Below are 72,089 nucleotides of genomic sequence, written 5' to 3' on the forward strand. Positions count from 1 at the left end.
TGTTATCTGATGAAAAGCCTGGCTTAATAGTCAAGGACATACCTACTATAAAAGGACTCGACTTATAAGTCAAAGGTTAAAGGACTCGACTTATCATTCCAAGGTTAAAAGACTCGACTTATCAGTCGAAGGTTAAAAGACTCGACTTATCAGTTGAAGGTTAAAAGACTCGACTTATCAGTTGAAAGTTAAAAGACTTGGCTTATGAGTCAAGGTCGGCGATAGCCTGCTAGGCACCGGCCAGTGTGGTTGAACTAACCAGGAAGCAAGATGTACGCTTGAACGACCCTAACGCTGTCTGAAATGTTAGGTGCCAGACTCGCTTGGCCAGATCTAAGGCTGATTATATGAGGAATTGGGCAATAGGCCCTAGTGTGATTTTATGGACACTTATCTGGATTGACAGCATGCATGAGTAGTGTTATTACTGCTAGGCATTTTATTTATGATTTTTTGATCTGATGATTTACTAATTATAATCATGATTATGTTTTCTTGCTGAGTCTTGGCTCATAGGTTCTAAATGGTGCAGGTAAAGGAAAAGAAAATCAGGACCAACCATGAGTTGGAGAGCTTCAGGGGTAGAGTGTACATATGCGGTCTGCTCGTCCGCCACGACCAAGGTTATCATTGGAAACTAGGGTTTGACCCTGAATTTGCCGCCTAAGTCAGCTTTTGTATACTTTTTTGGTTTGTATCCGTTTTAAACTATGTTGAGATCCCATGTATTGAGATTAAACGTTTTTTATTGGAATGGTTGACTTTTGATCGAAATGTATAGTACCTAAACTTGTTGTTAGTCTAAATTACAAGGTTTAAGTCCAAATGACTCATTTAGCGAGTTAAGCACAATTTAATTACACAGTGTAACGGTCTTGGATTAGGAGGACGTTACAGTTTTAGATCGAGATTATTTTTCTTAGACCATTTTCTTATTGTTATTATGTTCTTTTAAGATCTAGTATGCTATTCACTTATAGGATTCTAGCGTTGAAAGCGATCTCTCACTATGCATGTTGGAAGGACTTAAGGTAAGGAAAATAAGTAGTTAAGTTTGTGGTAATTTGAAATCTTAACTTTTCAGGTACAAGAATGGCAGTGAGGTATGGAAATTTTAGACAGAGAGTTAGCTACTCTGTATCTTTCAAATCTTTGGCACAGTTTGCCTTATATATATAAATTATCTCAATCCTTGGGACTTGACTGAATTGTTAATTATAGGTATGTTTAGAATTAAACTATTTGTGATATTGTGTTGAAATATCTATGATTAGTTTATGTTTATAGAAATCTTAGTAAAGGAACTATTATACTTATGTTATGTTGTACGCTATGAAAGATTATATGTTGTATGCTATGACTGATTATATGATGTATGTTATGTATGTTGTGTGGCATTTCCTTACTGAGCTTAGAAGCTCACTCCTTTCATTAATTATGTGTGTGCAAAAGACAAGGGTAAGAACTATGTGGCACGATGACAGTTGAACCTGGGCCAGATGTGTGTGCATATCATGAGGACCATATAACTGCTGGAAAGATCTATTTTCCAGTGCATTTAAATCATCTGTTTTATGTTTGAAGAATGATACTTGTTTTAATTAATGCTTTATTTTTTTTAATTATTTAATTTGGATTTAACTTTTAAGTGGGACCCCATATATGAAATTTTCATTATTTTAAGTAATAAAGCAATATTTATCAATTTTATTATATGTATGTGCTTGGTTTATGTTTTATTAGAGAAATCAGGGTGTTACACCTATGGACCTATAATTCCAAGCTCCAATAAATTTAGATTTCTAATTAAAACTCTTTCATATAATAACCTTATTTTATAATCTCAATATTATTCCACAAAAAAATATAAGATTGAACTCTTGCAATTATAAACAATTCATTTACTAAGTAATTTGTAATAAAACGTCCATTGATATAATCATTAAATACAATTTAATCCTATATTAATGGTTCATAATTAAAGAAAGGATAAGTTGACATATTCTTTAATTATCTCTTGATATCCTTAAGTACCATTGACCTTACTAGTGAATAGTTTATTCACAAACTAATTTATTAATTTGAGCTCAATAACCATTCAGTTCCAAAATTCAACCCTAAAGGGAACCATTATTCAATTCCATATAGGAAATTTATAGATTCCATATCTGTATTCTATGTCCCCAGCCATCTATACCAATGAGTCCTCAAAACAAATGTTTTCAGTGTGATCCTTACATATGCTTTGAATATATGTAAAAATTCATCATTTATTTATTTCATAAAAATATTGTCCATTACATATGCTTTAAAGGCACCATTCCCTAATGGGGAATCTCCATATTTTCATCTCCTTGCCCTAAATAAAATGGGGCATCTCCTTCAAAACCATGTTTCTAACATGATCCTTAAAAGATTTAGTAGTTAAAGTCTCAGTGAAAATATTTTGAAGGTTATGTTCAGAAGTTATCTTCATAAATACTAAATCTCCTCTGTGAAATATCTCCCTGAGAAAGTAATACTTCCTCTCGATATTCTTTCCCCTCTTGTTGCTCAACAGTTCCTTTGAGTTAGCTACCGCCTCACTCTTGTCACGGTACAGAACTACTGGCTTAGCCATGTCTGGAACTATTTTGAGATCACTATAGAACTTTTTGAGCCACACAACCTTTTTAGCTGCTCCACAAGCTGTTATGAATTAGACTTCCATGGTGATTTGTAATACTACGTTTGATTGATACTTTGCCAGACTACAACTCCTCCACCAAGTGTGAACATTAACCCAAAAATCAATTTTCAACTATCTCTGTCTAATTGAAAATCAAAATCAATGTAACTAATGGGGTTCAAGTCACCGTTTGAATAAACAAGCATGTACTCTCTAGTTTTCCTAAGATACTTGATAATATTCTTTACTTGTAACGACCCAAAATCGCTAATAAGACTTACGGGCCTTGATTAGCATGTCGGGAGGGCATAATTGGTTTATGTGTGATTTAAATGATTAAATGCATGATTATGTAATAAGCATGATTATATGATTATATGGATATGTGAAATGCATGTTTATGAGTATTAATATGCATGTGGGCCCTATTTTAGTTTATAAGGGCATATTTGTAATTTTTGTCCGTTGAGGGCATAGATGCGATTATTTGTGGTTAATTGTTGAGACCACATTATTATGTGGATGTGTTTGCAGCTTGTGGCTCGAGACGATCCTAGTGAGCGGTTTGGCGAAATAGTCATCAGGGGGATTTATACCCGGCTCGGGGGAGCCTGGGGGTATTTCTAGGAATTTGGGAAATATATTGGAGATTTTTTAGACATTGGGGAAAAATAATTGGTGATTAATTAGATGATGGGATTTAAGTGATAAATATTAGGAAGACTCGAGGGATTAGCGAGAATTGGGAACAAATGACCAATATACCCTTAGATTAATTAAAAGGCTTAGTTTTAGGTTGGGAGGGTAAAAGAGTCTTTTGGTTATTAGAGGGGGAAACTTATTTAATATGTTTTCCTTAGAATATAGTAGAAAGAAGTACAAGAACTAAAGGAAAGAAAGAAAAACAGAGAACACTCAACTCACTCTTTCCCCTTTCTCACGATTTCTTTCTCTCTCACTCTCCCTTGAGAATTTTGAAGGTGAGAACTCAAGAGAAAGTCTAGGCTATGTTTTGGGGCTTTGATCCTTGGAGTAGCTAAGGAGTTCAGCTAGAATCAGCTTCAAAATTAAGGTAAGGTTTCAGGTTTTATCTAAGTTTGCTGAGCTTTGTTGAGAATGATTTTTGAGTTTGGTTTTGGATGGAAGTTTAAGGATTTAAACATGGGAATTGGAGGAATCAAAGCTAGGAAGAACATTGAAGGCAACCTAGGGTCTGATTCATTCATTAGAGGTAACAATTTCTGACCTTGATTACCTGAGTTTCTGGTTTTAGATGGTGTTCTTGAGCTTCAGAGCTCAAGTTTGACTTTTGTGTTTGATGAAGTTGTTAATCAAGGTTTGGAGTTATGTCGGTGTTTTGGTTGAGCTATAGTGACTTGTAGGTTCAATTTTGAGTTTAGTTAAGGTTTGGAGTGGGTTTTTGGAGCTTTGGCTCAGGAAAGTTCGATGGGAAAAACCCAGAACTTTGCATGTTCTGGTTGTAGCGCTAGGTTGGGAGCGCTACAACGCTAGGTTGCGTTTTCTAGGGGACTTGAGTCTCTGACTCTAGCGCTGTAGCGCCTACCTAGTAGCGCTGTACTTGGTTTTTGGGAATTATTTTAGAGTTTTTTCTTGGGGGCTCAGGGGACGGTATCACCACTTCGTTTGGTGGGATTAGAGGTCCCAAGAGCGTGAGTTTGGTCCTGGGATTGTCCTTTAGAATTCAAACTCATTGAAGTACCATTTTATGGATTGTGACTAGGTGTACGCTAGGGCTCGGAATGGGATCGTGCTCGAGGGTCGTCTCTATTAACTAAAGCACTCAGAATCAAAGGTAAGAAAACTGCACCCTTTTATGTGGTTGTGATGGGACTAAAGGTTCCCTATATTTGAATGCAATTTTTGTATGATTATGATATGCCATGAGAGCATGAAATAAATGGCCAAAGAGTGTCAGAACTGATATCTGGGCACAGGACATGGCTCGACCACTGGTAGCTGAGGATAGCTAAAAAATCATTGAACTCAGCTTAATTGAGCCGGAGTGAGTGGGTTAAGCACTGGGCTCGGCCTAAGTGAGCCGGAGACAGTGGATTAAATAGAGGGTGCAGCCTAAGGGCATCGACCCTGAATATTGTATGATAAATATTGATATGTTATCATTGTTGTCTGTTGATTATAACTTGTTTAATACTGAGATGAATGGCTTATGAATAATTGTTTGACCTCTCTGAGTAGATGACTGCTATGGCATGCTGAATACCTAGTTAACATCTTTATGGATTATTTGATTATCTGTATTGTTTGTGCTCTGCATTATGGTTTTCTTGTTGGGCCTTGGCTCACGGGTGCTACGTGGTGCAGGTAAAGGCAAGGGCAAGGTGGACCATTCCTGAGTTGGAGAACTCTGGGGCAGAATGTACATAGTCAGCTGCTCGGCCGCCATGACCGAGGGATGGAACAGGGATAGGAGAACCTAAAGTGCCTATTCTTTTATGACCAAAATATTTTTAGCCCTAGTTCGATTATGGTTTTAGAATCACATTTTTAACTAAATGACTTGACTTAGCAAGTCTTTCACCTTTATAAACACACCGTGTAACGGCCTTGGTTGTCCAGGGTGTTACATTACTACTATCGAATGACTTAATCCTAGGTTAGATTGATAATGACTAACAATCCTTACCGCATAACAAATGTCAGGTCGTATACACAGCATGTCATACATATTACTACATACTACAAAGGCATAGGGACATTATCACAAGTCTTCTTCTTCTTAAGGTGTCTTAGGAGACTGTTCTTTAGAAATGAGAATTACATGATGGGTTGGCATATCACCCTTCTTGGAATTTTTCATACCAAAATATTTTAGTATCTTATCAACATAAGTTTCTTGAGATAGTGCCAAGAATTTTTTCAATCGATCTCTAAGAATTTGAATTCCCAAAGCATAGCTTGCTTCTCCTAAATCATGCATTTAGAATTGTTCAGCTAGCAATTTATTTACATTTGTTAATGTTTCTACATCATTACCAATGAGTAGAATATCATCAACGTAAAGAACAAGGAACACCAATTTTCCATCTTTGATTTGTTTATAGACACAACGTTTGTCAACATTTTGTTCAAAACCATGAGTCTTAATTGTGTCATCAAATCTAAGGTTCCATGATCTTGAAGCTTGTTTGAGTCCATAAATGGACCTAAGAATTTTGCAAACATTTTGCTCTTGACCTTTTACCTTGAACACTTATGGTTGACACATATAAATGGTTTCGTCAAGATAAGTATTTAAAAAAGTTGTCTTAATGTAACACCCTACTAATCCAAGACTATTAGATCGTGTGTTGAAAATAGTGCTTAACTCGTTAAGTGAGTCCTTTGGACTTAAAAGTGTAATTTTAGTTAAATAACAATTACGGTGTTAAAAATTTTGGTCAATGAAGTTAAACTTTTCATTAAAATGTTTGACTAAATACAAGGGATCCCAAAGGTTTTAAATAAAAAATATAGTTGCAACAAAATTATAGAACTAGTCGACCCAAGCGAAAAATCAAGCCAATAATCCCCTGTTCCTCAAAATATCTCGACCATGGCAGCTGAGCAGGCTGAGTATGTACACGCCGCCCCTACAGGTCTCCAACTCATGGCTATTCCAGTTTTCCTCTACCCTTTCCTACACCATAAAGCACCTGTGAGACGAGGCCTAGCAAGAGAACTATCGCGACATTTAAAACTCACAATAAGCATTATAACATAACATATAACACACCTCATGTCAATTAAATATTCACTCATACGACCTATGTCGAACCAATGGGTTCAAAACCCTTAAAGTGGCCCCGCCATCTCAACCTGCATTACACAAGCAATTTGTCGAATAAGGCCAGTGCTGATCACTCACAAATAAATATTCAACAATCAAACGCAACAGGTAAAACCAGATAGAATTACACAACCATTATTCTCAATTTAAAGTACAGTCATAACTGTATTCAGATAATAGGGCCTGTGCCCATCACATGGTGCAAGTACCAATTCTCTTACCTTAAATATTGAGCAAATTAGGGAAGTAACCCTGAATACGACCCCTTTAACCCGAGCCTTGCAGAAAACCCTAGTCACAACACCAATGGTACATTTATCAGGGCTAATTCAGATAATGGGCTCCAAGACCAAGCCCTAGCTCTCGGGACCTCATATTCCACAAAACAGAAAGCGGGATCGTCCCCTGAGCCTCCCAAGATAACTCCCCAAACCCTAAATAAAATGCACCATATGCTGCATTAGTTCTGTGGTGCACCCCTGTAGCGCCGCGACTCTAAAACAAGTTGAAGAGCCCCTATATAAAATTCGTGCATTTTGAGTCGTGATGCCCCCTCTAAAGTATCGCAACGCTCCATAAAACAGAGAGCTTTCCCTAACCAAAAATCCTAAATTAGCGCTGCGACGCCCTCTAGAATGGTTGCGATGCTACAACATTCAGAGGGCAAACCCTGCAATCAAGGAAACTCAAGCGGGCTGCAGAGATCTTGCCAAGCGTCGCGGTGCTACTGTGAAAAAATCCAGAACTGCATTTTTCCCCAACATTCCAATCCCACAATTTTGACCCCAAAATAGATTCCCAATAGTTTTTTACCATAAAACACTTCGTACTAATTAAACAAGCTATAACCAACACCAAAATACCACAAAACACACTAAAACACCATGATTCAAAGATTTGCCATATTGATCTTTGAGCATAGGAACTTACTTGAATATGAGAATCTAAGTCTGAACTGTGGGCTTTGAACTCAATTTCAAGCTTGATACAGCCACCAAACACATTTCCTCCAACAAAATTCAATACCAACACCTCCTAGAAACCTCAAATATGAAAATTAGCTAACACCCTAATTGCACCAAGAACTAATGAAGAACACTGAACAAAAGCTTGAGAATCTCTTACCTCAATTGTGAAATCTGAAATCCCAGCTTATGGATGATTTCCTTAGCAGTTCCACATTCCAATTAGTCCCAATAACCCTCTTGAAACCTCAAAAATCTTCACAAATAGGTCACTTGAAGCTCTTTAGTACTAAGAACTTTAAGAGAAACTAGAGAAGGGTAAAAGGGTGTTATGTACGTGAGTGATAGACCCTTTGACACTTAGCCCCTAATCCACTAATCACATGGTCTAAAATACCATCCTACCCCTTGATTTTACTAAATCTCCAAAGCATCCCCAATGACATTTTGGTCACTAGTTTCTAGTTCCCCACTATACCACAAATTACACCCTAAATTCCCAATTAATCCACTAATCCTCCAAACACTACTATTTTACTCAATAAGTACTCTCATTTATCAATAATCTCGAAGTGTGTAAAAATTACCGAAATACCCATTAGCTCACCCCAAGCCAAGTATTAATCTCCGTTGTGACTTTTCCGTTGACTTGCTCAAAAGGATCGACTCCTACCGAATATCACAAATATATCTACATAATAATGTGGTCTCAAGCACATAGCATATAAAATTTCAAATGTACCCTCCACTGGTCAAAATGACTAAAATGCCCTTCTAAACCAAAATGGGCCTATAAGCACATTTAATACACATAAACATGCATAGAAAGTCATATCATAATATAACTCATATAATCTACATAATCACATATATATAACTAAAATTCACATATTTCATCAAAATCCCAATTAGGCCCTCTCGGCACACTAACTAAGGTACTAAACCTCATTAGGAGTTTTTGGGACGCTACACTTAACGTCCATGCCATATCTCATAATCCATTCATGTAGCTATGGATAAGAGTATGCAAATTTATTTTAGCATGGATACAGGGTAGAAGGTTTCTGTATAGCCAACCCCCTTCCTTTTGAGTATAGCCTTTAGATACTAGCCTATTTTTGAAAGTCATTACTTTCCCTTTTGCCAACCGATAGGTTTGACATTCTCAGGTGGATCTTCAATACTCCAAACAGAATTGGAATACATTGATTCCATTTCTAGGTTCATGCGTCTTGCCATTTTTCTTTGTCATAATCATTCATTGAATCTCTGCATAATGGATCATCTTTGTTTGTGTCAGACACAAGCATTTGAACTTCGTGTTCATAGCGGATCAGTTGTCTAACGATCCTCCCACTATGATGAGGCTCTCAGTCATTTTGACTAGAACTAGTGAGTTCATCTTGTTGTTTTTTATCGGTAACTATTGGTGATCTTATGTCATGATCCGAGAGCATTTCCTCCACTACAATCTTACTGTGAGGCTTGTGGTTATTGATAAATTTGTATACAAGAAAAGTTGCATTTGCCAATGCAATTGTTTTATTTTCTTTTGGACTATAAAATATACCACCTCTCGTTTCTTTCGAATAACCCAAGAACATGCACACTTCGGAGTGTGATTCCAACTTCCCAGTCTGTCCTCATAGGATGTGTGCTGGACATCCACAAATACGAAAATGGTGTAAGCTTGTGTTGACATGGTTTTTCATCAATAGTGGATTAAGGAATCCAAAAATAGAGAGATTAGGCTTTTGCTAAACCATAATTGGGAAAATAAAAAATATCAAGAACACTCACACACTTTTTACGTGGTTCAGTGGTTAAAATCCACCTAGTCCATAAGTCACTCTTATTAATCTATTTTTTCTCACCGTGAATTTATTTGTGAAAATTTCACTAGAGTTTCAGCATACAAAATTTCGATCCCCTTTTCTGTCCATTGTCCCCTGTATTTATAGGGAATTCTTCCTAGACAATTTTGGGTAACCTTGCATAAATATTGTAACATCCCATTTACATAAATACATTAATGCCTATTGATTCTATGTAATAAATATAGAATAATATATGAGCATTAATGAGCGTATAAGGAATTTCTAAGTCTTTTGGGATCCTTCATTGTGAATCATGACCAGGCTCCCGCGAGCTGAACACCCCTTCGAGTTGGGTGTCGAAGAACTAAATTGAACTGACATGGGTTACGTTCAGAGTTTCACAATGGCGATTTGGATGTCTAGAGACTATCCAGTTGTCATAAGACATCAAGTTGACTTGAGCTGCTCACTCTAGAGTTAGCAAGATGCTCTATGTGTACACTTTCTTCATACTCTTGTCTGCTAGCTATACCCCATGCTGAGTAATTTAGCTCGTATTTTTTGGGTACAAAAACTTGATTTAGTTCCATTCCATAATTCCAGGGGTGTCTTTTGGATTGACTAAGATGGAAAAACATTTAATATGTACAGTTCACATTGAATCGCATAGCCCTAGAATGCACTAAATCACTTTTTTCATACGCTTGTCTAACCATGTCTAATAATGTTCTATTCTATCTTTCTAAAACAACATTTTTTTGTGGCATTCCAAGTATAGTTATTTGGGATTGAATTCCATGATCATGCAAGTGGTCCTCAAATTCAGAATCCAGGTACTCACCTCCTCAATCTGATCGAAGAACTTTCAATGATTTACCTAATTATTTTTCATCTTCTTCTTGGAATTCTTTAAACTTTCCAAAAGTTTATGATTTCCTTTGCATTAAATATTGGTAACCATATTTTGAATAATCATCAGTAAAAGTGACAAAATATTCATACCCCCCTCTTGCTTGTACATTGATTGGACCACAAATGTCTGTGTACAAGTTGGAGTTGTTCTTTGGCTCTTAAGCCCTTTGCAGAGAAAGGTCTCTTGATCATTTGCCTTCCAGACATGGTTCAAAAACTGGAAGAGAACCAATAGTTAATTCTCTTAAAGGTCCATCATTTACTAACATGTTAATCCTATCCAAACCAGTATGTCCAAATCTTAAATGCCAAAGATATGTATTGTTCGAGATAAGGCTATATACAAAGCTTTGTATATTACAATTCAAAGGAATAAACAAGGATAATCTATTGTTTGATGGAAGAATAATACAAATAAAACAAGTAATAGAGTTGACCTTTGAGTTGAATAACCTTGATACATAAAATCACAACTCTATGATTTTATGTGAATCACAAAATGTAACAAAGGCTTGACACAAATTAAGATTTGTGGTCCAAAAATATCTATTCCCAGCCTCTTTATTGAGGTTTCTTGAAGCTACTACAATGGAATGAGATTGAGATTCACAAGTGTTGAATCTTCATGCAATTCAAGCTTTCTTGATGAAGATCTTGGAGAAAACTAGTTGTCTTGAAGGCTAGAGAGAGAGAGAGGTGAGTGATCAATTCACAAAAATCTCAAACAACCCCTTTAAATATTATGAGAACTCTCATTAGACTCAACCAATGAGATTAGAGCATTTGATTTGAATTTTGGAGCCAAAAACACATCATTGTATGGTCCTGTACTGGCAGGCGATGCATTGCGTGTGCTATGTTTCCAGGGACCAGTGACGTGTCCCCTCCCAGAGGCAAAACAACGCAGGTCCCTCTGACTTGGTGCCCCAAAACATTTTTCAAAACATCCCCAAATGCCTCCAAAAATTTTAGGTACTCTTATATACTCAAAAGAAACACTTTGGTCCCAAATTGATTAGTTCTTCTAGCCTAAAACGATTTTTGACGCAAGGTTTTCGCCTAGTTCCCGTCCTTATGAAAAATAATAATTGGACGAAAGTTTGAGGGCTTTGGCCAAAAACTCATCATATGGAAAAGGTTTAAAAATGGACTTTTATCACTTTAAATAAAGAAGTAAAACTAAAATGGTGGAAATTAGAAAATGGTTCTTTTTATAAAAGTTACTAAGGATTTGGATGTTCAACCACTCTAAAATCATTTTGAGATAAATAAAATATGATTTTTACCATTTTAATAATTAATGTTCCCATTACCCTTCTTTTCAAAAATACCACAAAAAGGTTTTAGATTATCATTAAACTTGGTAAAAATGAAGTTTAGGTTAAAAAGGATCTTTATAAAAAAAAAAGCGTGACTTTTCAAAAATAATAATAATGAAGAGTAAAAAAGGAGTATTTTGGTATTATAAAAGGAAATGGTGAATTTAATAAAAGGATGAAAATTATGGTAGTTTTCTAATGATGCGATTTTGTTAACTCCTTTTTCTAAAACCAGAGTACCAAATGATCAAACAAGATAATTCCTTCTTGAAGTAATATTGAAACACATGTTGTGGAGAGCATGTTACTGTGAGACCAATTTTCCAATTAAAGACTAAAAAGAAAATTCTATCTTATACACTATGAAGTGTATAAGAGGCCACGGTATAGAGTCTTTGAGAGTTTATTGCATGCAGCTATTGTAAAATATTAGCTATAAGTATATGTCATAGTTTAATCCGAGTACATTGTACTAATTATAGTAACCGCAAAAGGGAAAAACAAATAGCAGTATTAAGGATCCAGCTAGGAACTAAGGACTCCAAGTAAGTTAGCATTTCCCTTTCTTGGCTATAACATGAATATACTAGTGTGTGCTTGTATTGTAGATTACACTATTTTTGTTTGGGTCGTTAAGACCAGGGTATGCTTAATACTTACTCTTGCAATGCTTTTGCATTCTATGACTAAATGGTAAGTAGTTTCAGGTTGGAGCCAAGACACGGTAAGCTAAAGTCCGGGTCGGAGTCAGGACATGGTAAAAATATAGTCCGGGTTAGAGCCACACTGCTACAAAAATAGGCTTTAACTTTGGTTTTTTCGCTTGTTATTCTTCGGATCTTGCGGAAATATTAACCGAAGTTAATCCAAGCGAAGTTAAAAGGTACCCTTTAACTTTGGTTATTATGTAAAAACTGAAATTAAAGGGTACCCTTTAACTTCGGTTATTATGTAAAAATCGAAGTTCAAGCCCTTTAACTTTGGTTTTTACATAATAACTGAAGTTAAAGGTATTTTTCCCTAAAAAAAATATATTTATTTTATTTGTATTATTAATTTGGTTTTTTATAAAATATTTTAATAATTATTTTAGTTCTAATTTGTAATAATTTTAATATTAATAAATATATTTGAACATTCCAATAAACTTAAAATAAAATAAAATTCACAAACTATATAGACTTAATGTACATATATACACAAGTACCACATAAAAATCTAAAGTGTTCATACAATTAAACATATGAAGTTCACCTAACTAATTATTTGAAATATTGAAATTTCTTAAGTATTGAATATTTTTCAAAACATTTAGCAGAATTTCCCCTATAAATAGGACTACCCAAACTTGTTGACATTCAATTTACAACTAAAATTTGCAATAGTTCACAAAGCAAATAAGCATAATCATGTCAAGTTTATCAAAACTTGGAGGAATACCTCATACCGAAAAGCAAAGCTTAGTCTCCAATTACAATAGAACTCATGTTAATCCATTTTCATCTTGAATGCTTGCCTTGAATTTTGACGGTATCCATAAGTTGCCTAGTTCAAAGTAACCTTATCTACTCAAGAGGCATGATAAGGTTACTTCAAACTAGGGACTTATGGTTATCACCACAGCACACAAATTCCTGATATCCTATTCAAAACCTACCACCAAACCTAAAAAGTTTAAATTATAACTCTGAATAAATACTACATATTTTAAAAACATGTTCAATTAATAAATCCTAAAAAATTGAGCAAAGTTTCCTCTATTTCTGTAACATATACCAATTTCATAACTACCTATTAATTCAACACAAACAAACATAATAGTCAACATGCATAATTTCATCCTTATACCACTGCAACACACAAATTTCTCATAACCTACTTCACTAATTTCCACTAAATTCAATATGGTTTAACTATAATTCTATACATATGTACAGTAGTAATAAATAAAAATAAAATTCTCACTCATCTTAAAATTAATCTTCAAGCTAGTAACCACCAATGAAAAACCAAATTACCTCCAAAACAATAACCGTCCTAAAAATAATATAAACAAAATTAAATATAATAATTATTGAGTTTATAATAACTAGTACGAAACATTAAAACATATTATACAAATAAAACTTTATTTTAACTAAATATTAACTTGAATTTTTTTTACAACAACAACATATCTAAACATTAAAACTGTATTTTACAAATGAACTTTTTTAACTAGATATTAACTTGATCTTTCTTTATTATAACAACAATATATTAACTTTTTTTTAACAACAACAAAATATTAACTTCATTAGTTTTCTAAATAATTATTCTAAATAAAAATATATTGTAAAATATAAAAATAAATCAAATAAATTATAAATTTAGTAATACATTAATATTCAATTCGAATTAATAAAAAAAAATTATCACAAACACATTTTTTAAGATTCATTCATTCTTAAATAATCAAATACAACTCTAAAACATTATTATCAACCATAAACACATATACATTATCAATATATTATCAAAAAATATAAGAAAATCCAAAATAATATATATAAAAAAATCATGTAAACATCTATTTAATGATCAATACATAGTACAATCCTCAAAACTTTGTATAGAAGTTGAAAATTCATTGAAAAACCCAAAACAATGGGTATTTCCGACCACCACATGTCACCATTGTCAAGACATCATTTTTTCACTCAAAACTGAAAATAACCAAGTTTCTATGATATATTTGAGTTTTCTAGCAAGATTGATGGAAGAAAATGGAAGAAAATGAGGGGAAATGGTCTTAAATGGTGAAACCCTCATTTTTCTCACGGTGGAAATGGAGGTTTTTGCTCTCTGTTTGGGGGGTTTCAGCATTTCGAAAATGAGGGAGAAGTTGAAGGGCTCGGGATATAGGCACCTTTAACTTCAGTTTTTAGCAAAAAACTGAAACCGAAGTTAAAGGGTTCCGTCATTTTTTTCCCCTCCGCCTATTACCCTTTAACTTCACTTTATGTAAATAACCAAAGTAATAGGTTAATTCCTATGAGTGCTAAACCAAAAAAACGAAGTTAAAAATCCATCAAATGCTTTAACTTCACTTTTTATGTATTTCCCAACAATTCTATGTATAAAAACCGAAGTTAAAGCCTATTTTTGTAGTAGTGGCAGGACATGGTAAAAATATAAGTCCGGGTTGGAGCCAGGACATGGTAAAAGTACAGTCCAGGTTGGAGCCAGAACATGGTAAAAATATATAGTCCGGGTTGGAGCCAGGACATTAATGTTGGAACCGGGTTGAGGCCCATATCCCTTGCTGTTAATCTATTGATTAGTTATGACATGTGTTATATATCTTAAATGTTTTGGGAATTTTCTGAGTGCGGGTTATTGTGATATGCGTGAACTTGGTTGTTAGAAATAACCAACTTATTTATTCGGATATGGTTATATATCATGAATATCTGGAATTTTTTGAGTGCATGATATGTATGAAAATTGGTTGTTGGGTGCAACCAAAGTGCTTGATTTTCTGTTATGGCTATTATTGAGAATTGTATGATAGTGTTGGAACTTATCCAATACCCTAATGATCGGTAGAGATATCTACCTTAGGTCGACCTATTACTGGGTTTTAGTATACTTAAGTGCAAAGGCAAAGTGGATCAGTGAGCGTCGGCCACCTTCGCGCACAAGCTAGTGATTTCTGCATGATTATCAGTCATAAAATTTCCACATGATTTTGGTCTTGTATGTTTTGGGGCGTTACACCAGCCACCTGCACGAACAAGCCACAAGCTTGAGCCTCCCTGCCCAGTCGCGCCCCTGCGCCTCCCTACTGTTGGCTTGCCCGCGCCCTTGCATCTAGGTGCAACCCTAGCACATGCCAAGCTGCCTGGCCTTCTTGAATGAGCCCTAACCGTGCCCAGCGATATCCATGCGGATGTCGAGCCCCTTGTGGCTCACCTTCCATGTCACCAGTCCTAACCCTAGGGCAGCATTCATGGTGCCCAACAGAATCCCTAATTTTGTGTTGATTATCTTTTATTTAATTGATTTTTTAAAATTGTTTGAATTTGAAAATTTAATTATCTTATTTTATTTTTGTTAGAAAAATAAAATATCTTTCAGCTGGTTAAGATCTTATCTTAAGTATAAATAATTAATTAAATTTTATTCTTTTAATTATTTAAATTCAACTAAGTTAAAAAGATGACAAAAAGGGTTATTTAATTAAAAGTTAGTTTTAATTACATAAATTAATTAGAAAATTAGTTTCTAATTAATTATTTGGGCCTAATAAATTCCTAAGAATTATAAAGATGGACCAATATGAGAAGTGAAACATTCTTGGAGCCTTGCAAACAACTAAAGGCCATTTTATAATTTCAATTTCTATTTATTCAAAGGGTTGTAAATTTGGAAATACCCAATAGTACTCGATTCATCACTTGTTGTTTATTTATCTATTTATTGTATTTTTTAAATCAATTTTAATTAATGTTTGATTGATAACATGATCATGCATTAGTCAATTACATGTCATTCATGAAACCCCACACAATTTTGATTAATCATGCATCTTTTAAAAACATGATTATCTAAGGTTGTCCTAAGTGTTTATATGAATTGAATTGGTGAAATCAATTGCATGTAAACTATTGAGTATTATATTAGTTAAAACTTGCTAAAACACACCATAATAAAGGCAATAGTTTATATAGGCCTTTAAGATAACAAACTTTATTTAAAAAGTGTTTTAGTAAAGTGAGATGAGTGTAATGGGTAATTATATATATATATATATCACATTAATTATAGACACAAACTTTTTTATAATTAAATGATTTTGTAATTAATTACAATCGTAGGGTTATTAATAAACTAGTAATTAATTTAGAATTAATTAATTAGTTTTAATACAACACATTTTTTCTAAAATAGTAAGTGGGAGAAGGTGAACATCTCAATGTGACATATGCTCTCCATTATTAGTTCAACACCGTGAAATATGAATAGGGCCTCGAGGCGGCTTTGTTTCCATCCCCCTAAGGAAGGTTTCTAGACATATTAATACCAAGGTTGACTTTTTACGAATATAGGAAAGAGTGATGTATTTTAGGCTTCACCGACCCTAAGGCGGCTCTTTCTAAGTCAAGTCATGAATTCTGAAATAATGGGTTACACTTACAAAGATGCAACTAAGCTTTTGCGATGGATAATTGTATCTTGACCAAACAAGTGATACTTTATTTTTAAAAGAGAAAATAAAGAGTTATTTAAGATTTAAATAATAAAGATAAGATTGTCTTATAAGCTATTTGAATTTAACTTGACCAGCTCTATGGAAGGACTTTATTTGTTGGGTAGTTTTATCGTGGAATAGTAAATGCTAAGTTTATGTGTTTTTATTGTTGCATTCATGCATCATATTTACTTTCCAAATAATTTTTTTTTTCAAATAAGTAATAATGTTGTATTTTATTTTCAATCATAGAAATGCTGCCACCCAATTACTTTCCCATTATGTGCCCTGTCATGCATCAAATGATTGATGACCATATAAGTAAAGTAAAACTAACTGAAGAGGATGAATGATGATGGATAAATTCAACTTTATTAATTTTTTTTTTTTGCTAAAAAGCTTAAACATGTGTTTTAATGAAATGTGACTTCCTCCTATGACATCATGGGATGCAAGGAAAAAGGAACATGAAAAATATGTTGATTGGATGAGATCAAATCACATGGCAAGATTTTATATTCTTAGCACCATGGAAGAAAAGCTGAGGAAAAAGTTCGAAGATATTGAATACACTCATGGTATGTGGGATGTTGTCTATGAGGATATACAGATAAGACACATTCGCGAAAAAGGTAAATATGATCTGCCTTTAACTTAAGCTTAATATTGGATTCTAATGTATCATTATGAATCTTTCATTTAGAAACCACTAATCATAGTTTTTTTCTTCCTTACAGACACTTGAGCAATTAAGAGGAACTTGCAGATGGAGACAAAAAGACTAGAAAGAAGAGAGTGAAAGCATCTAGTTCAAGAAATCGTTAAAGAAAGTTGTTTATTTAATAGTTCTTTAGTTTTATTAAAATAAAACTATTTTGTTCTTTTGAACAATTGTTTTAGTTTATTTCTTTTATTATTTTGAATTTTATTTTATTGCATGTATTGACTTTAGAATATTTTTTTTATTTGATTATTCTTAAATTTTCTTTAGACATGCAATTAAATGTTCGGACATGATCGCTTTCATAAAATGAACGATTGCTAAATAACTCGAAATTATTTAAAGTAGCTAAACCGAAAGGAAACAAAAGACCAAAGGTTTTGAAAGAGGATGACACATATCTTTGACATCTTAGACTTCGTCATATAGGACTAGAGAGGATAAACAAGTTAACAAAAGATGGATCGTAGAGAGAACTAAGAGTTGGAACTCTTCTGGTTTGTGAGTCTTGTCTAGAAGGGAAAATGACCAAACATCTTTTCTTAGCGAATGGCAATAGAGCTTGTACACAGTGATGTCTTTGGTCCAATCAACGTACAAGCTAGAGGTGGATATGAGTACTTTTTCACCTTTATTGATGATTACTCTAGATATGGCCATACTTACCTAATGCTTACGAATCTAAAACTTTTGGTAAATTTCAAGACTTCAAAGCTGAGGATGATAAGCAATTAGGTAAGACTCTTCAAATACTTTGATCAGATCAAGGTGGTGAATATTTGGATTTGGAATTCAAAGATTTCATGTTGGGGCATGGTATTCTATCCCAACTTACACCACCTGGAACGCCATAACAAAATGGTGTTTCAGAAAGAAGAAACAGGACCTTGCTAGACATGGTCAGGTCTATGTTAAGCTACTCTTCACTTCCTCTCTCATTTTGGGGATATGCACTTCAAATGGAGACTTATATTTTGAATGTGGTCCCATCCAAGACCATCAACAAAATGCAATTGGAACTGATGAATTATAACAAACCTAGTTTGCATCATTTCAACATTTGGGGTTGTCATGCTCATGTTCTTAGACCTAAATCAGGGAAACTTGATTCGAGGTCTGAAGTGTACATTTTTCGCGGGCTATGCTCAAGAAACAAGAGGTGGTTACTTCTACAGACCCAATGACCAAAAGGTATTTGTTTCAACAAATGGGACCTTCATTGAACACGACTATATGAATAACTATAAAACCTTAGAGCAAGGTAATTTTGGAGGAACTCACAACTGATAAGATTCCATCATCTTCATCATCATCATCATCATCATCATCATCATCATCATTAAATGATAAACAAAAAACTAAGGAAACCAATATTCCTAAAAAGGAAGCCCAGTGCAATGTCATAGTGGGAGGATTGTGAGATAACCTGTTCGCTAGGAACATGAGGCACATGTTCTTGTTTCTAATGCAGACAAGGATGATCCATTAACCTTAAAAGAGCCAATGAATGATCCTGAAAAGAAGAAATGGCAAGAAGCCATGAACCAAGAAATGGAATTGATGAATTCCAATTCTGTCTTGGAACTTGTAGACCCACCTGTAGATGTCAGACCCATTGGGTGCAAATGGATCTTCAAGAAGATAAGAGATGTAGATGGGAAAGTAGAGACTTTCAAGGCAAGGCTAGTAGCCAAAGGTTATACTCAGAGAGAAGGTGTTGATTATGAATAAACATTTTCTCCTATGACCATGCTAAAATCCATTCACATCCTCTTTTCCATAACTACAACCTATGACTATGAGATATTGAAAATGGACGTCAGGACAACTTTTCTGAATGGCTATCTTGATGAAAGTATGTATATGGTACAACCAGAAGGGTTCATCAAAACTTGGGAAGATCAAAAGATGTGTAAGTTGTTGAAATCCATTTATGGATTAAAGCAAGCATCTAGATCTTGGAATATCACCTTTGATGAGTGTAACGCCTTGGTAACCCCAGAACAGTTACGGTGAACGGTGGACTGGAAATTTGACCCGCTACCCGAGTCCTTTGGTCAAAAACGTGCTCTAAGTGTAATTAACAGGTTAAGGTGAAAAACTAATAAAAAGGGAATGGATATTTTCATTACAAACTGCTCTGCAGAGCTAATCAAAACATTTACAAGTTGTTCTAAGTACAAAATGGTCATTACTGTTCCAAATTTACAATCCCGCCGATCTAAACGGCAAAATAGGGTAAACCCCCTAGTTCCTCTGAGAACGCCTTGGCCGTGGTGGTCAAGCGGTCGCATATGTACACATCACCACCTAAGCTCTCCACTCAAGGCTGGGTGAGCTTCTCTTTCCCTTTACCTGCACCACATAGCACCCATGAGCCAAGGCCCAGCAAGAAAAATCATAATACAGCATGATAAAATATCAACAAGAATCGTAATAATCATCCAGGACCAACAGTCCAAAAAAATAGGTGACAGTCGCAACAGTCACAAAAGTGGGTACAGCCTCCTCTAGCCATGTGACGTTAGGGTCACTCGGTTTTAACCGATAAGAGAACCTTTCATAAATTTGATCAGGATAGGTGTATGGTGAATAGTCACCAACATAACCTTCCTCATGACTTAAAGTCATAACCCTGGAACAGCGTTCCCTAGCCATGTGACAAACAGTCACCGGGGCCATATGCCCTGGCTCTGAATAACTGGTCTTAGACCATACAAGCGCTTATAAGTTCATCGACCTTAGGGTCGGTCCAGCGGTAATACCCCATATGAGTCATTCAACGCTGATATCGATTAGATCTAATCTTCATTTGGCTCGACGTTCATGACGCTATGCCATTTCTGACTCCTTAGGTCAGTGTCCCTGACTAATCAGTACATATACAAGTACTCAACATTCACTAGCATTTAATAGGCAATCCATGTCCACATTTATCAATCAACATGCCTCAATACAACCTCGCATGTCACATATACACAGGGTGCAGTTTTCTTACCTCCTGTTCGAGCGAGAATTAATAATAAGAACGACCCTTGAGAACGATCAACCTTTTGGTCCTTTAGCGGTTACCTGGTCATAACCAATTATGGGATTCCATCAATAAAATGAATAATAAAGGGTTCCCAAACCAAAACCTAGCCTCTGAGACATCAAACACTACTAAACTGGGTAGTAAGATCGACCCCGAGGCCTAAGGCTAGCATCCCCGAGCCAAAAAGCTATTTCTGGCCAAAAAGCCACTAAGGGCCGCAGCCCTCCTTGGCCATGCCGCGACCCGCCCCTCAAACAGAGGCGCCCAACTTCAGCATCCTTCAAGGGCCGCAACCCTCCCTGGCCATGCCGCGACCCAACCTCCAGTTTAGCCAGAACCCCTATTTTTCTTCCCTTGCGATTTCTCTTGGAACCAACCTTTCAATCCAAGCTTAAACACCACTCAAACCTCCAATACAACTCCTAAACTTGATCTATAACACTCCCTCATCGAAACCCAAGTGAAATCCCAACCAAAACTTCCATCAATTCCAACTATCCACAACAAAACCACAAGCTAAAAACAAACACCAAAACAGAGCATACTAGAAAACTAATGGCTGGAAACTTACCTCAAACTCAGGTTGTGATGCTCTTCAATGTTGGAACACTCTCCCAACCTCCCAAGATCTACTTCCCAAGCTTGAATCCTCAACAAGATCACCAAAAATCACAAAGAAAATGGAAGAAGGAGAAGGTACGGGAAGCTCAAGAACTTGCTCTGTTTTTCTCATCAACTTACTGCTGAACTCTGTTTATATCTATCCTAGGGGTAAAAAGACCATTATACCCCTAGGTCATTTAAGGGTTTCTAAAGGCTCCTAAGGGAAAATCTGTCATTTCCAACCTATCTCGTTAATCATAATTAACGCTCTCCAATTCCCGCTATTCTCAATAATCCCAAACACCAATAATTCATATCCTGTTACCCTCCAATACCCGGTAACGCACTAACCATTAAAATCACCCCGAGACTCCTCCCGAGCCTCGAACTTAAACCTGTTATGACCAGACCGCTAATTAACATACCATGGTCGTCTCATGCCGAAAAGCTCGAACAAACCCACATTATAATGTGATCTCAACACATATCATCGACATGCATACAATTATACAATTATACCCTCAACGGGCCAAATTACCATCACACCCCTGTAATTAAACATGTGGACCCACATGCATGCATTTAACATCATATTATAATATAATTCACATATACATGCATAATATCATTTAATGGCTTAATTAAACAAGTATGGCCCTCCCGGCCTACTAATCCCGCCATTAAATCACATCGGAGAATTCGGGGCATTACAATGAGACAATTAAAACATACGCATTCGAATAGAATTGTAACGCCCTACTTCCTTAGAGCCGTTACTAAGTGAGTTTTAAGACAAAACAGTGTGCAATGAACTCGCTATCCGAGGTTTTGAAACAAAAGTGTGACTAATTAAAAGTTAAGGCTGTAATCTTAGAAAAACGCGTTTTTTCAATAAAACTTCTAGTATTAAACATTTGGGATCCCAAAATAAGTTTTGAAAACTATTTTACTTCTTAAAATAAGTTTACAATTGATCAGTTATAAAAATTATAGATTATTACAGCCATTTTCGAATAAACCCCTAACAAAAGCGGTCGGGCAGGCCAAACATGTACGCGTCGCTTCACGCTCTCCGTACTCATGGTTGGTTGACTCAGTCATTGCCCTTACCTACAACACAGAGCACCCGTGAGCCGAAGCCCAGCAAGAAAACTCATGCAGAACATAACATATGCAATTTATACAGTTTATCATATCAGAAAAATCCACAGATAAACAAGTCAACCATTAGGCTAAGCAAACACGGCCATGCCGCCCCAGAAGCCTTACCAAAGCCTGGGGTCTCGGTCCTCACCGTAGGGATATCACATGTATCCCCTGGGTCCTACCCTGACTATAAGCATCCCATGTGCTAAGTGTTACTTCCGGCCCCGCTGCTGTTCTCGGCCTTGCCGCCCTCGGCCATAGCCGTTCATTTCACTATAATCACACATATAGTATATCTCAAAATAACATTCAAACAAATATCAATTCATTTAAATCTGCACCCTAACATGTAATGCAATATAGGGCCGTGCCCTGCAATCATCTCATCATGCAACATGTAATATAGGGCCGTGCCCCGCAATCATACTATGGGCCCATGCCCCATCCTACGGGTGTTATAGTTTTCTTACCTTTCCATTCAATAGCTTAGATCACCTGACTCCTTGAGCACGATCCCACTCGAGCCTTAACGCACACCTAGGCACAAACATAGGTCAAAGTCAACACCGAACCCCAAGTCCGAATACCTAGCCTCGGGACCAATCCCGAGCCCCCCGGGAAGTCCTAAGTCTCCAAAACAAAGTGGCGGAATCGAGCCCCGAACCCTAGGTCAAAATCCCTTCACAAAAAGCCTAAAAATCCCCTCTGTGAACAGTGCAGTGCTACAGCACTCTAAAGAGGGCACTGTAGCGCTACAAGCAGAACCACCCCACCAGAAACAGGGGCTAGCGCTACAGCGCCCCCTAACTAGCGCTGTAGCGCTAGTTGCAGCCAGACCAAGCCCAGAAATTGCTTCTTGCGATTTCCTTCTACCTTTTCAACTCTAAACTTGACCAAACCTTTTCCAAACCCAAAAACACACATATCCACACCTCACACTCATCCCAAGCATCCCAAGCACTCAATCCCAAGCTCAAGCAACCCAAAACTCAAAATCTACCATGATGAACTCAAAAACCATAAATTCATTCAAACAACAAAGATAGAGTCTTAGAAATCATATCATTGATGCAATTTCGACCTTGATTCAACCCTAGGCCTCCTTAGCTTGTTCATCCTCAAATCTTGCCTAGAAATCCCCTAAATTTCCCAACAACTCAGCTCAAAACACAGCTCAAACCAGCCAAACCCTAAAACAGAAATCTCCAAGAACTTACCTCAAATTTCTGATGTGATCTTGCTAACCCCTTGCCAATCCTCAAGCCTAACCCAAGATCCTTGATGCTTAGCCTATCATTGCTCTCCACTAAGCTTTTCTCCAAGAAAAATGGAGGGAAAAATGGTGCAAGAATTTTCAAACCGAACCTTGAGGAAAACCCCTCTGTTTTCCCTCTTTTCTTTCTTTCCTTTTTCTTTCTTTTCTTTCTTTCTCTCCACAGCCAACACACTTACTCTATAAATCCCACTAAGTGTATAAAGCCTCATAAATCAATCTCTAAAAGCCAAATGACCAAAATTCCCTCCCTATTAACTCTAAGCCCTTTTGTCCAAGTAGGGCCATTTTAGTCATTTTACCCAATTCCCGCTAATCCTCAAGTGTCTCTAATATTTTCCCGTTGCTTCCCAACTCCTGATAAATCACCAAATAATATTCCTCGATATCAAAAATAAACGCCAATAAACTCAACAGATCCTATTTATACCCCAGGCTCGCCTCGAGCTGGGTACAAATTCCCGCCATGACTTTCCGCTAGCCTGCTCACTGGGATCGTCTCGAGTCATGAATCACAGATACACCCACATACCACTGTGGTCTCAACAATCATCACATATCAATACAGTTATGCCCAACATGGCCAAAATTACAATTATGCCCTTCTAACACGATCCGGGCCTACATGCATACTAATATACATAGTCATGCATCTCAGATAAACAAATAGTCATATAACATGCTTTAAATCATAACCATGCAGTTAACTCATTAAAATCACACATAAATCCCAACCTGCCCTCCTGGCACACTAATCAAGGCCCTTAAGCCTTATTAGTGATTTTGGGTCGTTACAAGAATGTCGACAAAGCATGTGTGTCTATATATCTATATATCAAGGCTAAAGTTTTAGTTTTCTTATTTCTTTACGTGGATGACATTCTCCTCATTGGGAATGATGTAGAGACACTGTAAAATGTGAAGAAGTGGTTAGCTGAAAATTTCCAAACGAAAGATTTGGGCGAAGGGAGCTATTTTCTGGGAATCAAAATCCAGGGATATGAAGAACAAGCTCTTGGCACTTTCTCAAGAAAATTATATAGATAAGGTGCTTGAATGGTTCTCTATGTAGAATTCCAAGAAAGATTAGTTACCGACCAGACATAGAATTACTTTCTCCAAAGAGCAATGTCCAAAGACACCTCAAGAGGAAGAGGACATGATAAAGTATCCCTATGCTTCAGTAGTTGAGAGTCTAATGTATGTTATGTTGTGTACTAGGCCCGACATATGCTATGCAGTAGGGATTGTAAGTCATTATTAATCAAATCCTGGTATGGAACACTGGATTGCAGTAAAGCACATTCTCAAGTAACTTAGGAGAATAAGAGATTATATGCTTGTATATTCAGGGGTGAACTTAACCCCACTGGATACACTAATTTTGATTTCCAATCAGACAAAGACAGTTATAAGTAGACGTCTAGGTCAGTGTTCACTCTTGGTAGAGGAGATGTATTGTAGAGAAGTATCAAACAATCCAGTATTGTAGATTCAACAATGGAAGCCGAGTATATAGTGGCTTGTGAAGCAACTAAAGAAGTGGATTGGCTTAGAAAATTCTACACTAATATGGAAGTAATTCTAGATATGGAGAAGCCACTAATTCTGTACTGTGACAATAGTTGAGCAGTTGCTAACTCTAAGGAACCTAGAAGCAACAAGAAAGGAAAGCATATAGAAAGGAAATACCATCTAGTTAGAGAGATTGTGTAGGGAGGTGATGTGACTGTTATGAAGATAGCGTCAAAACAGAACCTGGCAGACCCGTTTACCAAGACATTTCCTGCAAAGTCGTTTATGGGTCATGTACGCAACATAGGATTAAGGGAGATGCTTCACTTGCTTTGAGGGAAAGTGGGAGATTGTTAGGATTTATGCCCTAAAATCAAGTAAAGACATTTTATTGATTAAAATAAAAGTACAATTTTATTATTTGTATTTTATAATTATTGTTTGAATAATTCATATGAATATCAAGAAAATTCCATATTCATTTATGAGGATATGATCTTGTATTAGTACGATGGAATTAAGATCATATACTATGAATAAAATATTCAGTAACATATTAATGTAAGGAATCTTTAATAAATGGTTACCAGTATGGTTTACTAAGCATACGAGATGCAAGTGATCTAGATTCAGAATACTGATGTGGATAGACATCTTAGTAAATGTGAGGTATATAATAGAGATTATATATGACAAAACTTATATAAATTAACTACCTATATAAACTTACCATTTGCCATAAAGATTTAATTCTTATCATTATAGATGATCATTTGTAGATCAATCTAAGTCCTGAGTAGTCATGAACTTCTGTTTGTGCTTATTGGATCTTTTGATTCACTCGTTAAGGTTTCTTAGTATAATGAGGCTAGTGAATTTTGTTTTGGAGATTCAATATCATGAATGGTTGGGAACATGATTTACAATAATGGAATCCATACTTTCCTAATGGATCGAATATTGGTTCCCTTAAGGTTTCATTTTGGAAGTGAATAGTTATTGAGCTCAAATCTATAATTTGATAGATTAATTATTCGCTAATGAATTAATGGTACTTTAGTAACAAGAGGTAATTAGAATGGTAAAATGGTAATTTTGACCAGCTCTAATTAACGAACCAATAATTGGAGGACATAACTACATCTATTGATTATATCAATGGACTACAAAGAAAACTCTGTAAATATAATTCTATAAATACTTAGAGTGCAATTCCATATTTATAGCGGAGTAATAATGGAGCTAATAAATAAGATTATTAGATTAAATAGTTTAATTAATAATCTGGTTTATTGGAGCTTCGTATTATAGGTCCATGGTCCACAAGTCACATCTGTCCTACACTATCAAGGGTAAGGATGTCATAAGGAAGATTTGTAGAGAGAATGACTTAATTGAAAAGGAATTAATTTTCTGGGCCAAAGCAATAATTATGTGATAATTATGGGAAATTGAATAATTATGTAATGCCCCAAAACATACAAGACCATAATCATGCAGAAATTTAAACTTTTTACTTTTAACTCATTGTACCGAAAATCCATATAATTTTTTTTAAAAAGATCGCGTACGCACACTTTGAGTTAAGTAAACGAAAATACAACTACTCTTCCACAGAGTTAAAACAAAACAATTATCCCAAAGAAAAAACAAACTTTCAGCTTTTTCTTTTCAAAATAGTGATCCATCAAAAACCTCCCCAGGTCAGGCCACATGTACACATCCGCAAGCAAACTCCGGCGCTCACTGGTCCACTTTTCCTTTGCACTTACCTATAACATGAACAACTAGGTAAGCGACAACGCTTAGTAATAATAGTCTTACACACAAGTATACCAAAACCCAGTAACGGGTCGACCTAAGGTAGATATTGTTACTGGTCATTAGGGTATTGGATAAGTTCCAACCCTATCATTCAATTCTAAAATAATAGCCACATCAAAATTAAATACTTTGATTGTACCTAATAACCAACGTCACACATATCATAATAACCTACACTCAAAAAATCCCAGAACATTCGAGATATATAGCCATATTCGTAATAAATATTTTGGTAGTTTCTGTGGACGCCCATATTCCACCAAGCCAAAATATGAGAATTACGAGGGGTCCTCGGCCCCCGCGCACGGAGCCCCCGTTGCCTCGCTAGGCCCCCGCGCATGGCCCCATGGCCTCGCTCGGCCCCCGCGCATGGAGCCCCGTCGTCTCGCTCGGCCCCCGCGCATGGCCCCATGGCCTCGCTCGGCCCCCACGCATGGAGCCCCGTCGCCTCGCTCGGCCCCCGCGCATGGAGCCCCGTCGTCTCGTTCGGCCCCCGCGCATGGCCCCATGGCCTCGCTCGGCCCCCGCGCATGGAGCCCCGTCGCCTCGCTCGGCCCCCGCGCATGGAGCCCCGTCGTCTCGCTCGGCCCCCGCGCATGGCCCCATGGCCTCGCTCGGCCCCCGCGCATGGAGCCCCGTAGCCTCGCTCGGCCCCCACGCACGGAGCCCCCGTCACCTCGCTCGGCCCCCACGCACGGAGCACCCCCTGGCTTCGCTTGGATGCTAAGCCCGTGCCACCGTCTCGCATTAGCCGCCTCACGTCTAAGGGCCTCGCCATAGGCCGAGGTAACCAAGTGGCCTTGCCCAGGCATGGCCTTGTTTGGCCTTACGAGGGGATAGGGGCCTCCTGAGCAACTAGGGAGCCGCGCTGTCAAGGGAGCCACAAACGGGGCGTCTCGTCGTGCGTCCTTAGACGTCAGACATGGGGCACATACCTATCACCAAGATTTGTGAGTGACCTTGGGAGACTTCAGGCATCTCGCGCCAAGGACCTAAGATCTCCGCCTCACACCGAGGGTCCCATTCCTTGCACCTTAGGACCCCTAAGCTTAGGAGGTCCCGTACGGGTCGAATGAAGACATATTTGTACGACTTAGTATTGAGTACGGATATCAGTACCAGTAAGATTGCTGGGGGAAGAGCCATGGTCCGTACGTCTACGGCCATAGGACAGAGCCGACACCACGACCTCCTGCGCCACTACGTCTGCCACCACGCATCAGAAATGGGTACAGACAAGTAGTGGAGATATTGTACTGACACCTGCTCCAGTACGGGATGTACGATCACCACCTCTGGAGCCACTCCCCTAATGCAGTATGTATGTACCTCCTGGTCCCCGGGACCACTATGTACCTAAGGCCATTAGAGCCAACTATAAAAGGGATTCCAAGACCACCAGGAAGGGGGTGGGAAATTTTACTGTAGCTAAGCCTAAAGTGTGAATGAAAGATTGATTTCTCCATTATTGTTACACCATTGTTCTTGAGTTATTGTTCAAGTTTTTACAGCTTTCCAATTAGCGATCTTGACTTGATAATTTTTCCAACTTAACTTCGTTGACGAGTTCTCACCGTCAACAGTTTGGCGCCGTCTGTGGGAACGTTAGTTTCAAGCTACTGTTCCGCCATTGTTTCCGACAAGAAGAAGATGCCAAGACGCTCGAAACGACTAAGGGAGACGCGGGAGGTAGAGGTTCACCTAAACGGAGTCCAGCTGAAGGCCTCCATGAAGGACGCTCCTCCACCCAGGGATGTGGAGCCCCCGAAAGACCCTGAGGTTCACGGAGGAGATAGAGTGGCCTCATCGCCGGCCGCTCCACCTGGAGGGAGTCCTCCCAGAGCACCACCGGTGCACGCTGATGAGTTCCCTCCTCCAAAACCGCCGCGGGCACCGAACTCCGGCCGGCAAGACCCGGGCCCTTCTACCCATAGGCCTGACAAACACCCCCGGGTCCACTCCGTGAGCTCGAGTTCAAAGTCCCGATTTTACGAAGAGGAGATACATGAGCTCCACCGTAAAAACCAAAGGTTAGAAACTACCTTGGAAAACATGCAAGAGGTCCTTAACGGCCTACTGCAGGGTAAGTCCAGCATAACCTTGCCTAAGGGAAAGGAGAAAGGCAAAGATGGGGTGGAGACCACTGTGCCAGTAGATGATGGAAGAACCCGACATTCAACTAGCAACACCCCCCGCGCGAAGCAACATGATCACCCTGAACCGCCTAAGCAGGCCCAAAGGCCAGCGCCGAGAACCACCGCTGCCCCTCGTCGTGAGGATGAGGTCACCTCCAAAAGAACGCCCCCAGACTTGCGGGAGGAGCTCAATAAGAAGAGGGCAGGCAAAGGGACTACACCCCCTGAGGCGCCTCGAGAAGGCAAGGGAAAGGCAGATCTTAACCCATCCACTCTAAGAGACTCCCTCAGCAAAAGGAGGCAGGACTTAGACACGGAGATGCGGAGCTTGCGGAGCAAGATTGTCACCGCGTCGGGTGGCCAGGCCTTTGAGGAAGACTTCGACCATGAGTCACCCTTCGTGTGAGAAATTCAGGCAATCCGGCTCCCTACCAATTTTAAAGAGCCCAATATGACCCCTTACGAAGGGAACACGGATCCAAAATACCACCTGGATGCGTTTAACGATCTCATGAAATTAAGGGGGATTGGAAGTGGTGCCAGGTGCCATTGCTTCGCTGTTACTCTGAAAGGACCCGCCTACAAGTGGTTCAAAAGGCTAAGGCCAGGGTCCATCAGGTCCTGGCAGCAGTTCTCTGACGAGTTCCTCCAACAGCACCATGCCGTGCGGGACTACACAATGCCAGGTACCAGCTTGGCCAACGTGAAGCAAGGGGAGAAGGAGAGCCTAAAAAGCTACATTCACCGGTTCAATATGGAGGCCGCAAAAGTGGGGAGCCTAACGCGCCGGGAGTTAAAAATGGCCATTACTGCCGGGGTGCTCCCAGGGAGCAAGTTATGGGACAACATGCTAAAGAGGGAAGTCACCGACTTGGATGACTTCTATGAAAGAGCACAGAAGTACATCCGTGTGGAGGATGGCCACGCAAACCTGAAGGCCGGAAAGGAGGAGCCCCACACAAAGCCCCCAATTAATGACGGGCCGAATATAGCTAAGAAGAAGAGGACGTATGAGGGGTCGAGAGATGACCAGCAGAGGAAGACCAAACGAGGGGGTGATCATAGGCCAACGGCCTATACTTACTATACAAACCTCACTGACACCAGGGAGCATATTTACGTCACCAACGAAGATCGAGTGCCCTTCAAAAAACCCCCACCAATGAGAAAGGATCGGTCCAAGAGGGACCCCAGTAAATACTGCCAATATCACAAGGACATTGGACACACCACGGCAGAGTGTATCCACTTGAAGGAGGAAATTGAGGAGCTTATCCGCCAGGGGCACTTAGGCCGCTATGTCAATAGAGGAAGGCAAAGGCCAGAAAACGAGCCCACAGCGCCCCAGGCACAGGAGCGAGCCCCAGAGATACAAGGGGAGGTTCGCACCATTTTTGGAGGCCCAGGATTTGGAGGAGATTCTAGGAAGGGACGAGATAAATATGCAAGAGAGGCTCGACGAAGTCCGCCTCCCTGCGTCATGAGTTTAGAACAACGACCCCCAAAGAGTTTCAAGGGGGAAAACGACTCGATAACGTTCACTGAGGAAGATGCACGAGGGGTACACTTCCCCCACAATGATCCGCTGGTGCTGAAAGTCCAGTTGGCAAATATGCGTGTGCATCGAGTCCTGGTGGACAACGGGAGCTCGGTGGACATCCTATATCGCCCGGCTTTGGAAAAAATGGGACTGGGCATTCGTCACCTAAAGCCTTGCCAGTCGTCACTATACGGATTCACAGGGGATTCAGTGCAACCCCTTGGGATGATTGAGTTGACACTTACCATGGGGGAGCAACCCCGCCAAACCACAGTCATGTCTAACTTTGTTGTAGTAGATTGCGCATCAGCTTTCAACGCGGTATTAGGGAGGCCCTCCCTGAGAGAATTGAAAGCCATAACTTCAATATATCACTTAGTTGTCAAGTTCCCGACTCCAGGAGGGATCGCGAGTATGAAAGGAGAACAGAAGGAAGCAAGGGAGTGTTACAACACCTCACTCCGCACGCCTGCAAAGCCACGTGAGCCAATGACCATGGTGGTACATGAGGCGATAAGCATGCCCACAGGGGGTCCGCAGGAGCTGGACCCTCGGGTCGTGGATGAGGCAAGAGCAGAACCAGTAGAAGAAGTAGAGGAGGCTACAGTGACGGAAGAGCCCTTAAGGAAATTGAAGATAGGGAGAAGCCTACAAGGTGATGTGAAGGAAGAATTGATAAGATTTTTGAACGATAATCTAGACGTATTTGCATGGAGTCATGAGGACATGGTGGGCATAGACCCCAGCGTAATGTGCCACCACCTGAACATCTCCCCAGGAGCAAGGCCCGTCAGGCAGAAGAGGCGGGCACTCGATCCAACAAGATACCCAGCGTTAAAGGAAGAGGTTGACAAGTTGAAGGCCAACGGGTTCATCCGTGAGTCCTTCTATCTTGTGTGGGTATCAAACCCAGTACTCGTGCCGAAGCCGAACGGGAAGTGGAGAACTTGCGTTGATTTCACGAATTTGAATAAAGCTTGTCCTAAGGACAGCTTCCCACTCCCCAGGATAGATCAGTTAGTAGATGCAACGGCGGGACATGAGTTACTAAGTTTTATGGATGCCTACTCAGGATACAACCAAATCCCAATGAACCCTGCAGATGAAGAACACACGTCATTCATTACAGACAAAGGGCTCTACTGTTATAAGATGATGCCCTTCGGGCTCAAAAACGCGGGAGCCACCTATCAAAGGCTGGTGAATAAAATGTTCGCAAATCAGATAGGAAGGAATATGGAAGTGTATGTGGATGACATGCTAGTGAAGACCAAAGTAGCAGCAGAGCTCAACAAAGACCTTGGTGAGATGTTTGACACGCTCAGAAAATATCGGATGAAGCTGAACCCAGCCAAGTGCACCTTCAGGGTATCCTCAGGGAAATTCCTAGGCTTCATGGTCAATTCCAGAGGAATCGAGGCCAACCCTGACAAGATAAAGGCACTCATAGAAATGAGCCCGCCGAAGAATAAGAAGGAGGTACAATGCCTAACAGGAAGGGTGGCGGCCCTCAATAGATTCATCTCAAGGTCCACCGACAAGTGCCTCCCATTCTTTGACATCCTCAAAGGGAGCAAAAAGTTCGCTTGGGATGAAAGATGTGAGGAAGCCTTTGTCAGGTTGAAGGAGCACCTGGGGAAGCCGCCCCTGTTAGCAAAGCCAGAGAAGGGCGAGAAGCTGTACCTATACTTGGCGGTGTCGGAGCATGCCATCAGCGCAGCCCTGGTTAAGGGAGAGAAGAAGCAACAACAGCCCGTATACTATATCAGCAAGCGTCTGGTGGACGCGGAGAGCCGGTATCCAGAGATCGAAAAACTGGCCTATGCGCTAGTAGTGGCGTCGAGGAAGTTGAAGCCTTACTTCCATGCGCATACGATTGATGTCTTAACAGATAGTCCTTTGAGACAAGTCCTACATAAACCAGAAACTTCAGGGAGACTAATGAAATGGTCGATTGAGCTAAGTCAGTTTGATATTGTCTACACCCCAAGGGCCTCCATCAATGGACAGGTGCTGGCAGATTTTATAGTAGAGTTCACCCATCAGCCGAATGAAGGACAGAATGACGGAGGGGAGCAGCCTGTTATGGAGGATGAACTAGGAGGTGTAGAGAAATGGAGTTTGCATGTTGATGGGGCGTCGAATGAAGGAGGATCGGGAGCGGGCATCATGATGACCGGGCCCGAGGGACACAGAATGTACTGCGCAATCCGATTTGGGTTTGAGGCCTCCAATAATGAGGCGGAGTATGAGGCGCTCTTAGCTGGCCTGCGTCTAGCCCAGGAATTGAAAGTAACGCGCCTTCATATTTTCAGTGACTCGCAATTGGTGGTATGCCAAATAAAGGGGGAGTATCAGGCAAGGGGGCCCAAAATGGCAGCATATTTGGAGAAGGTGAAAGGTTATCTGGGACGAATGGTGGCATACACTATAGAGCAAATCCCCAGAGAAAAGAACACCCATGCCGATGCACTCGCAAAGCTGGCATCTACCAAGGATGGTGATGTCCTGGAATCAATACCCGTGGAGTACCTACCAAAGCCCAGCATCGAAGGCGCAGATGTGCACATGATCAACGTCCCAAAGAAATCATGGACCGAGCCAATCAAGAGGTACCTGGAGGAAGGAGCCTTGCCTGCGGATAAAAACGAATCTCGGAGGTTGGTGTACAAGGCCGCAAGGTACGCCTTGATAGATGGAGTCCTTTACAAAAGAGGATTCTCCATGCCACTCCTGCGGTGCGTAGAAGAAGAGGAAGCGATGAAGGTGTTACAAGAGATCCACGAGGGAGAGTGCGGGAACCACGAAAGTGGACCCTCCACGGCTAGGAAGGCCATGAGACAAGGATACTACTGGCCTTCCATGGAGAAAGACGCGCATGACTTTGCCACGAAATGCGACAAGTGCCAGAGGCACTCCAATTACCCTCGAAGACCCCCAAGCGAACTGACCAGCATGCCCAGCCCCTGGCCCTTCGCTATCTGGGGAATAGACTTAATCGGCGCTCTTCCTACAGGCAGGGGTGGAGCGAAGTACGCGGTGGTGGCAGTGGATTATTTCACTAAGTGGGTAGAAGCGGAACCCCTTGTGAAGATAACCGCTAAGCACATCACCTCTTTTGTCAACAAATTCATTGTGTGTCGATATGGGGTACCCTACAAGATTATTTCCGACAATGGTACCCAATTCGAAGGAGGAGCCTTCGATGAATACTGTAAGGAAAGAGGTATAAAGAGGAGCTTCTCCACGGTGGTACACCCCCAGGCCAATGGGCAAGTGGAGGCCATCAACAGGGTCCTGAAGAAGAACCTAAAGACAAAGCTGGAGAAGATGAAGGGAGCCTGGGCAGATGAGCTACCAAATGTGCTGTGGGCTTACAGAACCACCCCACGCACGACTACTGGGGAGTCCCCATTCTCCTTGGCCTATGGGTGCGAGGCTGTGCTCCCGGTCGAAATGCGAGTCACGTCCCACAGGGTACAGGCATATGGAGACGAAGCCAACCACGTAGCCCTGACCGAAGGCTTAGATATGCTGGAGGAAAAGAGAGAAAAAGCCCAAATAAGGGTGGCAGTATACCAGCAACGCGCCGCAAGATACTACAATTCGAGGGTGCGAGAGAGAACTTTCAGGGTCGGCGACCTGGTGCTGAGGAAGGTGCTCCCAAACACACGAGACCCAGGTGCAGGAGTGCTAGGGGCAAATTGGGAGGGGCCCTACCAAGTTGCTCAGTGCATCCCCCCGAACACTTACAAGCTGGCTCGCATGGACGACACCATCATACCCCGGGCATGGAACGCAGAGCACTTGAGGAAGTATTACCAGTAAAGCGCCCATGCCTGTTGGTAAAGGAACAAGTGTGGCACGCCGCCTTGATATGGTAGGAAGAAATCAAAGAGGTTACCTAGATAACCTCCTAAGTAGGTGTGAGTCTTTTTATTTTCTTTCATATGAAAACCCCCTATGTACCGTTGCAACTATGTGTATGAGACTATTTATTATGAATATGATGAATGGAACGGCATGTTTTAAGAAAAATTGTTAGCAACTTCGTGTGTCATTTTTCTTCAATACTCGGGCATCAACCAAAGTGTCTGCCGAAATAAATTTCACCAAACACTTGGGGGGCAGGACAAGGGGCAACAACACAGCCAGCAAGGGGAACCTAAAAAGGGCCCTCTAACGGAGGATCTTAGAAAGGACCCCTCGCCCTCCTAAAAAAAAAGGCCCTCAATTAGGAGTAGCCTAAAAACGACCCCCTATGTGTCAGGAGGACCCAAGAGGGATCATGACCCCGAAAAGGACCGTTTAATGGGAGATCCTAGAAGGACCCCTTATATCGGGGCCCTAGGCGAAGTCCCTAAACACAGAAAACAGTAAAAAGACCTTGCAAGGCCTCCCCTGAGTTTACAAGGATTAGCTACCCTTGTAAGCATCAAGGAGGCCAAAAGGCCTCACGAAAGAAAAATATATATATAGTGACAACACTAATAAGTCTAGAGCGGCCGCCAAGCCGTCTAGCCAAAAAGGGTCCTAAAAGCGACCCTTGCAGAAATAGTACTATACATAATGACGAGAGGGACGCTTCTCGCAAAGAAATAATAAGCGCGCGCAAGAAAAACATGAAAGGGTAACTAAGACCCAAGGGGTCAAAATATCCTTATGAAAGCAACCAAGAGGCACCAAAAGAGGTCCCAGTGAACCCTTACACATGGGCTCCAAAGGACTTCCAGCCTGATAGATAAAAGAGGGGAATCAACTAAACCCCTTCACACAGGCTTAAAAGGGCCTCCAATGCAATAGAACAAGAAATAAATAAGCAACATATGTATTTATACATTAAAAGAAAAAAAAAGGAGTTCTTAAAATAGTACAAGAGTTACCAAAAGAGAAGTAATACTGATAATGATGTTACATAATAAAAAGAAAACAGAGGCAAAGCAAGACTACTTCAAGGCTTCTTAATATGGGCACTCCATAGGGCCGCTCGAGCAACGGCTTGTTCACCAAAGGAGGAGAAGTTGAAGCTGGGATTCTGCTTCCACACATTATAGAGGGCGCGGTCTATGGACCTGCGCTCGGTGCTAACCTTCTCCGCCTCCAAGGAAGCACACCTCTCCTGCGCTGACTGGAGGTCAGCCCTGAGGACCTCGACTTCGGCCTCCAACAGGGTAACCCTCTGCTGTGAGGCGGCCGCAGTGTCCTTGGCCTCCCGGAGCTCACGCTCCAAGCAAGTAACCTTGCCTTCTAGCCTCTTGGTCTTAGCCCTTATTTCCTTCCTCTTCGATGACAAGTTGGAAAGTTTTGTCTGGACCTCTGACAATTTAGCATTGGTTTTGTTAAGCTCTCCCTCAAGCTCCCGCACCCGAGCTGTAAGGCAATTCCTCTCAGCAGCAGACAAAGAGAGGTTGTTAGACGAGTCGACAAACCGCATAGCCAACGTATAGGTCTGCACAAAAAAAAAAAGAAGAAAGAGAGAGAGTATATGAGTAAACGCCTATACATAATATGACCAGCACGAGGAGCAAAGACTCACCCAAGCCATGGAGCGCCTTAAGTCCTCCCCAAGATCCGCCTGAGCCAAATTCCCAAGGCCACTCCAGTCGGACACGGGAAGGCCCGAGGCAAGCTCGATGTATCGCCGTCCGAAAGAGCATAGAAGTACATACGTGTGGAAGAGGGCCATAAGAACTTGCATGTTGAAGAAAGCGAACCTTCCTCCAGTCGCATTGCTACCAATACGTTTGAATATTCCATATAGAAGGGGACATCATGCTAGAAGGGTCACTGACCAAGGTTAAACTTGGACGAGGACCATCCAGCCATAAAAGTCCGGACCCGAGGGGGGATCACCTCAAAAAAATCGTAAAAGGGTTTCAAGGTAGACGCTTGCAAAAAGGGTCTCAAAGTAGACACTTGCAAAAGGGGTCTCAAAGAAGACGCTTGTGAAAAGGGTCTCAAAGAAGACACTTGAAAAAAGGGTCTCAAAGAAGACGCTTGTGAAAAGGGTCTCACAGTAGACACTTGCAAAAAGGGTCTCACAGAAGATGCTTGCAAAAAGGGCCTCGAAGAAGACGCTTGCAAAAATAGTACTATACCTAATAACGAGAAGGACGCTTCTCGCAAGAAATAATAAGCATGCCCAAAAATACATAAAAGGATAGCAAGAACCCAAGGGGTCAACATATCCTTACAAGTAATCAAAGTGCACCAATGGACACGGATCACCCAGCAGTACCACCAGAGCATAGTGAGTGTAGCATTATTATGAGTCTACCAGGAAGCCTAAAGACTTCCTAATAGACTGGGGGCAAGTGTGAATGCCAAAAATTGACCAGAGCCATAGTCAACACTCAAGAGAAAAATTGAGGGTTACCCTCATTAGCCTCGGGCAAACAAAGCAGCCCAATATCTTGCCCCACGTGAGACCCATGTCTCATAGGAGGCCTTAGCGAAAATGCCCAGAAGGACACAAGGGACTCGCTATGCGAGGCTGCCCTTCCCCCACGCGCGCCTGCCAAGGCCACAAGGGCCTCACTATTCAAGGATGCCCTTCCCCCTCGCGCGCTTGCCAAGGCCACAAGGGCCTCGCTATGCGAGGCTGCCCTTCCCCCGCGTGCGTCTGCCAGGCCACAAGGGCCTCGCTATGCGAGGCTGCCCTTCCCACGCACGCGCCTGCCAAGGCCACAAGGGCCTCGCTATGCGAGGCTGCCGTTCCCCCGCGCGCGCCTGCCGGGCCACAAGGGCCTCGCTATGCGAGGCTTCCCTCACCCGCACACCTCGCGACCCATATGCGCGCCAACGACTCGCACAGTGAGACATACCTCACCACGCCCGTGTGCGTCTCGCGAAGTGTGACCATGCTAAGGAGCCTCGCGCCACCACTGTCTCGTGGCCCTCATGCAACCCCATCACGCCTTGTGAGACCCATCCTCGAGCCCCGTGAATGCACGAGTCACGCATGGGTACTCACTTGGGCACCAAGGGTCTCACCTTGTGAGACCCTTCCCCGAGCCTTGTGAATGTCGGGGTGACACATGGGTACTCACTTAGGCACCAAGGATCTCACCTTGTGTGACCATCCCTGAGCCTCGTGAATGCCCAAGTCACACTTGGATACTTGCTTAGGAACCAAGGGTCTCTCCTTGTGAGACCCATCCCCAAGCCTAGTACATGCCTATTTCCAGGCCTCGTAGCTGGAGGTAAGGATGGGATAAAAGAAGTATGGATCGACACTTGCTAAAATATAAAGAAACATAGAATATATATTTAGGTAAGGGGGACCACTAGGCATGAGATAAATGTACAAGAACGGGATGTACAACCCTGAAAAAAGGGCAAAGGCATGACTTTGACATCTGTGTCCTACTAGTAGTGGAGGTACGAATTTGTACAAAGAGTGGAAGCACTACATGCATACCTCTGACTATGTACCAGGCCGACACCATAACCTTCTGCTCCACCATGACCTATGCCACTACCCTGACAATGTACCTATATACAATCTTGTCCCCTGGGACCACAATGTATGGGGAGTCATTAGAGCTCCAGTATAAATAGATCATCACCCCTCCAGAAAAGGGTTTGGAAAATTCATTGTATGTTGAGGCTGTTAAGCAATATACGAATTTTACTCCATTGTAGTTCTGCATATTTACTCTTTCAAGTTCTCTTAATCTTCTTCTAAGATATCTTTGGCAATACAGTCTTAGTTTTCTAACCTTATATCGTTGACGAGATTTCACCCTCAACAAAAGACATCGCTTCCATGTGGCTCTAAGGTTTGGATTTATCTCTTCAAACAATGAAGCTGTATACAAGGCCTTATTATCTAGAATTCAGATCATTAAGGAGCTAAAAGTGAAAGCCATCTAGTGCTACAACGACTCGCAGCTTTTGGTGAACCAGGTATTTGGAGAGTGCCAAGCTTGCAGAATTAAGATGGTTGCATATTTATCCAGAGTAAAGGGAGAATTATTAAAGTTTGAGTTTTACTCCATCGAGCAAGTACCGCACGAGCAAATTACCAATGCATGTGCATTAGCTCGGCTTACCATAATCAAGGAAGTGAACACATTGAACGTTGTTCCGATTGAATTTCATGGAAAGTCAAATATAGAAGAAGAATTTGAAAAGATCGAGCTAATTCAAACCGGATCGAACTGGATGACCCCAATCATCGATTATCTCACCTCCGGAAGATTACCCAAAGATCGTATGGATGCACGCATGATGCTATACCAGGTCTCGAGGTATATCTTGGTTGAGGGGATTATGTACATGTGAGGACATTACATGCCTTTACTAAGGTGTGTTTCACCCAATGAGTCTCGAGCTATTTTAGAGGTCCATGAAGGATTTTTTGGAGATCATGCTGGGGGGGGGGGGGGGGGGGGGAAATCTAGCTATGAAGATACTCAAGCAGAGATATTTTTGGCCTACCATGGATAAAGACTCAGACTTGTATGTTCAGAAGTGTGATAAATGCTAGTGTTTCTCAATGATAGCTTGGGCAGTACCCGTCGAGCTAATAATGATCTCGTCATCTTGGCCATTTAATGTTTAGGGGATAGATTTGATTGAGTCACTAACTATGGGAAAAGTTGAAGTACACTATGTTGTGGTCGCGATTAACTATTTTACAAAATGGGCTGAAATCGAACCATTAGCAACAATAACCTCGAAGAGAGTGCTGAATTTTGTAATGAAGAATATTTTTTTTTGATACGAACTCCTAAGAAAAATTGTGTCCGATAATGGGACTCAGTTCGATAGTGACCTATTTACGAACTTCTAAGAAAAGCACGGGGTTATCAAAAGGTTCTCCTTGGTGCCATATCCACGGGCTAATAGACAATTAGAGGCAGTGATCAAGACTCTAAAGGCAAGCTTAAAGAAGAGACTGGAGGATGCAAAAGGAATATGGCCCTAACAGCTCCCACAAGTACTTTGGGCAAATAGAACATCTCACTGAACATCCACTAGCCACACCCTGTTCTCATTGACGTACAAAAGTGAAGTTATGCTCCCAGTCGAAGCCTTAATAACATCCCATAGGCGGAGAACTTTTGACCAAGAGAAAAACCACGATCTACTACGAGCATCTCTAGATCTGCTAGAAGAACGTCAAGAAGCATTGCAACACCAGCTCGCATACTTAAGTGCTAAATTCAAAGAAAGGAAGTTCGAGTAAGGGAATTTGATAATGAGACGAGTGTTCTTGGCGAATAAAGTTCCTAAAGATGGCGTGCTAGGACCAACCTGGGAAGGACCATACTAGATCGTGGAAATCTTTTGAGAATGGACGTTTAAGTTAGCTTGGTTAAATGGGGAAGGAGTTCTGCAAACTTGGAATGCACTTCATTTAAGGAAATATTACCAATGAGTGTGTAGTTCGAGTTTAAGTTTTTTTTTTAAATATTATTTAAATTGTAAGGCTTATTTATAAAAGTCATTCCTTATTATCTTCATAATGAATCAAATATAATGGTTTGTGTGCATTTTAAACACGATACCAAATATTTTAATTTTGTCTACTAACCCTTTAAAAGCGATCTAGAATATTACTAAATTTCGATCGGTTGGGGGCAGATACCTATGATCATGAATTTATACTTAGTATGTTTCAAGTCTTTGAAAAAATTTCTAGTTAACTTAGAATTTGGAAATGATTAATTTGGTAGCTAGATTGAGCCCGAGTTTTCATCATAATTCCGAATAAAACTAAGCTGACAAGAAAAATCAAAGAAATAAACCCTGGGCATAACTAGGTACAAGGCGTGAATAATCATAGGTAAGCTATTAAGCATTAAAATCCTAGACCTAACCATGTATGGGACTTGAATACTAACTGGTCAGCTATTAAGAGCAAAGTTATGAAAATGACTTGGTCTAAGATATCTCCTACAAATACACACATGTATATATATAAAACAAGTGTAAAATTGTAGAAAGGGGTCTTATAAAAAGACACGAGTAAATGAATTCAAAACGAGGATATTAACCTCAAACAAGCAAAAAGCAGCAAATTATCTCGACCTTTGTAACGTCCCAAAATTCCTAATAAGGCTTAGTAGTGCCTTGATTAGTGTGTCTGGAAGGCATAATTGGATCTATATGTGATAGTATGTGAATTTATTGAATGGGTCATATGTGGATATGTGAATTATATGAATTATATATGATATGACTACTTATGCATGTTTAGGCGTATTAAATGTGCTTATAGGCCCAGTATGGTTTAGAGAGGGCATTTTAGTAATTTTTACCCATGGTGGGTATACTTATGATTTCATATGCTATACACTTGAGACCACATTATTATGTGGATATATTTGAGATATTTGGCACGAGTCGGTTCTTTTAAGCAAATTAGCAGAAAATTCACAACGAGGATTAATACCCAACTCTGGGTGAGCCTAGGGGTATTTTGGTAATTTAGTGAGTTACTGAGAATTTTTGGAATATGGGTTATATTTGGGAAAAATATTTGTATTTGGAGGATTAATGGATTTAATTGGGAATTTTAAGGGAAATTTAAGGTTTAGTGGGAATTGGTGCCAAATGACCTTTTTTCCATTGGGGGTTTTGAAGAGAGGCTTACTAGGCAGGGGTACAGTGGCCTTTTCCCAATGGAATAGCGTAAGACTTATCCAAAGTCTGAAGCTAGGCTCACAATTCACGTTCTCTTCCTCTCTCAACTCTCACGCTACCTTTTCTTCAAGAAGAACACTTTGGAGATTGATTTTTTGGAAGCCAGCCTTAGTGGAATTGGAATTGTTTCTTGTAGGATTAGAGGCTATCAAGCTAGGAATCTAGCTGGGGGAGCTCAATTCTCAAAGGTAATCTTAGTTTTGAAGCTTTTAAGTTTGTCTTTTTTGGTGCTTTTGGATGAATTGTGAGTTTGGGTATGTGTTAGGGGTGTTTGGTGGTTGGCTTTAGTATTTCTGAGTTACTGGAGTTGTTTGGGTGGTCGGAACTAGGTTGAAGTTGAATTTGGATGGATTTTGGGAGAGTTGTGATTTTTGAAAATGGGAGGAATTTCTGGGTTTAGGGGTAGCACTGCGATGCTTGGCAAAAGCGTCGCGGCCCGCTTGAAAGCTCTCGAGGCTGGGGGGTTCCCCGGACCGCCTTGGCACCGCAACCCTTAGTGGGCAGCGCCGCATCACAAAATGTGAGGGAATTGTAAGTGGGCTCTCTGCAAGTTAGGTATCGCGACCCTTAGTGGTGGTCGTCGCAGTGCAAATTACCTAAGAATTTAGGGTGGCCTCTTGGCCTAGTGTGGGGTCGCGGCACAACCGTGGGGTGTTGCGGCGCTAAATGGTAAACTTTGAATGTGAGGTTTAGGGTTTTGGGAACCTAAATCCAAGGGCTCAGGAATTATTCTACTACCCAGATTAGTAGAAGTCAAGTTCTTGAGGGATAGGGTTTGGTCTTGCAGCCCTTTATTGGTTCAATTCTTGATGGATATTCTTTGATATGTTGTGACGAGGGTGTACCGCTAGTCTCCGGAGGAAAGGATCGCACCCAAGCTCGTTATACTAAATTGCTCAGGACTAGAGGTAAGAAAATTGCACCTATGTTGAGATTAGGCCTAAGCCCTGATTATCAATGTTGTTATAACCACGCCTCAAATGTTTGTTTTAACTTGAACAAATGTATTATGTATAGTTGTGTTATGAGTGAAATCCATATCTGTTGGTATTTGGTTGGAATGCTCGACTAATAAGTCGTGGTCAGCATGAGCATGTGGAATGCAAGCCGTTATGGCTAGTCCAAATCTTGAAGTGCGATACATGCTTGTACTGCTCTATAGCTGCTTAAAAGAAAGGAGTGTCGTATGCGCTTGTGTTGCTCTATGGTCGCATAGATGGATTGAATGCCCGCTTAAGTGTTGCTTATAATTGCTAAGCATGCTATTACTGAATTATAACTTGTTGATTATTTGATGCTAGTATTGATTTATAACTTGTTGATTGACTGTTTTGTTGTGTTTGAGTTTTCTTGCTAAGACTTGGCTCACGGTTGCTACGTAAAGGAAAAGAAAAGTTGGATCGACCATGAGTTGGAGAGCTTTGGGGGCGGTTTGTACATATGCGTTCTACTTGACAACCACGGTCGAGACTTCTTTTAGAGATCTAGGGTTTCAGTTCATTTTGCTGCTTAGGTCGACCATGTTGTACCTTGTTTACGGTTGTAACTATTTATAGACTCTTCTCTGAGATCCCATGTATATACTAAAACTTTTTGTAATGAACAGTAATATTATTTTGGCCAAAAATTTTAATACCTAATCACGTTTAAGTCCAAATGACTCATTTAGCGAGTCTAGCATTATTTTAAACACATAGTGTAACAGTCCCTGATTATTAGGGCGTTAAAACTTGGTATCAGAGCTGCCAAGGTTTATTGGATCTTGAAGATTGGTTGGGCATGTACAATCGCCGCTAAAGATAAGCTCGACTCAGGGTTCGATAACTAATGACGTGATTATGTGTTGCATGCTTGAATATGGAGCATGAGTAATATAGATAGGGGCCCTTAAATGTTGATGCTTGTGAATACTAAGAACATGCCTATTTGTACTATGGTTGAACATGAATATGAAAAGGCATGCTCATTAGCATGACTGCTGCATGTTAAAGCTACTGAAATGCTTATTAGCATTGTTATTGCATTTGTATGCTTATTTGTTCAGTTTTGTGATCATGGAGTGGTGTTGGGTATCGTTATCATTGCCTGATGAGACAAGTCGTTGATTGTAGAAATACTTGGAGAGTTATGCCCCTAAGGCGATTTGATCGACTAGCCGACACTGAGATTCAGGCTAGAGATGATGATCAGGGTCAGAACCCTCCGCCAGCCCATGAGAACTGGCAGCAGATGTTTGCTAAAATGCAAACCAGACTACAGAGATAAGAGGATGAGATCCACTTGTTAAGACAATAAGTTCTGCCAAGGAATGTTGCACTAGTTGTGCCATCTGTCATGGTACCAATTTTATAGTAGCAGCTAGGGCCTGAGAACAAGTGGGAGCCTTTATATGAGTGGTTCAGAAAGCAGCACCCTCCTACTTTTGAGGCAGGGTCGACCCACTATGAGCTGAGCAATGGATGAGTATGACCACCTCCATTCCATAATTTATGAGGGTGGTATGCAATGAGAGAGTAGCCTGTGCCACGTATATGTTTCGGGAGGATGCATGGATCTGGTAGGAGGTGGTATCCCAGACTCGGCATGTGACTACACTAAGCTGGAATAGTTTAGGGACCTCTTTAATGAGAAATATTACAACGATGCAGTTAGAGCTGCAAAAGCATATGATTTTACCAATCTGGTTCAGGGCACTATGACAATAACAAAATGTGCTCTGAAGTTTGATAGGTTGGCCAAGTTCTCCTCTAACTTGGTGCCAGCTGATGTAACAAGAAAGGAATGGTTTGTTTGAGGACTAAATGCTATGATAGGCAGAGATGTCAATATCACCTCTGTACCTGGAGTTACGACTTATGCTCAGGTAGTGGAGAAGGCCCTTACTGCTGAGGGCGCAAAGAACAAGACTTTTCGTGAGAACACCTCCAGGGGAGATACTAGGAAAGTGGTACCTCCATTTGTAGGATCTAGTAGGGGCAGAGGCCCTATTGACCAAAAGAGGAAGACTTCAGACAATTCTACAGTTTCAGGCTCAGACAGGAGAGCCTGGAGCATTCAGGTTGGCTGCTAGGCCGACAGTGAAACTTGGAGGACTTATCAAGAGTGTGCCAGATGCAGGAGATGCCATCTAGGAGAATACCGAGCAAAGGCATGCTTTTTATGTGGGGTGGTTGGACATCTCAGGAAATATTGCCCGAGGGCAAAAAAGGAAGAACCAAAGAACGTGGACAGCTTGACTTCAGCTTGAGTGTTCACCTTGACACAATCAGATGCTGAGGCTAGTCCCTCTAAAGTGACAATTAGATTTCTAGTGCTGGTTCTCCTTACACTGTGTTTATTGATACTGGTGCTACACATTCTTTTGTTTCTAGCAGAGTGATAGATAGATTATGTAGACCATGTGCTAATTGTGTTGTGGGGTTTGAGACATTGATACCTACAGGGGAATCGGTAGTCACTAGAAGATGATTAGATCCTTACCAGTAGAGGTGGACAATAGAGAGCTATCAGTTGACTTGATTGAGTTAGCCACGGAGGATTTTGATATGATCTTGGGTATGGACTGGTTACCCAAGTATGGGGCAACCATAGATTGTAAGAGAAGGATTGTGACATTTGAGCCTGAGGGTGAGGACCCATTTGTATTTGTGGGTACGAAGAATGGACCCCACATTCTGAGGATATCAGCATTAAGGGCTAGAGACCTATTGTGAGGTGATTGCATAGGATCCCTAGCTAGTGTGGTGGATACTACTAGGGTCGTATCAGTTGGACCTAAAGAGACTAGATTGGTCTGTGAGTTTTTGGATGTATTCCTAGAGGATTTACATGGGCTACCACTGCACTAGGAGATTAAATTTGTTATTGAGTTAGCACCTGGGACGGAACCAGTGTCCAGGGCACGGTACAAAATGGCCCCAACAAAATTGAAAGAATTGAAGGTACAGTTACAAGAGCTACTTGATTTGGGGTTTATCAGGCCTAGCATCTCACCGTGGGGTCTACCAGTCTTGTTTGTAAAGAAAAAGGATGGGTCACTAAGGATGTGTATTGACTACAGAGGTTTGAACAAGTTGACTATCAAGAATAAGTACCCACTGCCGAGAATCAATGATTTATTTGACTAGTTATAGTGTAGTGTCCCAAATTCGCTAACAAGGATTAGGGCTTTGATTACCGTGCCTGGAAGGCAATAAGTGATTTCTTGTATTTAAATGTGAATTTGATAAATATGTGAATAGAAATGCATGTTTAGGTGAATTAAATATGCATGTGGGCCCCGTTTGGTTATTAGGGGCATGTTTGTAATTTTAGCCCGTTGAGGGCATAAATGTGATATTTGTGATTATTGTGATTTATACCACATGAGAGTGGTGATATATTTGAGATGCATGATCTGAGACGGTCCTAGGGAGCCGATTAGCTAGAAAGTCACTACGGGGTCAAATACCCGGCTCGGGAGGAGCCTAGGGGTATTTTGGGAATGTAAAATGTGTTCAGGAATTATTGAGTAACGGGTAGTAATTTAGTAGTGGTTGGGATATGTCGGGATTAATAAGGATTTATTAGACTGCTCGAGGACTTAGCGGGGTATGGATAATGACTGAAATACCCTTGGGTTACTAAAGGATTAGGGACAAGTTAAAGGGTTATTTTGGTCATTTTGGTTAAAGGATAGGCTTATGTTAGGCAGCTGGGGTTATCCTTAGTTTCTAGGCATATTCTGGAAGTGAAAGAAAGAAGTAAAAATTAGATAACTCTTTTAGCACTCTCTCTCATTCGGTTCACACTTTTCATTTGGTAGCTAGGGAATTTTGGGGAAGAGCTTGAGGAGTTGGGCTGTGAATTGGTGGAGTGCAAGTTTGAGGAGTAGAGGAATCAGTTCAGGCCAAAATTGTCACAAAGGTAAGAATCAAAACTGGTTTTTCTGTTGAGCTTCCTTTGTTTGTTAGTGTTTTGGGGGTTGGAAACTTAGATGATGGAATTTGGGTTATAATAGGATTTTAGTTTGTTTCTCTTGGCTTATGTGCTGCTTAAAGTGTATTAGGATGATTATGGGACTCAATTCTATTGTTGGGGTGCATTTGGGATGATTTCCAGGGGAGTTAGCTTGTAAAAATTGCATGGAATTTCTGGGTTTCAGGGTTGAGCTGCGGCCCTGTTTATCAACGCCGCGGCCCGCTTAAGTTTATAGGCTAGTGGGGCTTCGAGAAATTTCCCAGGAGCCGTGGCGCAAGGTTTGGGCACTGCAGCCCTAGGCTGGCAGATGTGAGGCAATTTTCGCTTCTGCTTTGGGGCATGCCGCAACGCTTAAGGGAGGATGGACCACGGCCCAAATGTGGATTTTTGGCAAAATGAGAAATTTTAGCTCAGGAACTTGAACATTAAGGCTCGGGAAGGTTTCTACTACCCAGTTTGGTAGAAACCAAGGTCCCAGAGGATAGAATTATGTCTCGGGACTATTTAATGGATTAGAACTTGATGGTTGATTATTATTCATGCATTGTGACTAGGATTTCTTCAAGGCTCGGGTTAGAGGACTGTGCTCGTGATCGTGGTGCACGGATAGCTCGAGACACAGGTAAGAAAACTATAGTACCCATAGAGCAGGGCAAGGCCCTATAGTTTTTGTTTCAGGACGTAGCCCCATTGATTGTGTTTATACATGTTTAAATACTTGTTAATTATGCTATGTGTGCATATATGTGAATGTATGGCAAGAGTTGGGAATGGCGAAGGCCAAGAACGGCGGGGGCCGGGAACGGCGAAGGCCAATAACGGCAAGGACGAGTACGGCAAGGGGCTGGGAGCAACGTTAAGCATGCGGAGTGCAAGTTTCCAGGGTGAGACCCTATAGGATACCTGGGATATCCTTACGGTGTAGACTGCGAACCCAGGGCCTATTAAAGCGCCTGGGACGACATGGTCGTACGTGTTTAGCCGGTTGGCAGTTTGTTTATATGCTGATTGATGATTATACATATGTTATTTTCTTGTGAGGGGTTTTCTTGCTAGGCTTCAGCTCACGGGTGCTCTATGGTGCAAGTAAGGGAAAGGGGAAAGTTGACCAACCATAAGTATGGACAGCATGAAGCGACTCGTACATGTTTGGCATGCCTGGCTGCCACAGCCAGGGGTATATTTGGGAGATGCTTGTATTAAACTTAATTTTGTCGTTTAGTCGACTTTAGTTTTATTTTTGAGTTGTAAATATTTCTAAACAATATGTTGGGATCTCAAATGTTAAACGCTTTATGATTTTCAATGAATGGAATTATTTTCAACATTTAAGACTCTATTTATGGTTTAATTACACCTTTGACTTAAAACCTTGATTAGCTAGTTAATTGCACATTTTAAACTCACTTAGTAACTGCTCTAAGGAAGTAGGGCGTTACAGCTTGGTATTAGAGCGAGCCAAGGTTTATGGTTTCTAGAGATTAACTGAATATGTACGCTCGCTGTCAGTGACAAGCTCGACTCGGGGTTGGTTGGTAATGATTAACTTATATGCCTGATTATGTGCTTAAATGCCTTGTTTGCTTGCTTATCTTATATAGAGCATGATGACTGAGTTAACATATGCATGATGCCAGGGCATGGCCCGTTGAGTGATATATGTTATTTGTATGTTATGTGGATTGCTGTTTTGGTTGGATAATGTGGTTGGGAGGTGGTTTTGGATGTTGTTATCATGCCTGATGAGCGGGGTCGTTGATTGCAGGCATATTGTTGAGATGCCTCGACAATCATCGAGACTCCGCAGCAGTAGGGCCGAGGATGAAAACCAGGGTCGGGACCCTCCACCTGCCCCACAGAATTGACAACAGATGTTTTCCAAAATGGAAGCAAGACTACAACGAATAGGGGAAGAACTTCGACAGTTGAGGCAGCAGGCCCCTCCTCAGGTCACTGGGTTGTTAGTTCAACAGGCTGTGGCACCAGTGCCGGTTCAGCCTGTTATGGAAAATAGGTGGGAACCTTTGTATGAGAGGTTCAGAAAACAACATCCTCCCACCTTCGAGGGTGGACCAGACCCATTGCGGGCAGAGCAGTGGATGAATATGGTTTCCTCTATCCTGGATTTTATGAGGGTTGAAGGGAATGAGAGGGTAGCTTATGCTAGCTACATGTTCAGAGAAGATGCCTACATCTGGTGGGATGTAGTAGCTCAGAGGAGGAATGTGGAAGTTATGACTTGGGAAGAGTTCCAAAACATCTTCAATGAGAAGTACTACAGTACGCCTTGAGATTTGACCGGTTGACGAAGTTTGCGCTGGATTTAGTGCCGACGGATGCGACAAGAAGGGATAGATTTGTGCGGGGATTGAATGTTATGATCACCAGTGATGTGAAGATTACTTTGGATCCAGAGACTACTACATATGCCCAGGTGGTGGACAAGGCCCTTACAACTGATGGGGCCGAAGATCAGATTTGGAGAAAGAGTGTTGTTAGGCGCAATGCCAGGAGGACGGTGCCTCCTTTTGTTGGATCCAGCCGAGGTAGTGGCTCCAGTTAGCAGAAGAGAAAGGACCCAGATTCTTTTGTTCCTCCCAGCTCGGATAGGAGGGCACGGGGTGCTTTTGGTGGCCGTCAGGGCGGAGGTGACTACTGGAGGAGTTTTTCAGTATGTCCTCGGTGCAGACGACGACATCAAGGGGAGTGCAGGATCAGGGCCTGCTTTATCTGTGGGAGTGCCAATCATCTGAAGAAGGACTTCCCACAAGCCAGGAAAGAGGAGCCGAAGCAGGGCGACAGTCTCGCTCCTGCCAGGGTGTTCACTTTGACTCAGACTGAGGCGGAGGCTAGCCCCTCAGTTGTGACAGGTCAAATTTCTAGTGCTTGTTCTTTGTGTACTACATTGATTGATTCGAGAGCTACCCATTCATTTGTGTCTACTAGAGTGATGGATCAGCTGTGTAGACCTAGTGGTGTGTATGTTAGGGCTTTTCAGACTTTGTTTCCAACAGGGGAACTAGTAGTCTCTAGGAGATGGATTAGAGCATTGCCAGTAGAGATAGATGGTAGGGAGTTGTCTATTAATCTGATTGATTTGGAAATGGATGACTTCGATATGATTCTAGAGCTGGATTGGCTATCAAAGTATGGGGCGACAATTGACTGCAAGCGCAAGATGGTGACTTTTGAACTAGAAGGGGAGGTACCCTATGTATTTGTTGGGACAGCTAATGGACTGCGAGTACCTATGATTTCAGCATTGAAGGCTAGAGATCTGATGCATGAAGGTTGCATAAGATTCCTAAGAAACGTTGTGGATACCTCTAGGGTTGTGTCGGTTGGACCGGGTGAGACAAGATTGGTATGTGAGTTTCCAGATTTATTTCCAGCTAATCTGCGAGGTTTCCGCCGCAGCGGGAGATTGAGTTTGTTATAGAGTTGGCACCAGGGGCGGAGCCAATATCTAGGACATCTTATAGAATGGCTCCAGCAGAGTTGAAGGAGTTGAAGATTCAGTTGCAGGAGTTATTGGATTTGGGGTTCATCAGACCGAGTTTCTCGCTGTGGGGTGCTCTAGTGTTGTTTGTCAAGAAGAATGATGGATCTCTTAGGATGTATATTGACTACATGAAGTTGAACAAGTTGACCATTAAGAACAAGTATCCACTGCCTAGGATCGACGATTTGTTTGACCAGCTACAAGAAAGGATAGTGTTTTCCAAGATTGATCTTCGGTCAGGTTATCACCAGTTAAGGATCAAAGAAGAGGACATACCAAAGATCGCTTTCCGCACGAGGTATGGACACTATGAAGTCCTGGTTATGTCCTTTGGATTAACCAATGCCCCAGAAGCTTTTATGGATATGATGAATAGGGCTTTCAAGGACTATCTGGATAAGTTTGTGATTATGTTCATCGAAGACATTTTGGTGTACTCTCAGTCAGAGACAGAGCATGAGCAGCATCTGCGTTTGGTTTTGCAATGGTTGAGGGAGCAGAGGTTATATGCTAAGTTCAGCAAGTACGAGTTCTGGCTACCGCAAGCCACATTTCTAGGCCATATCGTTAGTAAGGAGGGGATTCTGGTTGACCCAAGTAAGATTGAGGCAGTGAGAGATTGGCCTAGACCAAGCAGTGTTCCTGAAGTAAGGAGTTTCTGGGATTGGCAGGATATTATTGGCGGTTTGTTGAGGGGTTCTCCAGAATAGCTACACCATTGACAGAATTGACAAGGAAGAAGACTAAGTATGTTTGGACAAACAAATGTGAGAACAGTTTCAAGGAGTTGAAGCGGCGACTGATCACCGCGCCAGTGTTGAGTCTGCCAACAGATAATGAGAAGTTTGTAGTTATTGTGATGCTTCCAGACAGGGTTTAGGGTGCGCGTTGATGCAAGCTGGTAAGGTAATAGCCTACGCATCGAGACAGTTAAAGGAGTATGAGCATAGATATCCCACGCATGATCTGGATTTGGCAGCGGTGGTATTCGCACTTAAGATTTGGAGACATTATCTATATGGTGAGAAGTGTGAGATATACACTGACCATAAGAGTTTGAAGTACTTCTTTACTCAGAATGATCTGAATATGCGCCATAGACGGTGGCTAGAGTTGGTTAAGGGTTATGATTGTGATATCTTATACCATCCTAGGAAGGCTAATGTAGTGGCTGATGCATTGAACTAGAAGGGCCTAGGACAGTTGTTTAGTTCGAGGTAGATATCTGATAAATTAGCTGAGGAGATGAATAGAGCGGGTATAGAGTTGGTCGTTGGTCGGTTAGCCAACATCACTCTTTAGTCTACACTCCTTGAGAGGATCAAGGAGGCGCAGGGGAAGAATTCCCAGTTGAGAGGGCACAGAGATAATGTCTTAGTCAAAGCGGCTAAGGACTTTTCTATCTCAAAGATGGGATTACTAAAGTACAAGGGTCGGATCTGTGTTCCGATGGATTCAGATATCCGGCGGGAGATCTTGGATGAATTGCATACCACTCCCTATTCCTTACATACAGGTACGACGAAGATGTACCAAGATCTGAGAGCTTTGTATTGGTGGTCAGGCATGAAGAGGGATGTGGTGGATTATGTGGCCAAGTGCTTAACTTGCCAGTAGGTCAAGGCTAAACATCAGAGGCCAGCAGAGTTGCTGCAGCCTCTAGGGATTCCAGAGTGGAAGTGGGAAGATATCACCATGGACTTCGTGGTTGGTTTGCTGAAGATCCTGGGACAGCATGACTCGGTGTGGGTGATTGTGGATAGGTATACCAAGACCGCCCACTTTTTACCTGTCAGGACGACTTATACTGTGGAACAGTATGCCAAGTTATATGTGAAGGAAATTGTTCGACTTCATGGGGCTTCGAGGTCAATAGTATCCGACAGGGGCCCAACATTCACCTCCAAGTTTTGGGAGAGTTTGCAGAAGGCTATGGGCACGCAGTTACGGTTTAGTACCGCTTATCATCCTTAGACAGATGGACAGTCTGAGAGGACAATTCAGATACTGGAGGACATGCTACGAGCCTGTGTGATAGATTTTGGGGGATTTTGGAGTAAGTATCTCCCTTTGATTGAGTTCTCGTACAACAATAGTTAACAGGCGACTATCGGAGTGGCTCCGTATGAGATGCTTTATGGGAGGAAGTGCAGATCACCTATCCATTGGGATGAGGCGGGTGAGGGGAGATATCTGGGCCCTGAGATGGTTCAGAGGACCAATGAGGCAATTGACAAGATTAGAGCTCGAATGTTCGCCTCCCAGAGTCGCCAGAAGAGTTGCTCGGACTTGAGACGGAGGAGTGTAGAGTTTCAGGTCGGTGACCACATGTTCCTTAAGGTTTCACCTTTGAGGGGAGTGAAACGGTTTGATGTTTGGGGCAAGCTGAGCCCTAGGTTTGTTGGCCCCTTCGAAATTCTGGAACGGGTTGGAGAGGTAGCTTACAGGTTGGCGATGCCTCCAGCCTTATCAAGGGTTCATGATGTTTTTCACGTGTCTATGCTCTGGAAGTATGCATCAAATTCGACGCATGTCCTGAGTTACGGGAATCTGGAGCTGGACCAGGGTCTATCATATGAGGAGAACCCGGTTCAGATTCTCGACCGAAAGGATAAGGTCTTGCGGAACAAGACCATCGCCTTGGTGAAAGTGTTGTGGAGGAACAACAAAGTTGAGGAGGCGACATGGGAACTTGAATCGGAGATGCGGAAGCGATATCCTGAGTTGTTCAGGTAATTTCGAGGATGAAATATCTGTAAGGAGGGGATAGTTGTAGCGTCCCAAATTCGCTAACAAGGCTTAGGGCTTTGATTACCGTGCCTGGAAGGCAATAAGTGATTTATAGTATTTAAATGTGAATTTGATAAATATGTGAATAGAAATGCATGTTTAGGTGAATTAAATATGCATGTGGGCCCCGTTTGGTTATTAGGGGCATGTTTGTAATTTTAGCCCGCTGAGGGCATAAATGTGATATTTGCGATTATTGTGATTTATACCACGTGAGAGTGGTGATATATTTGAGATGCATGATCCGAGACGGGCCTAGGGAGCTAGAAAGTCACAACGAGGTCAAATACCCGGCTTGAGAGGAGCCTAGGGGTATTTTGGGAATGTAAAATGTGTTTAGGAATTATTGAGTAGCGGGTAGTAATTTAGTAATGGTTGGGATATGTCGGGATTAATAAGGATTTATTAGACTACTCAGGGACTTAGCGGGGTATGGAAAATGACTCAAATACCCTTGGGTTACTAAAGGATTAGGGACAAGTTAAAGGGCTATTTTGGTCATTTTGGTTAAAGGATAGGCTTATATTAGGCAGCTAGGGTTATCCTTAGTCTCTAGGCATATTCTGGAAGGGAAAGAAAGAAGTAAAAATCAAATAACTCTTTTAGCACTCTCTCTCTCATTCGGTTCACACTTTTCATTTGGAAGCTAGGGAATTTTGGGGAAGAGCTTAAGGAGTTGGGATGTGAATTGGTGGAGTGCAAGTTTGAGGAGTACAGGAATCAGTTCAGGCCAAAATTGTCTCAAAGGTAAGAATCAAAACTGGTTTTTCTGTTGGGCTTCCTTTGTTTGTTAGAGTTTTGGGGGTTGGACCCTTAGGTGATGGAATTTGAGTTATAATAGGATTTTGGTTGGTTTCTTTGGGCTTATGTGCTGCTTAAATTGTATTAGGATGATTATGGGACTCAATTTTGTTGTTGGGGTGCGTTTGGGATGATTTCCAAGGGAGTTAGTTGTAAAAATTGCATGGAATTTCTGGGTTTCGGGGTTGAGTCGCGATCCTGTTCATCAGCACCGCGACCCGCTTGAGTTTATAGGCTAGTGGGGCTTCGAGAAATTTCCTAGGCACTGCGGTGCAAGGTTTGAGCGTCGTGGCCCTAGGCTGGCAGATGTGAGGTATTTTTCGCTTCTGCTTTGGGGTGTGCCGCGGCACTTAAGGTAGGCTGGGCCGCAGCCCAAATGTGGATTTTTGGCAAAATGAGGGTTTTTAGCTCGGGAACTTGAAGGTTATGGCTCAAGAAGGTTTCTACTACCCAGTTTGGTAGAAACCAAGGTCCCGGAGGTTAGAATTATGTCTCAGAACTATTTAATGGATTAGAACGTGATGGTTTATTATTATTCATGCGTTGTGACTAGGATTTCTTCAAGGCTCAGGTTAGAGGATTGTGCTCGTGATCATGGTGCGCGGATAGCTCGGGACACAGGTAAGAAAATTGTTGTACCCATAGAGCAGGGCGAGGCCCTATAGTTTGTGTTGCAGGGCGTAGCCCCATTGATTGTGTTTATACATGTTTAAATACTTGTTAATTATGCTATGTGTGCATATATGTGAATGCATGGCAAGAGCCGGGAACGGCGAGGGCCAGGAACGGAAAAAGCCGATAACGGCAAGGCCGAGTACGGCAAGGGGCCGGGAGCAGCGTTAAGCACGCGCAGTGTGAGTTGCCAGGGTGAGACTCTATAGGATACTTCGGATATCCTTACGGTGTAGATCGAGAACCCAGGGCCTGGTAAAGCGCCTGGGACGGCATGGCCGTACGTGTTTAGCCGGTTGGCAGTTTGTTTATATGTTGATTGATGATTATGCATATTTTATTTGCTTGTGAGGGGTTTTCTTGCTGGTCTTCGGCTCATGGGTGCTCTATGGTGCAGGTAAGGGCAAGGTAAAAGTTGGCCAACCATGAGTACGAAGAGCGTGAAGCGACGCGTACATGTTTGGCCTGCCTAGCTGCCACAGCCAGGGGTATTTTTGGGAGATGCTTGTATTAAACTTAATTTTGTCGTTTAGTCGACTTTAATTATATTTTTGAGTTGTAAATATTTCTAAACAATATGTTGGGATCCCAAATGTTAAACGCTTTATGATTTTCAATGAATGGAATTATTTTCAACATTTAAGACTCTGTTTATGGTTTAATTACACCTTTGACTTAAAACATCGATTAACGAGTTAATTGCACATTTTAAACTCACTTAGTAACGGCTCTAAGGAAGTAGGGCGTTACATACAGGGTAGGATAATGCTTTCAAAGATTGATCTTTGATCTTGTTATCACCAGCTGAGGATCAAGGAGGAGGATATTTTGAAGACAGCGTTTCACTTAAGGTATGGGAATTAGGAATTTTTAGTCATGTCCTTTGGGTTGACTGATGCCCCAGCAACTTTTATGTATCTAATGAATAGAGTATTCAAGGATTATTTTGACATATTCATGACTGTCTTCATCGAAGACATCCTGGTTTATTCACAGTCAGAAGCAGAGCATGAGCAGCATCTCGGTTGGTACTACCGAGACTGAAGGAGCATAAATTGTATGTCAAGTTCAAGAAGTGTGAGTTCTGGATACCTCAAGTGACATTCCTCAATCACATTGTTAGTAAAGGCGGGATTAAGGTGGATCTTGCCAAGATTGAGACAGTCAAGGATTGGCCAAGGCCAAGGAGCGCTTCAGAGATCAAAAGTTTTCTTGGACTGCCAGGGTATTATCGAAGTTTCGTAGAAGGATTCTCAAGAATTGACATGTCGTTGACAGAGTTGACACGCAAGAACCTGAAGTTTGTATGGTCAAATAGATGTGAGAATAGCTTTTAGGAATTGAAGCAAAAATTGATCACGGCTCCAGTTTTGAGTCTTCCATCAGATCAAGAGAAGTTTGTGTTCTACTGCGATGCGTCTAGACAAGGGTTGGGTTGTGTTCTTATGTAGGTTGAGAGGGTGATTGCCTATGCGTCATGATAGCTAAAGGAGTACGAACAATGATACCTTACCCATGACTTGGAGTTGGCAGTAGTGGTGTTTGCGCGGAAGGTGTGGTGAAACTATTTATATGGAGAGAATCGAAATTTATACCAATCACAAGAGTTTGAAGCACTTCTTTACTCAGAATGATATGAATATGAGACAAAGACGTTGGCTAGAGTTGGTAAAGGATTATGACTGTGAAATTATCTATCATCCAGGGAAAGCCAATGTGGTCGCAGATGCCTTAAGCCAAAGAGGTCAGGGACAGTTATTTAACTTAAAGCAGATATCAACAGAGTTGGCAGAGGATATGTGTGACAATCAGAATCCCTTGATCCGCAGGGGGAAGGTCAAGTGTGATGATTCTAAAACTGTGTTGGTATGGGACTACACAATTGAAGAGGGCTTAAATGGATTGATGGGTACTACCTATGCCAACAAGATGCATCTTGTTTTCAGTAGCCCATCACTTAAGAACCCCAAAGTTAAGTGTGTTTGACCTGGAGTAGTCTCATGATGGGTGACCTCCTAGGAAGCGTGCGAGTGAGGACAAAGCACGCTAGAAAGACTTGTGTTAGTTTGTAGGGCCAGTCATCATTCCAAGAAGCAGCCATAATGACATGGGGTGTTGCAAATGGTATCAAATTCTTGACCTAGCCAGAAGTGTGCTCGAAAGGGACGTCGTACCCCTAAGGGTGGGCGGGGGGGGGGGGGTGATTGTGACAATCAGAATCCCGTGATCCGCAAGGGAAAGACTGGGTAAAAGTTGTGCAATCCCATATCTCCTAGGGAAGGTCAAGTGTGATGATTATAAGACTGTGTAGATATGGGACTACACAGTTGAAGAGGGCTTAAATGGATTGATGGGTACTACCTATGAAAACAAGATGCATCTTCTTTTCGGTAGCCCATCACTTGAGAACTCCAAAGTTAAGCGTGCTTGACCTAGAGTAGTCTCATGATGGGTGACCACCTGGGAAGTTTTCACAGGAAGCGTGCGAGTGAGGACAAAACACGCTGGAAAGACTCATGTTGGTTTGTAGGGTCAGTCGTCATTCCAAGAAGTAGCCATAGTGATGTGGGGCAATACAATATGACTAGAGCAATGATAGAGTTAGCCAACATCACCTTACAATCTACTCTTTTGGAGATGATAAAGGAGGTTCAGATGAGCGATCCCCAATTGATGAAGTACTGAGGGGATGTCCTAGCTGGAGTGGTGAAGGACTGTACTGTATCTGAGATTGGTCTGTTGAGATACAAGGATCGAACTTGTATTCTGACGGACGTTGATATTAGACGGGAGATTCTAGATGAATCTCATACTACACCATATTCGTTGCATCCAGGCACCACGAAGATGTATCAGTATCTAAAATCTTTGTATTGGTGACGTGGGATGAAGAAAGATGTGATTGAATATGTGGCTAAGTGCCTAACCTGTTAGCAGGTGAAGGCTAAACACCAGAGGCCAGCTGGGTTGTTACAGCCTTTAGGTATTCTTAGGTGGAAGTGGGAAGGCATTAAAATGGATTTTGTGGTGGGCTTGCCTAGAATGGTGGGGCAATATGACTTTGTATGGGTGATTGTAAACAGATATACCAAGTCAGCCCATTTTCTGCCTGTGAGGACAAACTATACAGTAGATCAATACGCTGAGTTGTATGTTAGGGAGATTGTACGTCTCTATGGGGCTCTGAAGTCTATAGTATCGGATCGGGACTCCACTTTTACTTCCAAGTTTTGGGGGAGCCTGCAGAAGGCTATAGGCACTCAGTTGAAGTTTAGTACAACATCATTCTCAAACAGATGGACAAACTAAGAGGAGTATGTACTTACCTTTGATTGAATTTGAAGAGTCCTGGAGTAAGTACTTACCTTTGATTGAATTTTCCTACAACAACATCTATCAATCAACGATTGAAGTGGCTCCTTATGAGATGTTGTATGGTAGGAAGTGTAGATCACACATTAATTGGGATAAAATGGGTGAGAGGAGATATTTAGGTCCTGAAGCAGTTCAAAGAACCAACAAGGCTATTGAGCAAATTAGAGCTTAGACGCTTGCCTCACAGAGTAGGCAGAAAAGCTACGCTAATCCTAAGCATAAGGGTGTAGAGTTCCAAGTTGGGGACTATGTCTTTCTCCGAGTTCCACCTTTGAAAGGAGTAAGGCCATTTTGGAAGAAGGGAAAGTTGAGCCCAAGTTTGTGGGATCTTTTGAGATCCTGGAGAGGATTGGATAGGTAGCCTATAGGTTGGCTTTACCCCCGCCGATGTCAGTGATTCATAATGTGTTTCATATTTCCATGCTTCGAAAGTATGTGTCCAATACAACTAATGTGTTGAGTTATGAGGATTTGGGGCTACAAACAGACTTCTCCTATGAGGAGTGGCCAATACAGATCCTGGACAGAAAAGACAAAGTCTTGAGAAACAAGACCATTCCTCTGGTTAAAGTACTATGGAGGAACATCAAGGTGAAGGAAGCGACCTGGGAGTTAGAGCCAAACATACGCGATCAGTATCCCAAGTTGTTGAGGTAAATTTTGAGGATGAAATTTCTTTTAGGACAGGATAGTTCTAACGTCCCAAAATTCCTAATAAGGCTTAGTGTCTTGATTAGTGTGCCATAAGAGCATATTTGGATCTATATGTGATAATATGAGAATTTATTGAATGTTTCTACGTAGATATGTGAATTATATCAGTTTTATTATGATATGACTGCTTATGCATGTGTTTAGGTGTCATAAATGTGCTTATAGGCCCATTTTGGTTTAGAATGGGCATTTTAGTTATTTTGACCCGTGGTGGGTATACTTGTGATTTCATATGCTATACGCTTGAGACCACATTATTATGTGGATATATTTGAGATATTCGACACGAGTCGATCCTTTTGAGCAAATTAGCAGAAAAGTCACAATGGGGATTAATACCCGACTCGGGGTGAGCCTAGGGGTATTTTGGTAATTTGGTGAGTTACCAAGAATTTTTGGAATATTGGTTATATTTGGGGAAAATATTTGTATTTGGAGGATTAGTGGATTTAATTGGGAATTTTAAGTGAAATTTAAGGTTTAGTGGGAATCGGTACCAAATTACCCTTTCGCCCTTGGGGGCTTTCAAGAGAAGCTTAGTACACAGGGATATAGTGGTCTTTTGCCAAGGGAATAGCATAAAACTTAGCCAAATTATGAAGCCACCCTCACAATTCACGTTCTCTTCCTCTCACCACTCTCACTCTACCTTGTCTTCAAGAAGAACGCTTTGCAGTTTGATTTTTCGGAAGCCGGCCTTAGTGGAATTGGAGTTGTGTCTTGGAGGATTAGAGGTTGTAAAGCTAGGAATCGAGCTGGGGGGGTTCGATCCTTAGAGATAATCTTAGTTTTGAAGCTTTTAAGTTTGTCTTTTTAGTGTTTTTGGAAATCTCTTAATTGTGAGTTTGGGTATATGTTAGGGGTGTTTGGTGGTTGGTTTCGGTATTTCTGAGTTACTGGAGTTGTGTTGGGTGGTCGGAACTGGGTTGAAGTTGAGTTTGGATGAATTTTGGGAGAGGTGCGATTTCTGAAATTCGCAGGTTTTTCTAGGTTTTGGGGTGTAGCCGAGGCGCTTGGCAAGTGCGTCGGGGCTTTCTTGAAGGCTCTCAAGGATGGGGGGTTCCTCCAACCGCCATGGCGCTGCGACCCTTAGTGGGCAGCGCCGCGGCGCAAAATGTGAGGGAATTGTAAGTGAGCTATCTTCCAAGTTAGGCGCCCCTGCCCTTAGTGGTGGTCGCTGCAGTGCAAATTGCCTAAGAATTTAGGTTGGCCTCTCGACCTAGTGTGGGGTCGTGGCACAGGCGTAGGGCATCATAGCGCTAAATGGGAACCTTTGAATGTGAGGTTTTGGATTTTGGGAACCCAAATCAAAGGGCTCGAGAATGATTCTACTACTCAATTGAGTAGAATTCAAGGTCCTAAGGGCTAGGGTTTGGTTTTGCAGCCCTTTATTGGTTCAATTCTTGATGGATATTCCTTGATATGTTGTGACTAGGGTGTAGCTCTAGGCTAAGGAGGAAAGGATTGCACTCAGGGTCCCAATGTTGTACCTATTTATACTCTTTTCTGGGATCCCATGTATATACTGAAACTTTTTTTTAATGAACAATAATATTCTTTTGGCCAAAAATTTTAATACATAATCTTTTAATTAACTTTAATTACATATTTAAGTCCAAATGACTCATTTAGCGAGTCTAGCATTATTTTAAACACACAGTGCAATGGTCCCTGATTAGTTGGTGTTACATCCTCCAAGGCCTGATTACAAGGGATATTAAAAATCCCCAACAACAAAAAAATAACAACACTAGATTAAAAAAAAAACCCTCCTCAACCCTAAACATTTTCTCACATTTTTTTTAGTTGAATTCGTAGAAGAGGTGAAATGTATAAATAATGTGTAAATAAATATAACTACAACTATCTATATATAAACTCCCTCTTTTCTAGTATAGCTTATCAAAACGAGAATTTACTGAAAATTACCTCAGCTCGAGCTCCTCCCAAAGACACCTCTGTAACACATAGCTCTGGGCTCTGTCTGTTTACATACCCATGTTACATGTTATGTGAATAATAACAAGGAATGTTATTTTATGTATTTTTTTTTTTGGTGAGAACCTAATTCTTGTATGTTAAATATTAGCCTTTATTGAAAAAATGAGAATTCCAGCTATAACAAAACTCTTGATTTTTTATTGATACAAAAATCCCTATAATATTGAAATCTTCGGCCACACAAGATGAAACATCTAAAAGAACTATTAGGACGACAAAGTTCCCAAGAATTTCTTTTACTAATTCAGTGGGACCCCATGCATGTTGCCGGAGATAAAAACATGTGTTCGATTCAGAAAAACTCAGCGGCTTCATTTCCTAATTGTCTTCCTTCACTATCAAGTATCAACAACCATAAAATTGTCCAGCAACCATGGAGCCCAACAATCTTGCCTCGCCAACATGCGACTTGGTATCAAGACTACTACAATATTTGAATATTTTTCCCTCTCCTTTTGCTCACAACAATACACACATTCCCTCAAAATTCTCATATTATCATATAAGACAGTTTCTACATGGTGCCTTGTCAAGTCCCAAACCGCTAACATCATATATATTATTTATCTAGACGATTGCCACAATGAATACAGATAAAAATTATATGTTATAAGATCACAAGTTGATCCTCCACCTAAAAGTACTACGCTTTAAGCTGTAACAATTTTGATACAAATAGGGATGTTACTCAAACCTAGGAAATAAGGAGATTTGAAGGGAAAATGAGATATGCACCCGAAAGGATTCTTCTACAGGATGTTCCAAGAGGACTGTACCCCTGGCATTTTATACTGTTGTCGAGCTCGTAAATGATTGAGCACAAGTTTGAACTTCGTCGGCACAACTCTACATGTCTTGCAGCTGGTTGAATGTTTTCACAGTGAAGATTCTATATGATGATGCTCAAGATTGCGAAGTACAATTCTAGCAAAGATTTTAGCTTCTAGAGGAGCAGTTGCTGCCGCTGCAGCAGCGCGTAAGACTCTTCCTGCTCCTGCATTTTGCATAAGACTCGCATGGTGGATTGCATGTCTGCCACCAGGGATTGTAAACTGCAGATGAAAGAAAATGGGACAGATTCCAACAAGTTTAAGCTTTTCCATTACAAAAGAATCACACAAATGCAATCCAAGTCTCAAACATGCCCAGCATACCTGTAGAAGAGCAAACGCAGCACATGCCTTGAGTACAGACGATGGATTCCGTAGCATGGTAACAAATCTTCCAATCTCAGCTCCACTAAAAGACGCAAACACCAAGTCAGAAGATTCAGGCAGACAAAATAAACACAGTTAACCTAGAAGGGGTTTGGAAGAGATAACAAGAAAGTGACATTATGCTCTGATGAGAACCACATGACCAGAAAGAAAGAGTCAAATGACTCATTTTATCATTGGGGTTGCAAACATAAGAGGACAAGTAAAGAAAGAATTGGATAAAATGATGTTGAGCCAAAAGTCAAGACAGGTTGTTAGAGCCTAATGGCAAGTGCAAGCAGAAGACTTAGTATCAATTACCTTAATAGACAATAAAGTCACCAAAAGTGAATAAAAAACGAGTCAGTAAACAAACCTGCATCTCAAATGTCCTGCTTCCTGAATTCGAGCTCCTTCTGTTACCTGTGCTAATGCTGCAGGGGCTGATGATGCAGCTGCAGCAGCAAATGATTGTGGATCAGAGAATGTAAGGACAAAGGCTTCAATGTGCTTTAGAGCCATCCTTCTAGCTCCATCTAAGCTCACACTCTTCGACATACTATCTGATGAAGTCCCAACAAGTGCATATTCATCCATTCTGCATAAAATTTTAGGTAGTGCCAATGATATGTCAAGAATAATATTTTCATGCCAAATAAAGAAACAACTATTGATTTTCAAAGAAATATATATTGCTCTCATACGAATTATTTCTACACAATCGGAGAAAACAAAAGAATCAGTAATATGCTCATCTACGCTACTGTGAGATCACAATGAGTACCTCCCATCAAACATGTATGCCAATGCCAATGCAGCCATGAAACGTGCCATCTTTGATACAGAGGAAGAGCAAAGATGAACAAGGGCAGGAACTCCTCCTTCCTCGACAATTCGGAGTGCATTACCGGGGTTAAAAGCCAAATTCCATAGAGCTCCTGCAGCTGTTTCGTGGACATCCTGAAATCAGAAATTGATATTAGTTCTGGTAAAGACATCTAGCATATAAATAAACACATACAACTATTTCTTTATTAACTATGGTCTTCAGCCTTTGCTATTTCTCCACTTCAGTTGTCGAAAGAAAACAGTCAAAGCTCCACACAATACATTGTACTTATCACCCCCCACAACCCTTCCAAAAATTAGAAATAAAATTAATAAGTATACTTACTTCTGCCTCAGAGCGTGCCAATGCAATCAGAGGTGCAACACCCCCTTCTCGCCCAATAGCAATGCTAAAAATATACAAACCAAAATTCATCAAAATTGTTGTCTTAAGTTATCCTAAGCAAAGTCAATATGACTAAGATTTGTAATGTATTTCATATGGAGTACAATTTATAAACAAAATTGTGCTATAAATAGAAGATTTTGTTGCAGATCAATAACTATAAAGTGTGATTCCTTATCCATGCATGCAGTCCAAGCAGAAACTTCCACAATGATGTAACAAATACAGCAATAAGAGAGAAATATGGTGATTGAACATGCTAGGGATAACAAATTCTAAATAATATTAAAAAGCAACTAATCTACTACCTTAAAGTGTAAAAGTATTAAATGGTTCATATGTAAGTCAGAATACAAAAGACAAGTGATTAATGCTAATACTTATGTTGCTTAGCCGTTTAAATGCACTCAATCACCAAGAATTTAGAGGCAGAGCCAATAGCAAACAATGTTGCTTGGGGATTCCAATAATTGATACAGTTGTAACCAATAAAACCTACTATCATATAGTTATTTTCAGGGGGTCCATAACAAAAAGGCTATACTCAGACAAACCTATTGACTTCTGAGACAGACAATCCCCAGAGAGCACCAGCAGCCCTTTCTTGTAGACCTGGGGAAGCATTTGAACATGATTGTGCAAGAGCAACCTAATAAGCAACAAGAAAAGAGTTATATGAGAACAAACTATATGGTTACAGTAAAACTCAGAAAAGTAAAAATGTATTTACTCCGAGGCATTCAATTAGAGATATAATCACACTGTATATGTTCCAAATTTTGATTGTTATGCTTCCCTTTCTAGGGCTAACGCATTGATACGCTTCCAGCTAAATTCTTAGGGAAATGAAAAATATTTTACTTTATCAAATGGGATGGTATATAGATAATGGAAATCACCAATGATTTTGTACTTTTTCTCATGAACCTCAATATTTATCATTAACCACAAACAGTGATGCTTTCTGCCAAGAACTAGTCAAAGCCGTGCATTACAATATCTAGAGAGTTATAAGATCAACAATGTTATACCAAGGCTTCAACACCGCCAGCTGCTGCAATTGCTTCTCGATTTCTATCATCAAATGAAAGATTCCATAATGCCCCAGCAGCTTCTTGCCTGTGGGAGAAGTACATTCATTATTATCAAATTAAAGTACGTAACTAAGTAACTAAGGAACTAACAATACATTCAACCCTCCTATTACATGGATAAAATTACATAACCCAACTAAAATGGCCACCTTTCCATTCCTATCATATTATCCAACAAAAATGAGAGTACAAAAAAATAATGTCTCTCCAATTCAAAATAAATAACAATGTCTCTTCTCCATACTCAATCTGAATCTTGTCAAGCCAACCAACGCAGCAAAATATAAACAAAGAACGAAATAACTGCCAACACCAATACATCTTCATACCACTTCAATTAGACAGAGTGGGACAACATTAAAATTCCAAACCACTTCAACAAAGGGTATGAATACAAATTTTACAGTACCTGACACCTTCATGTGGAGATTGTGTAAGCTGTACAAGTGCTTCAAGAGCGCCTGCTTCTTGTCCAACTGCAGCATTGTTACTATTACTATCTCCATGAGCAGCCAAATTTGCCAAAGCTCGGGCAGCCTATTATATACAAGAAAAACAGACAAATGCAGTAGGGCATACATAGTGTATTCACTGAAAAATGTACATGATCAATACAACCATCTAAAACATGTAAATAAAAATCAATCACATAACAGAAACGTGAGATTTAAAATGTTGCTTCAATCACTTTCAGTTTATCTAATACCTACACGTTAATCTGGTAATTTAAAAAGAAGGGCCTAATGAGTAAGGCAATTGCACCGTATAATAATGGAATGCACTGTTACCTGCTCTTGCACTCCCTCAAACTTGCAGTTACGAGCAAGCATCACCAAAGCATGGACACCACCTGCAACTGCAACCTCAGTGCTACACTTATCATCAGCAGCCAAATTTGCCAGTGCACCTGCTGCTCGTTCCTGTAACCACAAATATCATAAGATTACCGCAGTTTCAATAATCGTACCACCATACCAGCCACCTAAAGTGTATGTAAGCAATATAAAACCTAACATCTAAGCATATTGTACTTTAGTAGAAAAACAGCAAGACAAGAAAAGAGTAACTGACCAGTACTCCATCCCCACCAGATGACCATTTGAATATAAGATCCACTAAAGCTTTTACTCCACCAGCCTCAGCAATGGAACCCTGGTTGGTAAATCTAATTAGAGAGAAAAAATAATACTTTTCGGCATATATTGTGCAAGACATCAAACCTTATGTTCTTCTCCAACAGAGAGATTCCACAGCCCACCAGCAGCTTCTTCAGCTACTAGCCTGTTCATAGACCTTGCTAAACCAGCAAGAATGGTGATCCCTCCTTCTTCAGCAACAGCTTTTGCAACATTAGCATTAACAGACAAGTTTGCTATAGCCTTCTCAAGCAAAACAAGCAGCAAGAAAAGAAGAAACAAAATTAACTTAATCGGCAAAACCACATATAAAGTATGCTCAAATATAAATAGAGATAAAAACATGATTTTACAGCAAAAATGTGCATTAAACTAGGCGTATTTTATCATGACCTACGCAGAAGATAATTATGGAAATCAACTGTATGCTAGTACTTAACGTAAAAAGACTCACCTTTGCAGCTTCTGACTGAAGACCTTCTCTCCATGATTTTGCAAGGTTCAGAAGGAGACGAATACCACCATCTCTCATTACAGCTTCAGCCCTTCCACAATCTATGCTAGCATTTTCATCATCAATGACAACAAAAGTTGCAAGTCCTGTAGCTGCCCTTTCCTGGACATCTTCTTGCGAACTCTGCATTAAATTGAGCAGCAGTGATGCACCTTGCTTGAGCCAAAATTCATCCAAGCCTTGTTGGTTGCTCTCGGCAATGCGCAGTAGAGTATGGGACAGGATCCACTCTAGCCAAGTCATAATTTCATCCAAGTTTTTATCCTTAGTTTTTGAATTCCTCCAATCTAGAAACACATTCCTCCCCTTTGACATATCGACAAATAAAGAAGCTATATCCTTCAGAATGTCTGTAAAAAGAGCCAATAACACTTTTCCTTTATGTTTACTGACAGCAAAGCTAACGTCTCCTTCAAGAACTGGACAATTCAAGGCACACAGCACCTTCAAACATGATGAGGATAACAATCGTGCAACAGCAGTTGAACCAATATCAGTTCTTGAAACATCTAAACCAATTAAATTAGGGAGCTTACGCCAGTGATGTGAAACCGTACCCCACTTCATATTTGAAGTTCCCGCAACTGAGAGGAACCGGACTGATACTACATTCCCCAATGCCATCTCGTCTATGGTTAAACAGTCTATGAACCCAATATCAGTCAAATTTGGACAATGCTTGGCTAAAGCATTCATTGCATCACCATTAACTTCCCTTATTCCAGAAAGCCGAAGCTTTTTCAATTTATGACAGCAAAGAGCTACTGCTTTTATAGCATCACTACTGATCCTTTCACAGAAATCAGGGCCAAGTTGAAGGCTTTCAAGTGCCTCATGCCGGGCCACAATCACAGAAAGAGAGGCATCACTTATTTTCCTGCAATAATCGCCACTTATTTCTCGCAAGTTCCTAGCTTGAAGATGAATTATTGCATCGGCGGATTCTGCCCCACGGAACCTAACCTTCTGAAGATTTACACACCTTGAAGAAAGTGAAGCTGCCATTGTAGCATCACATTTGTGGGCACGAAGATCCAAAGAGCTCCACAAGCATGGAGAAATGCCAAGAAGCCTCCATGTCTTGCATGTTGATGATAAGCTTGCTCGGTCACGATAGTTCAGACAAGATAAAAGTTGAATTACTGTATCATGAGGCAAACTAGTCCAATCAACAAGCCCACTTCGGTCTAAACCCGAAACCTCTTCTTCAATTTCGGGATAGCTTGGCAAAATTAACTTTTCCTTTCCTTTCCGAGCCACCTTTCGCCTCACTCTACGACTCATATCTCAATCAATCTACTTAGACCCAGAAACCAATATCATTCACCTTCTACAACCCAAATCTCATTACCAATATACAGACCGGCAAAGACCCAGAAGCATATAACTTTCGACCTCGAGTATCCCACTCCTAAAAACACCAATGGAACACAAAAGAAACCAAAGAACCAATATGTTTTTCTTGCCCCAAAACCCTAATCCTCAGATAAGCAATGAATTTTCTGTGCACATGTATCTCTCCTGTTCATATTAACATGTAATTCAAGATTCACAATCTAGAATAATTTAAAGTCCAGCAAAATCGAAAACCCAACAAAATCTAGTATCAGAAATGCATTGGACTCACCAAACCAAACCTGATAGCTGAGGGAGGAGGTATATGAAGTTACTAGCAAGAAGTTAAGGATTTGGGAAACAAATTATATGCCCTTGAAGGGATTGATTGCATTTAATGGAGGTTCTGATTGATTAGAGAGACAAAGAAAGAGGGAGAGAGGAGACAAAGCTAAGGAAGAAGAGTCGGAGAGAATTCAGGTTGTGCGTGATTGAAAAGAGCAAAGCCAAACCCTCAAACTCAGAGCATGTGTCTACCCCTCTCCCCTATTTGTCTCTGGTGTTTTGCTTGCGCACCAAATAAGTAGAGAGAGAGAGAGAGGCTCGTATGGTTTGGGTTTGGATTTGGAATTGGGATATAGAAGAAAATAAGAGAAATTCGAAGGGAAATTGGGAAGAGAATTACAGCATTAGGGAGGGGCCTTATGTTGATGAGTTGGAGAAGAAAATGTGATGATACCACAGCCCATTTGATGAAACACCAGTTGCCCTCTTCTGCCCTTAACATATATAAATCAACTAAAAAAAACTTGGTTACAAGGAGGAAATTATAATAATACTTTTACCCAAGAATTTTTTTTTCATTCTTTCTTTTCTAATTTGCTTGTGTAAATATCAATTCTCTATAATTGAGTTTTTTTTTTTTTTTTACTTTTAAAGTTTGATCAATTATTTTACTTTTTTTTAAGTCTATTCTTTAGTTCCAAATGAATGTGTTGTTCTAGTAGTAGAAGTTGTTTGATTGAAATTATAAAGTTATTTACCTTATCTTAAAAAAAATAGTGAATGTGAAATAAGTTTTGGGACCTTTGTTTTATTAATTAGTAAAAAGTGATAACTTAGGAGAACAATTTGAACTCTTTCTTCACATTTTTCCATTTTCTTCTTCCACGAATTTAGTCCGCTATAAAAAACAAATAACGAAAATCCAAACTAATTTTTAGTCTATTATTAGCCAAATTTAAGTTAGATACCATTAGTCATGTTTGTAATTGAAAGTGAGGATCAAAACTAGTATTAAAAGAATATACAAGATTCAAAATTGCATAAATCCTAGGGCTGAGCATAAAATCCAGAAAACCGAAAAAACTATGTACACCGACCTACCGAACACCGAAAAAACCAAAACTGTTTAAACCAAAAACCGAAAAAACCGCCGACGGTTCAAACCGCCACTGTTCGGTCGGTTTTGAAATTTTGGGTGAACCGACCAATGAAACCGAAACCGACCGAACATAATAAAATAATAATATAATATTATATAATTATTAATTATTAAAATTTTTAAAATTTGTACTTTTAATTATGTTTCAAACTTTAAAATTTTTAAATGTAATTATGTTCTATATATTTATGTTTTAAAAATGCACAAAAATGAATTCCAACAATCCAAAATTTTTAATTTTTTAACTAAAACTTTCAACAAAAAAAAAACAATAATCAATTCGGTTTGGTCGGTTTAACCGACCAAACCGCGGTCCAAAACGGTCGGTTTTTTTTTAAACTGGTTTGGTTCGGTCGGTTTTTGGATTGCACCAATCCGGACCGAAAACCGAATTCTGGATTTTTTGTTGTGAAAAAACCGCACAAACCGACCGATGCTCACCCCTAATAAATCCTTTAAAAATTTTAAACCTTTTCTTTTGGATACTCCACAAAATAACCTCCATTTACCCCGTTATTATAACCATAAACCTGTTGGGAAAACTTATACAGATTCTTATTTATTTTCATGTAAATCATATATTAAACGAATTAATATAAGAAAACTTAGAACATGTTTCTATAATTGAATTTAAACATAGATAATGATAAGAACACTTACATTATGTGTAGCAGAATGAATAAGTCATTCCTTCAATTTCTCTAACCCTTGTATCATTTCTCTCATAGGGTATCACCAGAAACTGAACCAATCTTCAAATTTCTTCATAGTCTTTCAAAGTATCATTAGAATCACCTAAAATAGAATGGGCAATTCTCAGCAAATGAAATAGATACAAAGAGAAGAGAATATTGAGGCTTAGAAAAGGATTTTTGTTGTAGAGAGAGTCTAAAACCCTAAAACATAAAAACTAGATCTTCTCATCATCTCTTTTCAACTCTCACTTAGCATTCCTTTTATAGGCTCAATTAGGTCACTTATTCAATTAAAAAATCCATAAAATAATAGATAATATTAGTCATTAGGTCAAAATTATCATAGGATTTAGGCCCGTAAAATTTCTCATTTAATTATAAGCTCATTGGACTTAAAATCAAGACATGTATTAATTTCTATTGATTTAATTAATTAAATAAATTTTTAAATCTTTTATCAAATTAATTATTTATTATTTGAACCTTGATTTAAATTTATTTATTAATTTAGACACCAATTTGTCTTAATTAATAAATCTGGCCTAAAATCTCTTTTCTTCTCTAAATTGCACAATTCTGTGAAACTATCCAAAACTGACCTGGTCAACTTTGATAATTCTAATTGATAATTATATCAATTAATTTGGACTATCTGGATGATTTTATCCAATGTACATTGGGGGTCATGGGCCTATGAAATCAAGCTCCAATAAGTTATCATAAATTTAACAAATAAATTTTCTAATTTATTAATTCCTCGTGGCTCCAATAAAGACTCAGAATTGCACTCTTAAATTCATAGAACGATATATAAGCAATATAGATACGTTATTAGTTATCCATTGTTACAACCATAATTATCACTCAATCCTCTATAGACGGTCTACAATGAGATGGGACTAAAAATATTATTTTTCTCCCATTGTATTTTATCCTTAAAACACTTAGTTCCTTATAAATGATATTTCAGTAAACTAATATTAATTACTGAAATGAGATGTCGATCATTTAGCACCTTGAACCAAACTAAAAGGAAACCATCATTTTACTTCTTCATCAGAAGCTATAGATGTTCATATCTATGATTAGCACTCCCACTCAATTATATTACCGAGTTCCCAAGATGTAAGTATGGGCTAGTCCGTAGGGTAAGTTGTTAATGAACAAGTTAAAGAACTCAAATAATTCAACCAGTTAGAATACTAACTACTCAGAATTGAGATTGAATTGACCTATGGTCAACTATATGATATGACTATAATAGATAACAACTGTATGTTCACTTATCCTATCTACTGTCAATATCAGTCCAGTCTGATGTAACAAATACATTCAATCTTATCTAATTTGCTAATGTTCTAGAAAGAATATAATACTACAATGTGTAAGTAGATCATATCGTAGATTGGCAAGTTAGTGTAAATCATGTGCACTGACTAATCTTAGGACTAACTTATGTTTGAGCATATAATCGTATTTATATTCCACTGTGGTTACATCACTATAGATACGATTATCTATATGCTCGGGATTTAATAGAAGTTTATATTAAACAAATATTCATGAAAATAAAACATGTGAGCAAAGTGATTGACCAAGTCAAAAAATGATATCTATTCTTTTATTGATAATAAAATTAGATTACAAAGAAATTGGGTTTTAATTAGGGCATAAAACCCTAACAAACTCCCACTTGCACTAATTGAAACTAATGTCTTAATTCTACTAATCTCATTTCCTTGATATGCTTATCAAATGTAGCTTCTGGTAGTGTCTTTGTAAATGGATCTGCAAGATTGTCTTCAGATGCAATCTTCATAACCTTCATATCTCCCCTGGCCACATATTCTCGAATTATGTGATACTTCCTTTCTATATGTTTAATCCTCTTGTGACTATGAGGTTCTTTCGAGTTGGCTATAGCTCATGTGTTGTCACAAAACAACACAAGCGGATTAACCATATCTGGAATAACACCAAGATCTAAATAAAACTTCTTTAGCCAGACTGTCATTGACATCAGTCTGAAAATATGAATCGATGTAGCCTACGGAGTTCATAACACCACCATTGTAGACTAACATATAATCCCTAGTCCGTCTTAAATACTTCAGAATATGCGTAACTGTTATCCAATGTTTCGATCTTGGGTTTAACTGATATCTGTTGTTGACGGTGAGAACTCATTAACCAAGTTAAGTTAGAAAAATTGAAATATAGAACTTATCAATGAAAAACTTCAAAGATCTAATCAGAAACTCAAAGAATAGTTGCAGAAAGAAAATGGTGAAATGAACTTGTATTTTTTATGGTGTAGTGCTACAGTGTTTTTTCCAACCCCCTTCCATGTGGAAGTGTGGTTTCTTTTATAGTGGGCTCTAATGGCCCCTGATACATTGTGGTCCAGGGGACCAGATGGTACGCCAGTACACTGTCAGGAGAGTGGTCTCAGGGGTAGTGGTGTTGGCTCTAGTACGTGGTCATATATAATGAGGATGTTCCCACTACTTATTTTGTACAAATGTCAGAGGAGTGGCACCAGGCGTAGTGGTGCTAGTGGTGGTGTTGATTCTGACATCTAGTTAGAAGTATTTAGGCCATGTCCCCTCTCCTAGTACTCCCACTACTTGTCTGGCATGAGTATGTGGATCAAGCATACAGGGTCTTAAGGGTCGTATCCCGTACAAGATTGTACTAGTATGACCCTTTTGGATTATACTTGGGCTTTTACCTCCAAATGTTGGAGCCTCGATAGGTCTTCATGGGAGACATCCACTCGAGGTGCAGGGTGTGAGACACCTGGGATGCTTTGGGCGCGCGGCCGAGGTGTGGGCGAGACATCATCTCACGAGGCCCGTGTTGCTGGGCCATGGGCGCGCGAGGCCGCCTGGGCAACTGCGAGCATGCGAGGCACTAACCTAGGTGAGGCGCTGGCCTGGGCGAGGCGCTGGCCTGAGCAGCTGCGGGTGCGCGAGGTGCTGGCATGGGCGAGGCGCGAGGTGCTGGCATGGGCGAGGCGCGAGGCACTGGCCTGTGCGTGGTGCGAGGCACGCGACGGGGGTCCTGTACGGCTCACCTACCAGAGTTTCATTCGGCAAGGTTTATCAATACGCATCTGGGGGCGTAAGCATAGGTACATACTTTATGGGACCTTAGCACGTGTTTTAGACCTTTCATAAGCGCGAAGTTTTGAGCATCCACACTTGCCCCCCAGTCTAGGAGAGTACCTTTAGGTGCTCTTGTGGACTCTCCTCTTTGATTCTTATAAATAGGCCTTCATGCCTAGCCTATTATTTACACCTTACTTCCTTAGCTTAGTGGCATTTAGATCCTTGCTCTTTTCAAGAGGTAAGGGGTTCAATCCCCTACAACCTCACTTTTGTTATCCCTTTTTTTTATTATTATTTGAGTTCATTTTTTGTATGTCTATATCCATGCAGGTACTTGAGGACTAAAACACA

At 40.5% G+C, this 72,089-nt stretch overlaps 2 protein-coding genes across 3 annotated transcripts; both read right to left on the minus strand.

Annotated features, from left to right (window-relative positions):
• Positions 1 to 18,876: 18,876 nt before the first annotated feature.
• LOC133779342 (filament-like plant protein 1) lies at positions 18,877 to 36,058 on the minus strand. Its single transcript, XM_062219314.1, has 4 exons — positions 36,050 to 36,058; positions 35,603 to 35,962; positions 19,041 to 19,074; positions 18,877 to 18,956 (listed from the first exon to the last, which is right to left on the minus strand). Exons 1-4 carry the CDS (start codon positions 36,056 to 36,058, stop codon positions 18,877 to 18,879), a joined length of 483 nt encoding a protein of 160 aa, XP_062075298.1.
• Positions 36,059 to 60,456: 24,398 nt separating this feature from the next.
• LOC133777564 (protein ARABIDILLO 1-like) lies at positions 60,457 to 67,242 on the minus strand. 2 transcript variants are annotated; one of them, XM_062217240.1, is made up of 13 exons: positions 66,782 to 67,242; positions 65,095 to 66,675; positions 64,725 to 64,883; positions 64,576 to 64,656; positions 64,293 to 64,424; positions 63,914 to 64,041; positions 63,442 to 63,529; positions 62,965 to 63,059; positions 62,351 to 62,414; positions 61,961 to 62,136; positions 61,553 to 61,774; positions 61,135 to 61,219; positions 60,457 to 61,032 (listed from the first exon to the last, which is right to left on the minus strand). In XM_062217240.1, exons 2-13 carry the CDS (start codon positions 66,436 to 66,438, stop codon positions 60,856 to 60,858), a joined length of 2,751 nt encoding a protein of 916 aa, XP_062073224.1. In that variant the 5' UTR covers positions 66,439 to 66,675; positions 66,782 to 67,242; the 3' UTR covers positions 60,457 to 60,855. The 2 variants fall into 2 exon arrangements, with proteins under 2 accessions (XP_062073224.1, XP_062073225.1); XM_062217241.1 differs by having other exon boundaries at positions 65,095 to 67,242.
• Between the last annotated feature and the right edge of the window lie 4,847 nt (positions 67,243 to 72,089).

The sequence above is a fragment of the Humulus lupulus genome, chromosome 5 (genome assembly GCF_963169125.1).
Source record: "Humulus lupulus chromosome 5, drHumLupu1.1, whole genome shotgun sequence".
In the NCBI taxonomy this organism is placed as follows: Eukaryota; Viridiplantae; Streptophyta; class Magnoliopsida; order Rosales; family Cannabaceae; genus Humulus; species Humulus lupulus.

What these genes read in the sequence shown, in the direction of transcription:
- LOC133779342 (XM_062219314.1), bottom strand. An exon ending in CTTCCTTGGAGGCGGAGAAG is followed by an intron (nt 19,075 to 35,602) that starts GTTAGCACCGAG and finishes ATCTTCTTGAAG; the next exon opens with ATCCATTTGCACCCAATGGG. An exon ending in AATGGGTCTGACATCTACAG is followed by an intron (nt 18,957 to 19,040) that starts GTGGGTCTACAA and finishes TCTTCTTTTCAG; the next exon opens with GATCATTCATTGGCTCTTTT.
- LOC133777564 (XM_062217240.1), bottom strand. Translation starts at nt 66,438, where the DNA reads ATGAGTCGTAGAGTGAGGCGAAAGGTGGCTCGGAAAGGAAAGGAAAAG. An exon ending in TTCAGTCAGAAGCTGCAAAG is followed by an intron (nt 64,884 to 65,094) that starts GTGAGTCTTTTT and finishes TTGCTTGAGAAG; the next exon opens with GCTATAGCAAACTTGTCTGT. An exon ending in GCAGGACATTTGAGATGCAG is followed by an intron (nt 61,220 to 61,552) that starts GTTTGTTTACTG and finishes TGCGTCTTTTAG; the next exon opens with TGGAGCTGAGATTGGAAGAT.